Here is a 69668-nt window from a genome sequence, read left to right as displayed (position 1 = left end):
CAGGAACAAGCCTCAGAGTTTGTAAAACTATCCCCAGGCTGACTCTCCCATCCCCATGGAGCCTAGCCAGTAATACATCCACCCACCACTATTAGACCAACGTCATTCAGAGATCGTGAGCCCAGCCAAACATCTCATGAATATTAATTAGCCACGTCAGCCCCCGACCTGTGGGATGCGTAGAATCCTCCATTAGACTTTGCTCTGCGCTATGTGAATATTCACCACCCCCCCCCCCAAACTCCCAAACGTAATTCACATCTATTTATAGATTGCATTGAATTCTGTAACCCTATATACATGTATATATATTATATGAAGCGCGCTATGCGCAGAGGAATCCGATGATGCTGGTACGGCAGTGTCGCAGCAGAGAGGCTTATAAACGTCATCCCTATTGACTTAGTCTCCACGGGTCTATTTATAGAATGATGCCGGCCTATTTATTGCATAGTGTGCGCGGTAGTGGTTCACACCATTGGGGTTGCATTATAAGTGATGCTATATATTTTTGCTATACTACTTGAAGGCATGGTCCGGTCATACGCAGGTCAAATACGTAATACTAAATGACAGGTTACGTAAATATGTAGGCCACCAACAGATTGGCGTTGCGGACAATAGGCTGTCAGCTTAGATTTAAACCAACAAAAAACCTATTAAGTAAAAACATGGTAATGGCATGCGTTTATATCAGGGAAAACAAAATAAAAACAGGTCAACCTTTTTTTTAAAGTTGCAAATTGTCAAAACAACAACATGACATTCTAATAAAATAAGTTTTGATTTATATTACCAGCTTACATTTGGACGAAAGCTCACACAGGAAAGCTATACAGAATTTCTTTGCGACTTCATTTGTTTGTCTACATATAAATTTTTGAATCTTCAATTTTTACCCCAAAATGAGACTTTCGACAAAAGAGGCAAAACAAGGAAGCTAGTGGTAGCATAAACTAACTAATTACATCAAAAACTGCATTTATGAGCTTTTGCAGCAAAAAAACAACTACTTCATCAGATGCAAAGAAGACCTAGTAAGAGATGTAATCCCAAATTTAAAAACCCTGGAATTTGAAGAAAAAAAAGAAAGAGAATGGAGTGAAAACATTGCCTGCATATTTTGTTCTCTACGTAGATGTGGGGGGGGGGGTGGTTGTTGTGTTTTATCCAAGGAGGGAGGGAATTGTCTTAATTGTAATTTTATAGATCTCTCTCCTTGAGTTGAACAAAAAAAAAACATGAGTTTTTCATCTTCACTCTGCGTCTCTCATAAAGAAATACCTCCCCAAACTGAAACCAACATAATAGACACTAAGGACCAAACTAGTCCAGCAGTCTTGTGTTTTTAATTTAAACTGATAAATACAAATATCTTTTAATTCAATTCTATTGATTATTGAAGTATTATCCATAATAAAACAAAAATAAATCTTCTCTTACAGTGCATGTTCCCAAAACAGCTCAAATGTGAAATTGTGGAGAAAGTGTTCTTCTCATTTTGATTTCAGTCTTGCAACAAATTTTCTGGTCCAGTTAAGGTTTTGAGCTACAAACCCTGCGTATAGACCTTTGTCATGCTGCCTCCATCTTGGTCATGTTCCTCGTTTTGAATAACAATAATGCATGCTAACAATCACCTTACAATAAGGAACCAGACTATTTTGTTTCTTCCAGCCTCAGTTTGGTAACATTGATATCAATGAGAGAAATTCAAGATGGCTGCACCGTGATAAAGGTCTATTTCCCCCAGATTGGAGCATGGCATGTAAGAGAATTCATAGTGGACAATCTACAACCTCCTATGAAACTGACCTTCAAGCAGCTATTTTAAAAGACAAAAAGGAATATTAGATGAACAAAAGATGTGCATGCCGTTACTATGGACACCATTGTCAAGGTCTTGCTGAATAGAAGAAAGAAAAAAAATAACAGACAAAAAGCATGAGAAAGCACCTTCTCGGAATCATTACCTCGATTAATTGAGCTTATCTGTGTTTACATCGTCAAGGGAACACCTGTAAACAAACGAGGTGGATCTAGTTATAGCGTGCCGTGCAGGCATCCGTGTTGTTTACAATGGGTTACCAAGGTGATTGGTATAAACAAGTGAATGGTTCTTGGGAGCGAGACAAAAAGGGGGGGGGGGGGGGTGGAAACGCCAGCAGGGTCTCTGGGGGTATGCAGATACCTGGAAGGGAAGTTATTGTTTGGATGCGTTATTGTCTTCATTTAAACGTGAAATGATGATCTCTGTATCTGGACTTTTGGGGAAAAAATGAAAAATGACAACCTTCCGAGAGAACAATAATGAAAGAGTTACAAGTGCTGCAAATTAACTCATGGCTCTCTTTATTTCCTTTGATAAACTCCTCAATAAATAATGCATGAATGTTAGACCAGACCTGGATCGTTGTCTCTTCACATGCATTTCCAACCTCCCTCCCCTTAGGATAATTGCATGTTTTAACGATGGAATGAAATAAAAACTGTCAAAAATTTGAACAACCCTTTTTTTCGCTGATGTCATCCGAGCCTTGGCAATTAAAATTTGCCAAGATACTTTGATGATTTTATTTTACGCACTTCAGACTTGTTCCGCAAAATGCTTACACCCTTACCATCTTTATAATTTGACCCTTTGTCATGGTAATTTTTATAGTGTGCGTTGCAGTCGCAGAGGTGATATTACCCTAATTTGTTCAATTTGGTCTCCTTTTTTTATCAGTATATAGTGGGGTTGATTTACTGTTGATTGGCTTATTTTTTGTATTTTATTCTGTATAATATGAATATTTGTAATGCAATGTTTTACTAAATTTTTGCTACTTTTTTAACTGTTGTGTATTTTTAAAACCATATTGCTATTTTTGCTAATATTTTTATCCTGTATTTTAATGTTTTTCTTGGATGTACAACGCTTTGAAACAGTGTTAAAGCGCTTTATAAACGCATTTAAGTTAAGTTTATAACAAGAGGGCTTTTTAATAAAAATTATACATTTTTTCTTCTTCCAGGTCATCTGTTACTTTGCCAATTTATTTGAACAGCAACAATTATTGAAAAAGGTTTAAACTAAAAAGTATTTCAAATATATTGATCTGTTCCATTGTACTTAATATTTCTAGTCAAGTAAGATCTAGAACTTGTTTTTTAAATTTTTTATAATACTTTTTTTTATTATCTTTTTATTTAATTATACGCTTGAAATATACAAGAGTAAAAGGCAGTGGACACTATTGGTAATTACTCAAAATAATTATCGGCATAAAACCTCATTTGGTAACGAGTAATGGGGAGAGGTTGATAGTATAAAACATTGTGTGAAATGGCTCCCTCTGAAGTGACGTAGTTTTCGAGAAAGAAGTAATTTTCCACGAATTTGATTTCCAGACCTCAAGTTTAGAATTTGAGGTCTCGAAATCAAGCATCTGAAAGCACACAACTTTGTGTTTGATACAGGCATGAGAACGGGTGATGATAAAAAAACAGGGAAAAAATTCAGTTGATTGGAAATGACAATATTCCATCATTTTTGTGTGCGAAGCGCGCAGCGCGAGGTCCCTCACGGCCGGGGTCCAGGGCCCTGGGAGCTCTGGGTACTTTAGAAGCTCTGTGGTGGTCTCTGATGCATTTCTGACACCTATTTTTCCAGGTAGAAGTGAGCTACTTTTGTATGATTTTTCCTTCAATTCAAACAAATTTGGGTTGCCTGCGCTATTTTTACAATTCCGGAAAAAGAAAGGGAGAAAAAAAAAAAAATTGTAATAATATTTTTATTTTTTTGACGATCTTATCCCTTATTTCTGCCCTTGAAAATGCTTTTTTTCTCACCAACAACCATTGTTATAGGTTCTTGATTTGAAATTCGGTTGTGTAAAAGAAATTCTTTTGCAATTAAATGTTTGTGATTTTAACGATCCGTCGGCGACGCACATTTTAAAATATATATAGGCCAATATATTTGGCGAGAGCGATGTGTTTTTGAGAAAGAGGTTGTGATTCAGCATAGGGTATAACTGGAACGAGGTTGAGATTAGACCCCAACAAAGAAATAGAACCAATGAAGAAAGCACGTCGTCCGGACGTACAGTGTGTTCGCTGGTTCCCAATATATCTTTCGCTGGTTGTGAGGCAATAACAGGTACTAGTTTTCCATGGCCTGCCGGCGATCTCAGATTCGTGCCGCGCCGCTCATTGGTTCGTGTACAAACCTGCACGTACACAGTACACATGGTGCAAAACACGTGCATTGTTTTTTTCAGTAGACTTTCAAAAGTCTCCAAACGTGTTATCTTTGCTGCAGCAGCAAGCGCATTACACGCAAACGTTATTGAACCGTACCACTATAAACGAAGCAAGAAATGAGGCAAGTTCATACATCTGTCGCTGCTGTTGCATGCATGCGCGATGCCAGGAAGACCACTAGCCGTAAACTGGGCCAGCTGCTTGACGGCAATTTGTCGTTTAGGTGCCGTTTTTTCCATGAACGTCGTGTGGATCCGCGATAATAACAATTACAAAGGTAAACTTACATTGTCTGACTAGAGAAGAGGGATTAGCGAAATCCAAATGTGTACCCCCAAAAACCTACCCCCCCGAATTTTATAGCAAATTCACATCGAACTCGGAGACCACAATTTTGAAAGGAAAAAAAACGGAATTCCGGTTTAAACCGGAAGATTCTCATGCCTGTTGATAAGGGTGTTGTTTCTTTCATTATTATCTCGCAACTTTGATGACCAATTGAGCTCAAATTTTCACAGGTTAGTTATTTTATGCATATGTTGAGATACACCAAGTGAGAAGACTGGTCTTTGACAATCACCAATAGTGTCCACTGTCTTTAAAGATAAACAAAATATCAAACAAACCCTTTTTGCTTGTGACAGCTTTTTTGCAGAGCTGTAAACATTTGCATCCTTCATTCAGATAGTAGGGGAAAGGTTTCCACAGTAAGGAAGATTTTCAAATTAATTGTCCATCACAACATGGAAAGATCGGTTTATTTTCAAGGAATTTTCTGCAGAATCAGATGGAGTTGGCAGCTTTGCTTTTGATTGTCTTAGCCTGACAAATATACGGTCTTTTGATTTTCTGTTTTGAAAACACTTTTAATAATAAAAAACATTAAAACCATTCTTATATAGCCCATATCACTGTGAGGTCCCTATGCGCTATAAAAGGAAATCAACAATTATTGTACAAAGTAAACATATATGTTTTTAACCGGGTTTTGAATTGTCTTTTCAAGGGTTCTTAGTAGAAAATGATTGATTATATTCATTTGCCGGTACTATAATTTATGTAATGATTTGTATGTAATGTAATATATTTTTATCTTCTCCACTTTGTAAAGGTTCTGTTGAAATAAATAATGTTTATTCACATCTATTTATAAGCACATGTGAAAGCCATGAATATGTGTAGTCAATAGTACATAGCCTCTATTTAATTTGTTTTAAACAAAGCCACTCAATTTTTTATTACAAAGAGAGTCCTTCAGAAGTGCAAACCAATGGCAAGGCCTTGAGAACATCCTCCAACGTTCAGTCAGAAAGTGCTGATGGACAATAATCAACCAATGTTCACAGTCACGTTTCCACAATTACCAGCGTGGCAAGCCTTCCCATTCATGAAAAAAGGGGACATAAAAAAAATAAAAAATTGTATAATATGATGCGTGTCCTTGTCTGAAGGTAATGGTTGTATCAGTTTGGATGGAGGAAGCCTTGTAGTGAAGTGGTCTGTCCTGACTGGACTGGCTGGGTGCCCAAGGAGCCTGGAAAGACGATACCTGGAGATCTGGACACCTGGGGTTTTTCGTTTCCCTTTGGAGTTTTTCTTGTAATCATTTCCACGTCTTAATGTCCCTCAAAAACCTTGGGGTGTAGAGCTGGGAGGCTGGCAAAAACTTTCCATTAATTTATGTTTTGTAGGAAAATTCCATGGAAATATTTTTTCGTGAATTTTTGCTAAGTGTTCGAGTGAGGATTGTGAAAGCATAAAAACCAGGGCCCAATTTCATAGAGCTGCTAAGCACGAAAATTAGCTTAGCATAACAAACATGTGCTTACCAAAATCAGGTTACCAGCCAACTGCTAAGTGACATGTACAATTTGCGACTGGTATCCTGCTCATTTCTGCTCATTACGCAGACAATTCTTAGGCAATATTTTCTGCTAAAGTAGCTCTATGAAATTGGACCCCGAGAACAACCAAAAATGGAAATGTCTGCATTTTGCTAGCATAGTTAATATCTTTTGGCCTTTGCAGAAGTACATCTCAGTTCATTAAACTAAATTTCATTTCATTTATACTGGTTGTGAAGCCAAGAACTCTCATCAAAGCAATTTTAATCGCTGTATTAATCATTAACCAAATTGAGAGAAGACATGGAAGGGAACTGTATTTTTAGATGTGGGAGGAAAACCCACGCAGCCAGGTATACAGGCGTGGTATTTTGTCCATAGAAAAAACTGTTATAATATTTTATCAAGTACAAAGGCTGACCTACAGGGATGCGTAGTGTGGGCATAAATAGACATTTCAGGCTATTTAATCACAGTTTTCAGATTTCTCCAAGAGCAAACAAAATTGGAAATCAGACTTAAAGAGACGTTACAGAATTGGTAAGAAACAAAAATCGCGAAGATCACAGATTTACATGAAACTTACACGGTCTTATCATGATGATAGTTAAAAACATCCCTTGAAATATTTCTGTCATATTTGATGAGAAATAAACAATCTACCTTCGCGTTTGGAGTTTATCGCTCAGTGAGTGTTTTATGTATTTTATTTTGGCATCGATGCAATGCAAAATTTGTAATCGGTTTTTCACTATTCTCTCGTGACCAAGACGGCCGATCGATCTCAAACTTCTACATGTTTGTCAGTTTATGCATTATGGTGGATTACATAAAGTGCTTACACTGCCAGCAACTGTTTTGTTAGCAAAACCAATTCTGTAATGTTCCTTTAAGTAGGAAAAATATCATGCCTAGGTATTTTAGAGACTAAAAACCAATCGTAAGTGCCCCTGGTATGATTCCAATCTGGGGTTCACAAGGTGGAAGGTAAGACAAGAAACCACTACCCCAACTCAACCACAAATTGGGGACTTTCAGAACGCTTGGTGGCAGCAGACTTACCAGGTGAAATCCATTGTTCTCGGTAATGTGCGCGTGCTCAGAACTACGTAAACAATGGACATTTACCTGGTAAGTCTGCTGCCACCTAGCGTTCCAAAGTCTCCCATTGTGTGGGCTGAACACAAAAATAAAAATCACAGGCTTGGAATAACATGAAGGCAACTAATGCCCTCTGTTGCCCTGGTTCTGGCCCTGGTGCCCCCTTCAGACGTTTCCCCTAGACGTTAAGGTATTCCAATGAAGGTGCCCTTTTAAAAACGATGGCCTCGCCCTCTCAAAGACGAACATCCAGGCCTGCAATCACAACACAAAATGAAAATCACAGCATTTTGCTGGCAGACCTTTTCGTTAATATCTTCATTTAAAAAAAAGAAGTTGGAAACAAAATCCAGGGAACTTTTTGATTGTCAAAATGCACTAGAAAGATAAGAAGCAAAGGGTTGATTTATGTTCTCGATCAAATTATTAGTGATACTGATCTTAGATTGCTTAGTTTGCAGAAACTATTCAGAACAACAAAATTAGCTGACATTTTGACTGGTCACGTTCTTCCGTTGTGAGCCAAGCAAATTTGCAAGCTAAATTATGAAACTTTATTAGAAGTGGAGTCATAAACAGAACACCTTGCCAAGTAAATCTCAAGGTAAACTTCTCAACCCAACCTGGTTTAAAAAAGTACATTGTGTATGCCCTTAATACGCAGCTGGGTGCGATCCTTACATATATTGTTTTTGAAAATTTGATGCGTTCTTTTTGTGACTATTCCTGGAATAAAACAAGTTTTGGAAGGAGTCCTTGCTCTATGAATGAATAGGGTTATCATAATATATACCCCATGATTAAATGTCAGGGTTTGCCAAAAGGGTCTCCACAGGGTGTAGCAATGATGCCAATGTTGCATTGAAGCTAGAGTCATAAATTGATTTTTGTCAACATTATGCTGATTTTAAAGGCAAAACATAATCAAAAAAGATACAATAAAAGTTACAGAAAGTTTTTGCTGAACAGTGTCTAATTTGCTGAGAAAGTTTTTGCTGAACAGTGTCTAATCGCTGAGAAAGTTTTTGCTGAACAGTGTCTAATTGCTGAGAAAGTTTTTGCTGAACAGTGTCTAATCGCTGAGAAAATTTTTGCTGAACATTGTCTAATTGCTGAGAAAACAGCAGATACTGTACAGGTATTTTCACACGAACGTAAAATCCATCCACACTTAGCAAGGTACCAACTACATTTCTGGCTTCAGCATCCCCAAATGTGGCAAAATCAATTGCTCCGAGGTGAAACAATTTCAAACCATACTTCAAAGGGAACCCTTTTAAAGCCATTGGACCCTTCTGGTACAGAAACAAAAATAAAAGTTCACATATTTACAAATAACTTACAGGGTTTACAGAAGGTAGTGGTGAAAGACTTCTCTTGAAATATTAGTCCATGAAATGCTTTACTTTTTGAGAAAACAGTAAAACAATATAAATTCTCGATAGCGAGAATTACGGATTTATTTTAAACACATGTCATGACACGGCGAAACGTGCGGATACAATGATGGGTTTTCCCATTGTTTTCTCCCGACTCCGATGACCGATTGAGCCTAAATTTCCACAGGTTTGTTATTTTATACAGAAGTTGTGATACACGAAGTGTGGGCCTTGGAAAATACTGTTTACCGAAAGGGTCCAATGGCTTTAACAAATTAGTTTACTGCTGTGCTTCAAATTTTGTGATCATTAATTTTTGAGTACTTCAAGTTCTATACTTTGGATACGTTGACTACAGCAGACTAAGAGACAATAATAGGGGCGACGCCAGAGCCAAAACTGAAAACTTTGATCAAGTCCAATGTTTGACTATTGTGCCTGTGTACAGAGGTCTCTCAAAACAAAGTGTTTACAGCAACATTAAGTAAAGACTTCCCTTTCAAAATTACTCGAAAGTGGGACAAGTTAAATCTTTCCCGCCTTTGCTTTTGTACCACTCGCGACTTGCACAATGGACGATTAAACAAATAAAAGAAGACCATTCATTTAACAGATTACGGAATCCCTCCTGCAACTAAATAATCCACCACAAGCTAATTGGCATCTTAAGTGAGACAGGATTGTCTTAATCATAGCCCCAGTGCGGTGTAGACTGGCAAGAAAGTAGTGGCCAATGCCGACTAAGCACGCAATCTTGACCACGTTGTCCCCCGTGATTAGTAATATCCTTGCAAAAAAAAAATCAAAAATCAAAACAATAACACCCTGATCGTGACTAGACTATTCACCTCTCATCCACCCACTTCCCCCCTTTTGATTAGCAAAATATAGCAACAAGGCGACTATTTATAACTGCCTGCATTTCCTAGTGCTCACTTAACCATAAACCGCCGGCCAGGTCTAGACGCTGAAGTACTTGAGAGAAGGGGAACGTGACTGTCGCAATACCACACGGTCACTGGATGTCACCTGGAACCGATCAATTTACCTGCCCCCCCTCCCCCCCTCTCTAGTAGAGTGTGATCATGATGAGATCAGTTGGCCTTGGAGTGAAGCAGAAGCTATCAGGGAGGACAGGACACCCATGCCTGGCTGCTCTGAAGGTCCCTCAATCCTACCTAGAGCTGGCGATACGAGAAGAGAGGTCCCAGGGGAAAGAGTGGTAGTCATTTATCGTCAAGGCCCAATGGGTCACTTCATTACGCCCAAGGTCCATTGCATAGTTTTTTTTTATTGGAGGCTCAGACAAACTGATCGTGTCCGAATTGCCAATCTGACCTAGGTCACAAACAGCTTGATGGATGGATGCGTGTCCAAAGGACATCCTCATTATCACATTAAATTGAAACCCAATTGCACTTACAAAAAAACACAAAATCTGGGGCACAGGGTTTAAATTCAATTCAATTTAATTCAAAAAACTTTAATCATCTTTTGCAGGCAATTACAACAAAAGACCAGCTCCATATACAAATATTAAGAGAAATATTACAATATACAATAATTTAAAAATATACAGATAACTTGACAAAATTACAAAAAGATAACAAATGGTTGAAACCACAGCAATTGTTTTATACAAGTGAGTACATATTTATATAAAAAAAATAAAAAAAAAAACCCATTATAACTTGAACATACAATATAAAGAACCACAAAACAAATAGAACATAAACAGGTAAACAGTGGCGAACCAGATCTCCAAATAGTTGACATCCCACACACGAAAACAGTTGAAAACAAGCGCAAAATGTCAACCATTCAGAAGTCTGGTTGCCACAGGAACGAAACAGAGCTTCCTTCTATTTGTATTGCAAAGGGGAAGTCTAAAACGTTGTTAAAGCCACTGGACAAGTTAATTAGTTGTCAAAGACCAGTATTCTCACTTGGTGTTTCCCAACATGCATAAAATAACAAACCTGTGAAAATTTGTACTCAACTGGTCATTGAATTCGCAAGAGGATAAAGAAAGACAAGACACCCGTATTTTACAAATGTGTGTGCTCTCAGCTGAAGTCTTTTACTACTTTCTCAAAAACAACGTTACTTCAGAGGAGCCGTTTCTCACAATGTTTTATATTATCAACAGCTCTCCATTGATTGCCAAGTAAACATTTTATGCTGACAACAATTGTCAATTTGCTGGAAATTCAAAAACCGGGTGTCCAAATTTAAAACAGGGTGTTCAAAAGACACCAAGAAACCCTCAAAGATCTGGGGCAGCTTTTACTGTTTTCATCCTTGAAACAGTTTTTTTACCCCAAACCTGTGTGAAATAAGTTACTTTTTTGATGAGCATCAGGAGGCAAGACATATGCAGACAAACCATGGATATAGGAGATGGCTAAACTAAGCTGCATTAAAAATTTCTAAGCTATAATTGAATTTTTCTGAAATTTTGTTGACTCCTTCCAACCATACTCAAACACATCCAACTTGAATTAAAGCCCAGTCCAACTGCATAATGTACCCAATTGCATTCTACAGTGAAGACACATGAAAGGACTTAAACATCAAACAAACTAAATTGTGAATGACTACATTTACTTTACGCTGGTACTTGGGCAAAATCCACTTCTGGATGTAAAACTGAGGTGAAGACTAGGTGGGTGTTTTAGACTCAGCAGTTTTGAAGTATCTCAAGACAATTCCCACAGCTGATTGGCTGCTAAACACACTCGATCGCCCACAGGCCCAGGCTCTAATAGACATTGTTAAAAAACTAAAACCCAAAGATTACAAGGCAAATTTGTTTTGATATCCACCACTTTGTGTTCCCTGGCCCAATGACAAAGCATTTACTTGGCTTATTTGGCAAGTTACTCTGCTAAGCAACAATTCAAGGGGAACCGGTCAACGTTAGAACCGGTCAACGTTAGAACAGGTCAACATTAGCACCGGTCAACATTAGAACCGGTTAACGTTAGAACCGGTTCACGTTAGAACCGGTTCACGTTAGAACCGGTTCACGTTAGAACCGGTCATTAAGCATAGTTCACCTCATGATACTTTACTTGGTAACCAGTTTCTGCTGAGCAACTTTAGAGTACTTGTGAAATTTACAAAATGTGGGTTTTCAGTTTAAAAAGGGCTACACACCTATAAATCGGCACCCCTATGTTCCGACACCCCATGTATATTTTCCTAATCTTTACCCTAACCCCTACCCTAAAATGAATCTTTGTTTTTTCGGAATCCTTCGATTGTTTTAAAATCCTATACTATAAATATGAATATAATGAGTAGGGTAGATGGCCTTAGCTTTCGATCCAAACCGGACCTTCTTCGAAACAAGTACAAATAAATACATAGGCCTATCCATTTATAGAAAAAAAAGAGGGGAAAAAGATTAAGGGAAGGATCCAGAAAAAGTGGGGAAATTAGAGCCAATCAAAGTTTCTATTTTAAAAACAACATTATATGTTAATATTAACATGGAATCTATAGAATTTGTCCTTTCTCTATGATTAAACTAAGCTGAGAAAATTTCAAATCTCAGATTCAAATTTCAGGGGGATAAAAACTGATATTATTAGTTAACCACATAACTCTTAAGAAGCTTTATAAAATCAAAAGATACTTCTTCTACCAAATAAGTTTGTATTGCCATAAACTTTAAGAGTGATTATCCCAAAAAAACAAAGGCTACCTTCCCTTTATTCACAAGAAGGTTTTCCAAACTTAGGGTTGTCGGAACAAAGGGATGTTGGAATATAGAGCAGTCACCTTTTAAAGTACCTAAAAATAAGAAAAATCCCAGTCTCGGCAACTAGTGAATGTTGTTTGTGTGTTTTCAAGCCAGCCTAAATGACAATGACATGAATCAGCCAGTAACACGATTCGGGAAAAAACATATCCCACACACACTCAGCCTCACGCCCACAAAGTCTAACCTATCCATTCCACTCGTGTACAAGAAGAAAAACAAGGATATGAAACTTGAGAGATATGATAGGCCTACTCAGCAAAAAAAAACCCGACCGGATTAAAACTTCAGGGAAATTCCTCAGAAAGTCCAAGCCTGTGGTTCAGTTTTGGGTGTGGGTTGGGGGAGAGGAGGGTATGGTGAACCAAATTTACCACAGGATCAATATTTGTGACTTTTTGAGCAGAATTATTCTCAGAAATGGGACAAAAATGTATGTGTGAGGTGTAATTGATAATGGAAGTATGGGTATATGGGCGAGTACTGGAATTATAAAAATGTGTAAAATGTGTTTTCTTTGTTTCTAAATCAGTATAGATGAAGGATCAAACAAAAAATTGGGTGGAAGTTAAAGCTGTACTAAATCTTCCTAAAAAGGACAGTTATCAATTCAGGAGATCCACGACTCGTTCAAAATCCGAGTAAATTTTGAACCAGAATTTACCATAAAAATGCAAGTTTCACAGAAACCTCACATGAGGCAACTGCCCAATATGAGTCCATGCCCCTGTTCACTGAATCTTACACGAAGCAACTGCCAGGACCTTTCCTGGCCTTTGCTTCAAATACTGCAATAGCCTCCATGCCCTCGATCGTTGCCTTTGTGCCCCTCCAGATAAAACTTTTCAAATCTCAGAGGGGCAACAGATAAAAACTGTCTCCATGCCCAAAGACAACATTGCCTAGGTGACCCTCAAACTTCTTAACTTGGACTTCACACAAAGGAAAATTCCTTCCAAACACTCCCTGCTTTCATTAGTGTCCTTCGCAACGCTGTATAAAGACCCCAGGCCTAATAATACTTCACGGAGGCAACAAAGGCGATTGCCTCCATGCCCCCTGGTCATTTGCCTTTGTGCCCTTGAAACGCTCCAATAGAAATTTACAATTTATAATGCCTTGGTGCCCTTTCAAAAAATTAAGCACACAAGCCTGCCCCTCACATATATTGCCATCGTTGAAGGCGAACAATGGAAAGGTGCCACATAAATACGGATCAGCGAGGGCGCTGTTCAATATTGAAGCTTGTGACGTCACACCAACTCGTGTGTCCCTTGACCCTAAACCAAGGGTCCCCCTGTTTGCCCTACACACAACCACATCAGAAAGGCTTTCAGTTCGAAGAGACGCTCACATATTACAAATGACTCCGTTATGCGATTAATGGCACAGAACAAAACAAACAAGAATGACTCAACAGGATAGGCCAACAACAGGATGAATCAGAACGAACCAGCATGAACTGCTTACTTCACGATCATTTTAAAACCAGGAAATCTCTCTTCCACAGCTCTGTGTATTGTTCACCAACAACCACACGCCCCCCCCCCCCATTACACACAAGGATACTGCATTCATACAACTAATACCGAGAAGGAAGTGTGTACATCACAACTGATTCCAATCGCCTTTTTTTACAACAATAGTGTTTAATTTGTTTCTCCCAAAGTTCACAGCGCTGGGATTTCCCCCACACAGTCCAGCTAAATATAATCACTTCAGATATATGCTCTCATAATCAACTTCACATGTTTTGTTTTCAGTCAGTTCCTTGTGATATGTTTACATTCTGGTTTCACTTCAATAGGGATTTTTCCTTTCCTCTCACAATTTTCTGGACTGTTGTCAACTTTTAACCGCTTCTTTACAAGAAATTAGGGAAGACCTTCAGCTATTGCATTTTATAAGCTCACATCTTAAAGGCAAAGTTTAATGTTGGTCTTTGGAATTGTTTGAATCTTTTAATCCTATATAAGAGTAGATTGAATACAAAAACACTTTTCATTTAAAAAAAAAAAAGGGGGGTTGCGTTTCTGAGATATTTTTTCCAATATGAGTATGTACACAAAGGAAGAAAAATCCCAATCCGAGAAGGGTACTGCAGTAGCACTTCTCAGATTAAAATTTTGGGGTATAAAAACTTAAACCTTTTTTTGTTTTACTCCAAAGTGAAATGTTTCTAAAATTGTTTTATACTATCACTAGCTGCTGTAGGCTACTAACCAAAAGTTGTTTTTGCCATTAATTGTATGAGTGCTACTAAGTGCCGAATACACAAGTGTCACTGAAAGTCACTCAAAAAAAGTCACACGGTCCTAGGTCGGCAGAAACGGGAACTCTATACACAAACTCAAATTCATTGACGATGGTGTCTGTCTGGGTGTGTTTCGGAAACTCCCATTTTGAATTAGGACACACTACACAAACTTTTGCTCATGAATGAGCAATGTTTATACTCCAGTTCACAATTTAAAGCACTTTGAACAACCTTTTTTTCTAAATCATCAGGCCTCAAAATTACCCACAGCACCTACAGCAATTGCAATGGTGCCCTGTATCTTGTGCCGTGGTGCCCTGTGCTTTTGTTGTGGCGCCCTGTATTTTTTGCTTTTGCTGTGCCCTCTGTAAAGTTCCAATGAAAAGTTGGAGGGATATTGCTGTGGAAGTCTAAGGCCCGAGTCATGCATATGAAGCATTCGATTCAGTCCAGCGCAAAATTGTATACAAAATAATGTCAGACGAAATTGACTAAAAAAATTTTTTTACAAATTCACAAAAACCAACCAAAATAAGCAAACAAACACATTGTAATTGATCTTTGCCATTCTATAGAATGTTTGTTTCTATTTATTTGAACAGATTCCAGCAAATGAATTGTCTAAACAATTCTTATAAAAATGGCATATTTTCATGCCAGATAAGTTAAGATAAGTTCAAAGAAGTAAAAAAAAAGACATTAACATTGGGATTATTTTCAAAGTTTGTACTGATAACAGTTTTTTGTTTGCTGTACATATGTACACACCTTTGATAACAATTCTTGACCACTTGCATAAATCGCTATCGGGCTTTGTAAGGTTACAACACTTATAAAAACATGCTGGTTTGAGGTTGTTGTTTCCAAACTTCGGATAGAGTGGGAACTGTCCTTTAAATGAACAGTACACAGGCGTGCCTGTGGACTGCTTCACAGTTGAACTTTTGTTGGCCCTGTATAACAAAAGCAAAGCTCTTGAACTGTATAGTACTGGCCCGCCTAGTTCTCAGTATTTAAACACACCTTGCCAGTGCTTCTCTCATACCTGTGGTTTTATTTAGAAAGCTCCCATACCTAGTTATAAAAGGGCCCATTCAGTCAGCATTGTAGTCTGGAATTCACCAGTCTGGATGACAAAGCACAAAGACTGTGTGTGAGTTTGCTAGGAAAAAAAAAACCACCATGTACCTTGTCACACCTTGCTGGTTAAGTACACACAATTACTATTAGGAATGTCAATTGAACAGTTATAGTGAAATTATCGGCGCGAAAGCGTTTCCAATTCATTACCTTTCTTTCTTCGTGCCACAAAATTACTTCCAAGTCAAATAGTTTGATTTCACTTTAAAAAAATTCCAATCCACTGAAGAATTTCTAACACTATTATCAACAGAAATTTTTTCCTGATTTTTTTCTAGAAATGCTCTAAAGTTGATCAAATGTTAGTTTTTAGCAGTCATTTTCGGTTTTCCCGCTGGCAATGTTGTTTTTGTTTTTAACCCACTCTTGTCCTATTTGAAGTCCATTTTGTTTGTACTCCGATGAACTACAACAACAGAAAATATAGAGTGTTTTTGTCCTTTTTCCCCATGGTGACTGAAATTATACAGGGGTTACGCTGTCAAAAAGGGTGGGAGGGCACAATGAATGAACTTATTTTTGTACATTCGTACCAAACATGGGAAAAAAATGAGTCACAACTTAGGGAGTGGTAGTAAACATGAACAACTTCAACCCAGAGTGGTAGAATAAAGTGGTAGATAGAAAGAAAAAAATTAGGTTTTAAGTTTGATACCTTGGATAGTACAAGGTGAGGCCTCACACTCACCAGCCAACATCTGAAATCAGGGGGAAAAGGGGCAACAAAAGGTGAAAGGGATCGTCCAATGGAAAGGTCAAAGGCCGAGCTGGCAAGGTCCAAGGCTGAGCTACCCAGTACCTAGCCCCCCCCCCCTACTCCCCAGGATCCAGGATTTGGGCTCATTTAGACTTTCAGCAGGTGGTCATTCTCAGTGAAACAGCACCCTCATGATACAACGCCCTCTATTAAAAGTAAGCATCAAACTCATACATTTTGTTTTAGTGTGTAATTTATACCTTTCTCCCCTTCATAGAAATCGGGGACATCCTGGTTTTAAGTTTTTGGGGTCAATTTGAAAATCGAGGCAGTCACAGGGGAAAAAGGGACAATTGACGGGTATGCATGGATAACCAGTTTTTAGTGCATATATTTGTTAGATAGTTTATTTAAATGATGATAATCCCCTACCCTAATCCTCACCCCAACCTCTCCCATTTTCTAGGTTTCCTAACCTCCCAGCCTCCACTCTGAATGTACAACACTTCGGCCTGAGCCTAGATACAGTTTCAGGTTACAACTTTTCCAGTTCACTTTCCAACTCCTTTAAGACAACACCTTGAAACAATGTCATATGTGAAAACAAATAAACACGAGCACGCCCACGCACACAATACAAGTTGACCAACACACACACACACGCCCGCCCATATATCAGCCTCGAATAACAGATCAGCTGACTCCAAACAACAACAGGACAGACCTTCCTCTTCCATGGACATACTGAGTGGATTGTTCTGGTAGCGAGTAAACACACACACACACACCCGAGACTGGTACAAGCTGGCTTGCACTTCTGGTCACGCAACCTCTGCATGGGCAAACTTAGTGTTATAAAACCAATTGTTAAATTTATTATCTCGATGATAAGGAAACATGTGACTGGAGCTCAACGGGACAAGCTGTGACCATTATTCCCAGCAAATCCAGCAGCCAGTCTATGAATAGAATGGGACTTAGCTTGAATACTGCATGAGAGAGTAGAGTGGATAGCGGGCAGGTCACTGACCTCAGGGCTCCTCAAGAAGCTTCCAGCGACCTCAAGAATCTTCCAGTGACCTCCTGATTAATGAACTGGCACCCTTCAGCAGACAACCTTTGCTCAACTGTCTTTGCCATGCCCCGCTATGTGATGAAGGGGTCCCCCCTGCCCAAATGTCCCCACACACTTTTTCCTTGCTGGTAAGACACTGCTCCAGAGTTACAAAGGTCGAGGGTTCGAACCCACCCGAGTAATATGCCTGTATTTTTTATTCCCTGACAGAACTCAGGAAAGTACTGAGTATACAGTGCTAACACCAGAGGTGTAAGGGTAAAACCCAAATGTATTTATTCTTTATCCCGCATACAAACTTAACATCTATTAAACAATGTTTTCCTCTTAGTCTTTAAGAAGTTACCCTCCCCCTAAAATCCATGAATGAATTCCCAAGAAACTCCAACAACACCATGAAAACACAATAGGGGGGGGGGGGGGTGTAACACCATGCCGATGTCACATCCTCAAAAGGATCCAATGGCACAGAGCCCCAATACCAGACAGATATTACTTCACTAACTTCCCTGAAAAGTTTTTAGTCTGTTACCACTAAAGCAAACAATTTTTTGGGCCATTCACTGAAGTAATCAATTGTTGCAAATTTCACTTTTTTTAATAACTTTTACTTGTTTTTCAGTTTAGCTTCTTTCTGATTAACTTTCCCTCTATTTGTTGACTCAAATGTCCTTAATTCAGCCCTTGACGGCCAGTTGACACTTTTAATAAATAAAATGAGAACAAATCTCTCAAAATATCATTCTCCGTAGAGCGCTATACAAATGCTTTGTATTATTTATTATTATGCCGACGGGAAAAATTTGTCAACAATTGTGTTTTGTACAATATCAAGAAGAAGAGAAAACATGATCAAGAGGTGTTTTGGTACAAATTATCCTCATCGAAAAATACTCTTGACATTATCCGTATTTTACCTAAAGCTGTTTTTTTGTCTTGTTACAACAACAACAAAAACACCCTTCACTGAAAGGAACATATAACAAAAAAAGTAAAAGGAGAAATTAATACCTCGTCTTTTCTGGACAATAATTCCTTCATCTTTTGGTTATTGTCTCAAGGGGGCTAAAAAAAACACACAAATCTTTCCATTCCGCCTACTCATTAAATCATCCGCAGAAGAAGACCTGCCACGTATATGTAGATGATTTATTAGAATGAGATGCCACAATCAATGTTTATAAACACACCCACGTGTTCGCGCTGAACCCGTACGACTGAACGTAACCTTTTCCACGTAGACTTTACTCTTACGCTGATGACACCCGCAGCAATGTGTAGGCTGCACACGACCACGTCAATGAAAGAGCCACGACGTGTCAACAGAAAGAAAAAAAACCCAACCAACATCAAGTAGACTTGATCAGGTCCTTACAACACTACGGTTGTGAACTAGCCAGGCGTGATACTTCACGGAGACAATGAACGCGATTGCCTCTATGCCCCCGGTCATTGCCATGCCCTTGAATTGCTCCAGTAGAAATTAAAAATACCTCATGGGCTGCCCTTTAAAATAAACAAAGCCTACTACACTGTCTGGACACACAATGAAACTCATTTGAAGGCAGGTTAATAATAAACTTGACAATGAGTTGACTTGGGGAAGTCTAGCTTACCTTACTTGGATGGATTCTTTGGTTCTATGGAGTGCCATCTCCCTATGGGTGATAGATAAACCAGTCGCGTGACCCAAGAGAAACAGATCTCTGAGAAATAGAAATAGTAACAAAAAAGAAAAATCAAGCAACTTCGAGGAATAAAATATTCGCTGGAATTGATACTCAATATTTATATTCCACTGGGCGTATCGATTCTGATTAGTCGGATCTCATTGGGAATATAAAATAAATTGGAAAGGGAGAAACACTAAACGAATTTTAACGACAAAAACAGACCTGAACGGGACTATTTCCCGTCAAACGCTATACCATTACAGACCCTGCTGGATTGGCTGTTAAACAGAAATGAACAAATTCCTTTGAGGAGGATTTTGGGGGGAAAAGTGTTGTATCTGGGACAAATAAATAGTCAGTTAAAAATCTAGATATTCTGTGCCTTGGTGTTAGCCATCGAGGGGAGTCTAGATGTTTCTAAGGACACTCTTATTTAAATTTGAACATTAAAGGCACTGAACACTATTGGTAAATTACTAAACAATAATTGCTAGCATAAAAACTTACTTGATATCGAGCAGCAGAGGACTGCTGATAGTATAAAACATTGTAAGAATCGGCTCACGCCTGAAGCTTTTTTTCGTGCATTTAAAAGACACGCAGTTGTGCAACAAGGATATTTTGTCTTTCAATAATTTCTTGGAACTTTGATGACCGATAATTTAGGCCCAAATTTTCACAGATTTGTCACTTTGTGCGTACATGTATGTTGGGATACTCCGAGTGAGAAATCTAGTCTTGAACAATTACCAAAGGTGTCAAGTGCCTATAAAGTATATTACCACTATTTAAATCTTGTATACTGTTTTGATGAGTTAATCAATTCCTTAACACATTCATTTATTGCTTTGTGACAATGAAGAAAGAAAAAAAAGGACGCAGAGCGCTGTGTACAAACCAATACACTTTGTGGAATCGCTGAACTTATCAAATGATAGCAATAATAAAGACGTGTAATGCGCACCCTGCTGGGTGTTCAAAAAACAAACGAAACAAAACAAAAACAACTAAATTAGTCCTTGGAAAACCTTTGACATAAGATTTTGAGCGGAGATGTTAATTTTGCAGTACAAAGACAATAGATTCAAAGTAACTTTCTGCAGAGTCAGGGAGAGTTGGCAAGTCTGGGTATAGTTCACAATGTAAATTGATGTGTAAACAGTGAACGATGTTCCTTGACTAGCGGAGCAAAATGCCACCCAAAATGCTACAAAAAACAAAAAAATTTATGTCAAAATCAGTTGATGCTCAAAAATTATCATTTGCTACTTAAAGGCAGTGGACACTATTGGTAACTGTCAAAGACTAGCATGCACAGTTTGTGTATCTCAACAAATGCATAAAATAACAAACCTGTGAAAACTTGAGCTCAATCGGGCATCGAACTTGCAAGATAATAATGAAAAGAAAAAACACCCTTGTACAAGACGTTGTGTGCGTTTAGATGGTTGATTTTGAGACCTCAAGTTCTAAATCTGAGGTCTCAAAATCAAATTTGTGGAAAATTACTTCTTTCTCGAAAACTATGGCACTTCAGAGGGCGCCGTTTCTCACAATGTTTTATACTATTAACCTCTCACCATTATCTTCTTACCAATTAGTTTTAATTTTGAAATTATTTTGAGTAATTACCAATAGTGTCCACTGCCTTTAATATCAGCATTCAGTGTGCACAAAACATACACAGCGTAATTAAATAGCTATGCAAAATTGCTGGACAAAATGAAATCAACCCTAGAACAATATACTGAATGAAACTACATATAAATATCTTGTGTATAGACAAGCTTTTCTGTGTAAAGGTAGACTTCTTTCAAATTTCAAGAAAAACATCTTTTCAGTTTCATTTTCTGAAGGATTTGATATCAAACACTGGACCGAATGACTGAGCATGAAAGTGAAACTTCTCAGATCAAGTTCCAACAGCATACCATTCACGAACCAGCTATGGTTGGAATTCAGAGAAGAATATGTTCTGAACATAAAGGGCTTTCACCCAGCAGAACTGAACACAAATTAACGTAAACAATTCATATAGAATGCCAATTGTCATTTGTCATGATTCTTGTTCAACCATTTAAAGACAGTGGACGCTATTGGTAATTGTCAAAGACAAGTCTTCTCACTACATGTATATCAACACATGCATAAATTAACATACCTGTGAAAATGTGAGCTCAATTGCTCGTCGGAGTCGCGAGATAACTATGACAGAAAAGACACCCTGTCACACAAAGTTGTGTGCTTTTAGATGGTTGATTTCCAGATTTCAAATTCTAAACTTGAGGTCTCAAAATGCAAATTCGTGGAAAATAACTTCTTTCTCGAAAACTACGCAACTTCAGAGGGAGCCGTTTCTCACAATGTTTTATACTATCAACCTCTCCCCATTTCTCGTTACCAATTGAGGTTTTATGCTGATAAATATTTTGAGTAATTACCAATAGTGTTCACTGCCTTTAAGATGAGTTCCTACCTTGGAGATAGTAGTATGATGTGGAAAACAGTAGCCTCATAGGGGCTATTGAAAACAGCCGATGTTACAAACTTTCGATTTTCATTTCAAAATTGTTTTGACCAACCCACCCACCCCAAGTTTCGATGTTTAAATACTGAATGGCTTCATAATATAATCCATACACTGAAGAATAAAGTAATGCCTCAAATGAACCAGATACTTTAGATCAAAGGTCTCTGAGATCAGCCGTTTTCAATGGATTTTCTGGGCTTTATAGGCAAAGGACTTTGGTAGTATACAACATTAAAGAACAGCTCCTTCTGATGTAATGTTCTGCGGCTCGGCTTGCCACCCGATCAAAGTTATCTAATCACATCACTCCCATTCTCAAGCATCTACACTGGCTGCCTGTGAAGCAAAGACTCAAGTACAAGGTACTTTCCCATGGTTTTTAAAATCAGAATCAACCAGACACCAGTGTACTTGTCAGATCTGCTTGTGGAAAAGAGATCTTCCAGACCTGGCCTGTGTTCAGAAAGAGCCCAGCAGCTCCAGGAAACTAGAACTAGGAGGTCTTGGGGTGACAGGTCTTTCTATGCAGCAGCCCCACTTTTGTGGAATGCACTTCCCACATATAAATAATGTCAAATCTAGCAAAACTAAAGAATTGTTCCACGAGCATCTGAAAACATACCTCTTGAAGGAATCCAGCGATTAACTGTCATTTCCATACTTGTCATTATTTCGCTAATTACTGTTTCTAGTGGGGGGCTTTCCTTGTGCGCCTTGGGTGCCATTTTAGGCAGATATGTGCGCTTTATAAATCATTATAAATTATTATTATTATTATTATTACATTAACGTAGTTTTCAAGAAAGAAGTCATTTTCCACAAATTTGATTTTCAGACCTCAGAATTAGATATTGAGGTCCTGAAATGAGGTATCTTAAATAGCACACAACTTCGAGGGACAAGGGTGTTTGCTTTTTTTATTAAAATCTCACAACTTTGACGACCAATTGAGTTCAAATTTTCACAGGTTTGTCATGTTGTGCATTTGTTGAGATACATTAAGTGTGAAGACTAGTCTTTGACAATAACCAAAGTGCCCAGTGTCTTTAAAGCACTCATGCTACTCACAAGTAATGTCACTACACGTTTCACTTGTATAATGTCCCCATTATTACACCAACAGCAATTTGTTTTTCTTTTAAAATAAAAACAAAATAGTCTGGGAATTACCGAGAAATCAAGTTGAATAAAGGATGGGTTGTTTACGTCAACAACCAATTTGCCATCTGTTTACCTGCATACGCATTGCAAATGCCGTCAGTTGCAGAATTGAAATTCAATGACATTTGAAGGCTTTCTGAAGGTTTACATTTACTAAAAAAACCTGAGCCCTCAGGCAAAAAATACACACGAATTAAAACCAAAAACATGTTTTATTCATGTATTTTGGCTCCTTTCCCATAATTAGATATTGATTGGAATAGAAACGGTTAGATGTACTATTCACCGAACTGGAAATTAAAAAAAAAACATCTCTTGGAAAAATACGCAATGAAGGTTAACAAACCAGTGACAACCTGGCAGAGACTGGTACACAACTGGGAAACTCATTTAACATGAACTCCCTTATAAAAAAAAACCCACATATGCGAAAATGAAAATGAATACACAGAAATATAATAACACCTAATCGCCGGACGATTCTTGGAATAACAAGTTGATTTTAGATTGAGTGCTGTATATGGACACGTGAGTTGGTACATCACGCATTGGATTTATTGTCTACTTGGAATATTTGGAGCACTTTTAAGCCAGGTGTTTGATAGCGTGTATGTGCGTGTGCGTGGGGGGGGGGGGGGTAAATTGCTTCCCCAATTACTCAAAATAGACCCCTTGCGTTTGTTTACGTGTTTATTTGCCAAGTTCCCTTGATAGGAAGGTCATCTAAACGAACAAACAAACAAACAAATAAACAAACAAACAAATATACACAAGTAGGTTTTTTTCTTTGTTTTTACCTTCACCCACAGTTCCACTTTTGTTTTTTTTATCAATAAATGGCCTATGTTATGCTTAGTACTACCTTGTGAAACTACCGAATGGGTTCGAATCCCACTCAAATAAGAAAAGCCTGTGTATTTGTTTAAATCTTCACAGGACTACAAAAACAAATACACAGTGCTTCACACAAATCGGTGTAAGGGTAAAACCAAAGAATATTCTTTTATCTCTGTCGCAAATTCTTCATCTTTTAAAATACCGACCATGTGTTGTGTTTTTTTAAACCAAATAAATTCAACAAAAGGAGTCCACCATAAGGCAGAAATTTTTTTTTTTAAAAATCCACGGTCGCGTTTTTTTTTTTTCTTCTTTTTTTTTCAAAATGGTGTTTACATTTTTTTTTTAAATACAATTGGGGATAAGATCAACCTAAAATGTGTGGATTTTTTTTTTCTCCTCTGATCTGACGTAGGCCCTATTTTACCGACCGACCGACCCTCCCTGATTTTTTTAGCCTAAATATACATTCTTTTCTTTCATTTAAATTCTGGATTATTATTCAAAGTGGTTCTATTGTGGTTGAACCACGACCACACAACAGCGCATAGCCAGATAGGTATTTGAGGTTCATACAGATATTGGGCCGACACCAATTAGATGGATTTATGCAAATTTTATGCAATGAGGGGGCGGCAGATTCCCTGTGAGTGTAGAATCAATCAATATGGATTAACGTCTAAGTAGGGATTTGTATCCAGAAAGGACACCAGACAAGAATGCAACAACAACGTTGATATGTAATTTGTGAAAACAGATTGGCAACATTTTGTCAAATTGAGTGTGTTTCATGTAAACACCCTTAATTGTTTGACTTGAATCAGAGATTTTTTCTTTTCTTAAGAGGTCTTTAGCCAGGCTAAGTTGTGTTTTTGTGTTTGTTGAATAAATAAATGGTTTATTTAAAGGCAGTGGACACTAGCCCGCGCGCATACACACAACCCACGCGTAGCAGACTCTTGACAAAGTTTTTTTTTTTAATATTTCAAACCTCAAATTTTTAATTGTCAAACTGTCTGTAATTGTATTTTGTTGACGTTTTTTAACAAAAGGGCATTTATAAATGGGAATAAAAGAGTATTGACTCGTTCTTAAACGTCCGTTTAAAACCTTGCAGGGTTGTTGCCGTGCACAACGCACGGCAATTCGACCCTGCCGGCTTTACGGCCGTGTAAGAACTCGTCGCTACCCTTTTATTCCCTTATTAAGCACCACTGCAACTCTTTGTAATGTATAATCATTCTTGAAATGATTCCGTTCTAAGGAATGTTGCTTCAGAAAAAGGGACTAAAAAACGTTTCTGCATGAAATGTCTCTCAGATTGTGTACTACGGATTGTTCTTCCTCAGCATGGACATAACGACTACAGATTTTTAGTGAAAACTCAACAACGCTGCCGCCTTTTTAACTGAAGTTTTCACAGGTTAGTTTTAATGTATATCTACATTTGGTTTGGAATCAAATCAATAATCGAGCGGTATACGCTCGGTATACGCTGCCTAATTAGGCATTTCATTGTCAAAAGAAAACTATAAAACAGGCATCCCAAAAAATTTCATTGAAAAAAAAAACAAATGGCTTCAAAGAAAACAATTAAACAATTGAAGGTCATTATCACGTCTTAGGTGCCTCATTAATTTCTCGTGACGCACTTGATTTCTTATCTGACGAATCTTGACAGATAAAGTTGTTTCGAAACGAACAGTAGGCCTATACAAAATGTTTGCAAAATACAGGGAAAATGTTTTAAAAGCATGATATCTTTTTGCCAATGGATGGGATCCCAACAATAATTAATTTTAAGCTTGTTTTAAAGGCACCGGACACTATTGGTAATTACTCAAAATAATTGTTAGCATAAAAATTTACTTGGTAACAAGCAATGGGGAGCTGTAGATAGTATAAAACATTGTGAGAAACGGCTCCCTCTGAAGTAACGTAGTTTTCGAGAAAGGAGTAATTTTCCATTACAATATTTGAATTTGATTTCGAGACCTCAGAATTAAAATTGAAGGTCCAGAAATCAAGCATCTGAAAGCACACAACTTTGTGTGACAAGGTTGTTTTTTGTTTTTTCTTCCATTATTATCTTGCAACGTTGACGACCAATTGAGTTCAAATTTTCACAGGTTTGTAATTTTGTGCATATATGTTGAGATACACCAAGTGAGAAGACTGGTCTTTGACAATTACCAATAGTGCCCAGTGTCTTTAACTGTTTATCATTGGGGGATTTGTTTGTGAAAGCTTCTGAACTTTCTCAAATCTATTGAAGCTATTTAAACTTAAATTGAAATTTTCAGGTCAAAAAATCGGCCAAATATATTAGACCTATTGTGAACCTCTGGGTTTTTGGGACCAGCCAATTGTTTTAATTCTAAATGTAGATGTACACAATTAAATTAACATATGAACATTGTCTTTCAAAAGGTGGTCAGGTTTTTGAGATATCGCCCAAAATCCAGGGCGATTATGCCCACCCAGGATCAATTTTAGAAGTGTTACGCGGCAGCGCTTCTTGAATAAAAAATTTGGGACATAATCTTTTTTTATAAAAACCACATTACTTCGAAGTGAAATGTTTCACAAAATGCTTTATACTATCAAACGCTGCTGTAGGCTTGTTACTTAAGGTTTTTATCGCCATTCATTTTTAAGAGTGATTACCAAACGTACACCATCCAGTGTGAGCAGTTTACTATCAACAGCTCTCCATTCCTCGTTATCAAGTAAGTTGTTATGCTAAAAATTATTTTGAGTAATTACCAATAGTGTATAGTGCCTAAAATAGAACTACTGTTCAAACAACAGTGGCTGATATGATACCAAACAAGTCTGTCAGACTATAACAAGGACTGCAAAGATATACGAGGAGTGAATGCACTTATACTTGTCATAAAATATTAAATTACATATCGTCCAGACAGGATTACAAATTATTCCGCCAACTGAGACAGACTGCTGGAAGTACACAGCAGTAAGCGTAAATCAATTAGCAGACTAAACATGCAATATTCAATAAGCAAAAGCTCGTATACATGCGCAGCGTAGTGTTTTTGAGTGGTCGTGATGACAGGAAAATTTACACCAAGGCGTTAATATTCGTCTGAACATAACATTCAATTTGTGTAGTACCAACGTTATAACAGCTGGACAAAAGGTCATGCAAATGCAGGTCAAATGTTTGTCATACCAAAACTAACAACAACAACAACCCACAAAAAGCTGTGCACACATTTTGTACTGGCATTGGGAGAGAGCATCAAAACAAAGGGTACAAACAAAATGATAGTCTTTATCCCTGATGGAAGTTAAAGGCAGTGGACACTATTGGTAATTACTCAAAATAATTGTCAGCATAAAACCTCACTTGGTAATGAGTAATGGGGAGAGGTTGATAGTATAAAACATTGTGAGAAACAGCTCCCTCTGAAGTGACGTAGTTTTTGAGAAAGAAGTAATTTTCCATGAGTTTGATTGCGAGACCTCAAGTTTAGAATTTGAGGTCTCGAAATCAAGCATCTGAAAGTACACAACTTCTTGTGACAAGGGTGTTTTTTTTCTTTCAACAGAAAAACCCTACAACCCCCCCCCCCCCTCTCCGAGACTTATCATGATATCTATATCTCATAAAATGCCCGATTGTAAATGTATAATTAAACGCCCAACACAAATTTGACTCAACTGATATAACTGCTGAGTCAATAAAATCTAGTTCAATGCAGTAACCTTATTACATACTGACCCCTACTACTAAATAGTTAGGTAACAAAGTCAACCCCCCCCCCCCCCACCCCATTTGATACCAGATCTACCGCGATAAGACTTCCACCAGCTAATACCTATTACCGAAGCGCCATTGTTTCACAACCAGACTAATGAGGTGTTGTAATAGAACTAAACTGATTTTTGTGCTTGGTTTTTTTTCTTCGTTTTTTGTTTCCATGAAGAAAAGTTATATAGTTTTTTGCATAAAGGAAAATTATCTAGTAGTTTTGGAACTATGATCAGGGCTGAAGTTCATAAAGCTGCTTTAAAAGTGAGCAATTTATTAAGCATCAAAACAAAATTCTTATTGGAAAAGAGTAACCAGCTAAAATATCCTGTTTTGTGCACATTTTGTGACTTGATCCCTTCTTACTTTTGCTAAGAAATTTTTTTAAGCGAGTGGGATGCATTTCTACAAAGCAGCCAAACAGAAAGTGTTTAAAAACCACTCTGCTAAGGAACTAGGCACAGGAATCCTGGAATAAATTTTGTGTGAGTGACTTTTTTTTTTTTTTGGGGGGGGGGGGGGCAGTCAGAAACCATTTAACCTGCAAGCGTGGAGGTAGCTGCAAGTTTCTGCTGTATAGCCATGGATCACACCAAAGTTCCCTGATACAACCTGGATGCAGCAGCAGAGATATCACCTTCAGTGGATGTGTTTTTATTTCAAAAATCAAGTACAAATTAACCACAAGGGGAACTGACAGTCAAAAAGGTCTGCATATTTGGTACTTGGCTTCAGTTATCTGCTGACTGCATGAAAAGGACACACCCAAAGTGCCATTTCAAGGGTGTATACTGTGTACTGTGTACACACATAGTCTTTTTTCCTGGTTCTCTTTGAATTTCATTTCATTTTCATTTCATTTTATTTGCCAGCAAACATGAAAAAAACACAAACATGTATATAAAAATTGCACATCAAAGATTTACAAGAAAAAGCAATACAATGGTTATAGAAAGAGAACAGCTAAAAATATGCAAAAACACTAGCAAATTACTGAGAAACCTGGCCTGGCCGCGGGCAGATATAAGGATTGTGTAGGAAACACCTCCAGTGGGGGTGGAACACAAAACACTACAGACGAAACAAAAGACAAGAACCCTGGCAGGGAAAGCCAATAGCGACAAAAAGTCACTTTCAAAGCGGCTGACCTTTTGGTTCGGGACAATAACGAGAATTAACAAGACACACCCTCCACAGGAGGAATACGTATTACCCACCAGCCAAGCCAGGCAACTCATATATAAAAGACAAGCAAGAAAAAAACAAAAAGCATTTAAAAAATTTTTTTTTTAAATGTGGACCTGCCAGCTGATTTCTTTAAAATGCTTTTTGATTCCTCTAACAAAACCAGGAAGGCTAGTTAAAAGTTGATCCCTAACATGGGAGGGTAAACTGTCAAAGTAGACAGGAAATCTGTTAAAAACAGTACATTTAAAAGCATCAGTTCTAGCATAAGTATGATGAAATTTAAGAGTGTCAGAATGGCGAGCATTAATTGTAATAAAATTGAAAGGATCAACATCATACACCCTATATAGACACTTGGCAACATAGGCAATGGCAAAGTAATTATATCTATTCTCCAAAGAGGTAAGCCCAAGCCTTTGAAGGCGTTCATTGTAAGGCAACTCGCCTCTAGGTGCAGGCAGACAAGTACGCGGTAAGCGCTTTTGAATCTTTTCAAGATCTTTCAGATGACCAGACTGGTGTGGAATCCAAGCTGGAGCCCCGTACTCCAGAATGAATGATTATAGGTGGGTTCGATCACTTTGATGTGAGACTCTGTGTGTACATTAGTTCACCCTCTATACACACAAGGCAGTGCCAAATTTGAGGTCCCCAGCAAAAATTCCTCAAAGTTCCCATTCTTGGTATTGATGCCTCACTCATTTTTCGCTTAGCAGAGAAATTTGCTAAGCAGTAAATTCTGCCCAGGCCCTGCCCAATTAATAGAAAACCAAGACAAGGATAAAAACACAATTAGTATCAGTCCCTGAAACCATAAAGCAAGGATCAGACTTGAAGTCAACATCATTGCAAAGCTTCTTTACGCAAGTTTGTCGTGTAAGGCTTTTATGAGAAAGTTTAAAAGGGCACTTGTGAGGGCAGCTCAAGGGGTAATAGCTGAGTAGGTACCAGGGTAGTCATTAATCAAACACGCCATCATAATATTGAATTGGATAAGTTTTTTTTTTTTTTGTTTTTTTGGGGGGGGGGTTTCCCTTTATTGTTCCACTTGACTGCTAGTGCCTTTAAGACACTGGACACTATTGGTAATTGTCAAAGACCAGTCTTCTCGTTTGGTGTATCTCAACATATGCATAACATAACAAACCTGTGAAAATTTGAGCTCAATCGGTCGTCAAAGTTGCGAGATAATAATGAAAGAAAAAAAACATCCTTGTTACACAAAGTTGTGTGCTTTCAGATGCTTGATTTCAAGACCTCAAATTCTAAATTTGAGGTCTCAAAATCAAATTCGTGGAAAATTACTTCTTTCTCGAAAACTACGTCACTTCAGAGGGAGCCGTTTCACACAATGTTTTATACTATCAACCTCTCCCCATTACTCGGTACCAATTAAGGTTTTATGCTCATAATTATTTTGAGTAATTACCAATAGCGTCCACTGCCTTTAACACTGCAAATAATCACTGGAACTACCACTGGCAGAGTCAAGCACTTTTCGCACTTGGTCTAAAGCTTATTAAGATTTACTTTAAATGGAAAATTAAACGGCAAGAAACAGTTAACTAGTTTATTTCTAAAATAGTTTTTGATAGAGATATAACACATGTTAGGAATCATTTTACCTTAATGACACTGGTAATTGTCAAAGACCAGTCTTCTCACTTGGTGTGTCTCAACATATGCATAAAATAACAAACCTGTGAAAATTTTAGCTCAATCGGTCGTCGAAGTTGCGAGATATTAATGAAAAAAAAAACACCCTTGTCGCACCATGGTCACACAAAGTTTGGTGCTTTCAGATGCTTGATTTCGAGACCTAAAATTCTAAATCTGAGGTCTCAAAATCAAATTCGTGGAAAATCACTACGTCACTTCAGAGGGAGCTGTTTCTCACAATGTTTTACACTATCAACCTCTCCCCATTACTCCTAACCAAGAAAGGTTTTATGATAATAATTATTTTGAGTAACTACCAACAGTGTCCACTGCCTTTTAAGTAGTGTGATTTGGGAATGTACCAGAATTTCCCCCAAAAATTTGAATCGTAGAAACATTATTGTCAGACACGTTTTTCAGACTGTGTATTCCAATTAAAAGGATTATAATACAATACCACCTTTTGAAAAGACATTTTCAAAGTTTAGTCTCATTAATACATGTACATTCGTATAGGATTGAAATTGTTCTAAACCATAGGATGTTCCCTTTCAAATTCTGAAGCTGCGCATTGACAAACTTCCTACTCCTAAAAGTTCAGCAAATACAGGAAAGAGAGAAAACAGGTTTTGTAAAAATAAATTTCTGGCCAGCGACAGTTTCCAGGTTCCAAGACCTCTGGTACGGAGTTCTTGAAATTTGAACCCTCCTTTTTGAACTATCGGAAAGAGTCAGAATATTCTGTTTTATGGGTGATACTCAGCAGAATTTAAAGATATTTATAAGACTCAAACGCAACATCGTTTTTTCAAAAACAATTTTCAAGATATTATACTCAAGAAAAAAAACGGGGAAAAAACAGAATTGTCCTGCCTTGAGTTTACACTCAAATTACTCGCCTCAGCGGTCCAGTGTCAACTTGTAATAATAATAATAATAATGGCTTCTTATATCGCTCAGGTCCGTCACGCAGTGACACTCATGGCGCTCCAACATTATTAACCTGGCCACTGAGCCTTAATTCATTCCTTAAACCATCTCAGCTTCATGGGGAGTATACAGTCTAGTGCAACAAATGCACTACTCGGCTAAATCAATCACAAGAACCATCTCTGACCTCACAGGTACCCATTTACCCCTGGGTAACTTCTTGCCCTGCTAACATTCTACTTCCCAGGTCTCTTCTGAAGACCACATATTGAACCTTTTGCTTTTTTGTCTAGACTTCAACTTGACAGTGGTGGGCTTACTACAGCCTTGTGTGGGTAGAGACTAGACTTAGAAGCTGGTACCTTCATCTATTAAAATAGCGGGCGAACCGGACATCCGAAACATAGATCTACATTTCTGGTTCAGTGGCTATTGCGAAAAATAGAATCCCGTTATATTTTAGCGTTCGCAAGTAAAACATTTTGATCTTAAAGTTCTGTTTAAAAAACTAAGTGTTTCTATTAATAATGGTGTGTACTGGTTATCAATCAATCCTATTAATAGATCTCTAATTTTGATTCAGTGGACACTGCTAAAAATAAGACTCCCGTTAGGCCTATGTTTTAGCCTCAAACAGTTTTATTTTAAAGTTGGGTTAAAAAAAAACTTTGTTTAGGTTTGTCAATTGATAAGGGTGTGTATGAGTTATTAATAAATGCTATTTATGGATCAGCTTGTGGATTTAGTTTTTAAACAGAATCCTCTAATGCTCTTATGCTGCATTTTAGAGTGTTTAATGTATAGTATATAAATGTGTACTTTTTATGAGCTAGGTCTGTGCTCGTTTAATAGTTTTGCTTTTTTTTGTACCAAGAATTAAAATGAAAAATAAAAATAAATAAATCCTGAACCTGAACATCTAATCAAAGTTCTGTTTAAAAAAACAAAACAAAAAACATCTAACTTTCATTTGGTAAAACCAGCCTATTAGACTTTTTTTTAGGTATGGCATACGGAGGAGTGTTCTGTTTGGTTTGGTTGTATACAGACAAATTTACCCAAATCTTACAGTGTTGTAGTATTGTGTCCACCCTATCTCAAAATGGCCTATTGATTAGGGTGCTTTGGATATTAGAAATGTAAACATGCTAAAAAACTGATAACAAATAATCACACAGTTGGGAAATATATGTGGGTGGATAACTCTATGATAATCGGTATGCTGTGAGAGGGGATTCGCCCCGGCAGCTGTTAGTGATAGTAGACATGCTGACCTCTGTTTAACCGGGGCATACTGTGAAGAACATCGATCCGGTACATAAATACATGCATGAAAACTATAACATATGTTGTTATTTGTTTAATCCGTTTCCGTTTCCTGTCGCTTTGTGCGTATTTTAGTTGCACACAAGATAACAAATCTCACTTTAAGCTGTTTAATTTCTCCCGCTATTGTGTGGATTTATTCGGTCAAAAATATCCCAAATACCACAAAGGTGACTGTCGACTATAATACCATCACTAAGAAATGTAACCCCGCCCACACAAATAACACTTAGTTCACAAACTGAAGTGGCACATGTCTCTTGTTCACCAACAGAGGGAGCCCTACTCAAATTATGGGCCAAACATTGTCTATTTCAAGGTTCATCCTCATGGCTCTTTTTATACTGGTGTAAATAATAATTTGCTAGCAGTCAGTGCAAACCAAAAATGTAAGCTAGCAAAATCTCTTCAAAACACTACTTACCTTGCCAATATCAACTCCCTTCCATAACCCCCCCCCCCCCCCGGCAAAAAAAACCCCAACAAAAACATGCAAAAACTGAACAAATAAACGGCCCACACATAGCATCACTTTAGGGCAAACTACAAAACACACTGCACATAGTGTCAACAGAGGGCGGTATGACAGAAGCATGGTTCCAGCACAAACGCTCAACCACAGACATCTGGGCCAGTTGATCATGCTAATTAATATACTATGTTAGTAGCTTGATTCCAGGGCCTGTTTATTATGCTGGGTGGAACCAGTTCAAAAACAAAAATGTTCTCAAATGAACCCTTGGTTTTGACCATCAATGGTTCAAACATGCACATAATTACGAGACTTCTCAGCCAATGACTTTTTGAGCCCTTGGCATCATTTTTAAGGGCTCTCGTTTAGCCTTTTTGAGATTTTGTGGTTATGATGCTTGTTCTTAATTTTCTTCACTTCAAGTTTCTCTTAATTTTTCCAGCAAGATAAAATATATTGATCATAGATAGATTGCTCTTTACAAATGTTGAATTAGGTCAGGGGAATGACTCAATAATATGCCTTTAGCCCATCCCAGCAACTCTTGGATGAGGTTCTATTAGTAAATCAACCAAAGTTTGAGATATAATGGGAATTTTGTGAGTTTGAGTTTTTAGTCAAAAATATGAAAAATGTGCCAAGCCGGTGTCGCATGCAATTATGTCCTCTATGCAATATTATCCGGAGGACATTGTTGAATATGCAATAATGTCCGCCCGGACGCTGCTGCATAATGCAATTGTGTCCGCCCGGACACATTTGCATATGCAGTTGTGTCCGCCCCTTGCAAAACCGTCCATGCAGTATATTAAACGCCCTTGGTCTACGAAACACGTTCGCGATTATTTTACAAGCATAAGTGCATGTCATGAATGACATGGGAAATGTTCGGCTATTGGGTATTCGCTGCAAACATAAAATATAATATTCATGCTGCATGTATGTAGGCTTGCTTACGAGCGCACATACATGTACAGTCATGTGCATGTCCGCCGGACGTTTTTTGCATAGCCCCGGAGAGTTTGCATATGCAAAAGAGTCCGGAGCGCAAAGTTTTGCATGGCGGACACAATTGCATCTGCTACCGGCATGGGAATATTTTCAGATTTGAGATCAAACAATTTTCGGTGATTTTATGGTTTCAAATGATACAGAGTACACTACTGAAGACATTTCATCAGTGCGGACTTAGTAAATCAACCAGAGGTTGAGATATAATGAGAGTTTTGTAAAGTTGAGTTTTCATTCAAAAATCTGAAAAATGTGCCAAGCTGGTGTCGCATGCAATTATGTCCTCTATGCAATATTATCCGCCGGACGGTTTTGCATATGCAATCTTGTCCGCCCGCACGCTATTGCATAATGCAAATGTGTCCACGGGGACACATTTTCATATGCAGTTGTGTCCGCCCTGTGCAAAACCGTCCATGCAGTTATATTAAATGCCCTTGGTCGACGGAACGCGTTCGCCATTTTCGCCATGTAAAACTTGTGCATGTCATGAATGACATGGGAAATGTTCGGCTGTTGGGTATTCGCATAATGCATTCTTGTCCGCAATCTGCTGTGTGTACGCAAGACGCTTGACGCGCAAATCTTGTGTTGTGTTTGCGTGTTAATGCTGTGCAGTCAAGATACGGTGACCAAGAATTCATGTGCTTGCATCATGAGTCTTGTACGCGAATGTTCGCGTACTCTGGCAACAGACAACACTGTGAGAAAATTATCAAAACCGGAATTTGTTGACGTTGGGAGCTGCATTATTTCACGAAAAGGACGGATTTGTGAGGAATATATGAGGACCAAAACCCACCGCAGAAAAATGTATGCCGCCATGGAATGTGAACCTGTTGGAATTAGTGGCTTGTTGCAGGTAAGATTTGAGTTATAAAGCTTTGAAATTTTTTCGCCCTAGAACGGGCCTTAATAGATAGGACTCTGTATCTGTGTGCACAGAGGAAGAGTCCTAATAGGGCTAGGTAAGCCTAACATTTTGTGCTTTGAAAGCAGCTCAATGAAGTTCGGCCCCGGGTCCCTTTCACAAAGTTTGACCTAACTTAGGACTAGTCCTAGGAGATAAGACTAGGATCGAACTCAGCTAAGATTGATTCTAAGAACTAGTCTTAATTACATGTATGATATAAAGCGTAACGATCTCTTGAACGAGGCTCGATCTTCTCGCGTGAAGGCTGTTTTACATAGATAATGCTTGAAACGGTCGTCGGGAATTACACACTTACTGAAATTTCAAGATGGCTGGTGGCGAGTTGATGCCATACTTTTTTTTTGCTCGAGTTAAGACACAAGTCAAACAGTTATTACTTTGAACTTTAAAGGCCTATCCTCAAGATGATCAAGGAATATTTACCTGTGATGGAGGTTGTATCTGTTGACCAACCCTTTCTAACAGTTGGGTGATCGCAAGCTGCGTGAATCTTCTCCAGACTTCTTCATCAGTGCATGGTGGCTCTATGGTCAAGGAGTGTATCCAACAAGATTTGCCTGTCCCGAAACAGTCTTTCTCTTCTCAAAGCCAGTCTTGCTTCATAGTCCGCCATTAGCATGAGCGCCATAGTTAATCAAGAGCAGAAGACCTATGGAATAAATTCAAACTTTTTTTTAATTATAAATTCAATAGTTAAGATGACTCTTACACCAGGCCTAGTTGCTCATAAGTGACCTGCCGGACTGTGTTTCATCTGAAATTTGCCTTTTCGCAGATGATTGTCTTTTATACCGGCCCATCAGATACCAGTACGATGTCACTACTCTCCAGCAGGACCTCACCAACCTCCAAAAATGTCCTTCAACCCCAGCAAATGCTAGGTACTTCGCATCACCAACAAGAGAAAAAACATCATTAAAGCGTGATACATCATGCATGGGTCAACCCTCCGCCTAGTCGACGAAGCTAAGTGTCACAATCCAAAGTAAATTGAGCTGGAAGCCCCATTTTCAATAATATCACTAAAAGGGAAAACAGCACCCTTGGCTTTTCTTGAGGAACCACCAAGATCGCAGAGAGTACCAGTTTGTACACTCTTTGTGGTTCCAAGACGCGTGGATATGTTTTGTACACAAAGCACGGACCGTTACGTCGTGACCTCGCAAGGCGTCGGGGACAGCGGCATTTATAGTAGTGGTAAAACGGAATAGATGGGGACTGAATAAGGGTCTGAATTTTAAAATGTTAACAATTTTTGAGATTGCGGAGTGGACTTTCTGGACCAACTTCTAGGTCAATGAGAGTTCAAAGAACACATAGAGCCAAATTTTGGCTAGTTGCGATAATGTAACCCTCCTCCCGACAGCTGCAGGCCGGAGGGTTACGAGATTCTCTCGAGCGGCAAATGACACTCTGGTCCAACACGTATAATTTTGACAGGTAGTCACCAGATTTGCCACATTTTTACCACTTTCAAAAATCACAACTAAATTTTGGCTAGATTTCAATTAAAAAAGAAGAAGAGATTTGACCTCAAATCGAATTGCCAAAACCCCCAAAACCCTAACCGTTTGTTGTGTTGAGAGACATGTTGGTCTATATGAGGTTATTGGAGACAATGGCAGAACAAACCTCAGTCATAGCATAGTTCTAGGAGTAGGCAGGGGGGGGGGGGGCAATGAGATATGGCCGGGATTGTTACAGCACTAGCAGGAGTGGTAAACAGTAGTAGTTGTTTTGATAATGTTGTCTATATTTACAATGTTAAATTTTTAATATATTTATTTGTACAGTCACACCAATTTGGCCCTTGGCCTTGGGCCACGATTTGTGAGTTTGTAATAAAACAAAATAGTTAAAAAATAATAACATTAAACATAGAAATGTTGGGCGCGATCGGCCAATCTGCGCGATCGGTCGATCGCGCTGCGCTATTGAAAGATCTATTGGTCGCGCAGCAATCGGTCGATCGCGCAACAATTGGTCTATCACGCAACAATCGGTAAATAGCGCAATGAAAATCTTTGCGCACTTAATCGATCGCGCTACAAGTAATTTTTTTACGAGATCAGCCGATCAGCCGATGTGCAGGAAAGGCTTTGTGCGATCTACCGATTGTGCAGGAAAAGTTTTGCGCAATCTACGGATTGTGAAGGAATTGATTTTCGCGATCGACCGATCGTGCAGGAAAAGTTTTTCGCGATCGTGCGATCGTGCAGGAATGGTTTTTGCGAGTTCGACCGATCATGCAGGAATGCGCTATCGGCCATTGTACACGAATGGTTTTGCACAAATCGACCTGTCGTGCAGGTAAACCATTCCTAGGGCGATTTCTCAAAGCAATACAATTTATTGCAAGACAAATTTTCAGTATCACCATAGGGATAGTGATTTGTATTGTGACATCACACTTTACTTAGCAACTACGATTGATTTGCAGTTACGATCAATCTAAGATCTTTGTGAAATCGGCCCCTGCTTAATCGGTCGATCGCGCAAAACCATTCCTGCACAATCGGCCGATCGAGCAAAACCATTCCTGCACAATCGGTCGATCGCGCAACACCATTCCTGCACAATCAGCTGATCGCGCCGAGCCATTCCCGCACGATCGGTTGATCGTGCATGTTCATTGCCAAATGTTGTGCAATCGACTGATTGTTGGGCGATCGACCGATTGATGCGTGAGCGACCGATTGTTTCGTGATCGACCGATTGCTGCGCGACCAATACATCTTTCAATAGCGCAGCGCGATCGGTTGATAGCGCCCAACAGAAATAAATAAAAACAAAGTTATTTAAACAAATTTCTAAATCTAGGTAGGTACAGCCGAAATTTGTGACAATTTCCTTTCTCCTGGCCCCGGTCAAGAAGTAAATTACTCTGTGCCTGTGCATGTTGAGTACTAAGAATTGGGGGGGGGGGGAGGGGAGTGACTAAAAAAAGGTGTTATATACACGATTTTATCACAATAGACACAACAGTCATTCGATTTAGAGTTTTTTGGGGGGGACTACCGTCACCGATAAAAATAGAAGAAAAAAATTACAATACAACTTTCACAAGTTTTTGTAAACAATCCAACACACAATGCACTTAATAAAAACACCAAATACAAAAGTAAAAGTAACTTTCCTACCTTGAGACAATGTATGGCGTTAAAACGAGCAGCAAAATCACAAATTTCAATGAATTCCTCGCTCCTTCAGAATTCTACCTCCATGTTCAGATCGTCAAATACAAACGAGCTCCTCCGAAAAAAACACTGAAATTCCGCACGTGCACACTTTAACGACATCCAGACGTCATTCGATCATATTGTGTTGCGTTACACGGTGAATAAATCGTAAACAAAGCACCAGACTGATTCTTGTTTACAAATGTGTGTTTTGAGCGCTGGTGGCGCTATACGATGAATCATACTGGGGGGCGGGAGGGCCCGGGGAATACCGGTAACACTCTACCATTCAACCAACCTGTGAAACTTTCATCAATTTAAGTGAAATGAAAACGTTTACATGGATACAACTTTTGAAATGATTTTTGTTCCTATTTACGTCAGGCTTATTTTGATATCCTGTGGTTGAAAAATGCAAAAACCGATTTCCTTTGATTTTTGACAACAGTTATTTTAGAAAGATATGGTTCACATGAAGATTGGTACTCCATCAAATTTACCAACCCCTTGTTTTGAGCGTAAAACATGTGGATTTCTTTTTCAAAAGAGAACTCAATCAATACAAAATCTTATGAGGTTTAGGAATTTGAGGTCGGAATTTGATGTAACCAAGCTTTTCGGGGAAAGTGTGATGCGTCAACAGAATTCGGGTGCTTTTTCGAAATGTCCACATATTTTTCAGTAAACTTACAGGGTTTGAAGATAATGATAGTGGAAAGCTTCCCTTCAAATATTACTAACTGAGGTTTTGTAGTTTTTGAGAAATGAGTAAAACAAGTCACAAAATAGTTTTGGTCTCACGAGACCAAAATTATTTTAACGTGTAAAATCCCCTTAACCAGTTATGATATTATACCAAAACCATAGCATAACTGGTTAAAACGTTTTTACATGCTAAAACTGAGACAAAAATTATTACTTTTACTCATTTCTCAAAAACTGCAGCACTTCAATAAGTAAAATTTCAAGGGAAGCTTTCTACTATCATAATCTTCAAACTGTGTAAGTTTAATGTAAATCTGTGGACATTGCGTTTTTTGTTAGGAAAAAGTACATACACCCTTTAAAGGAGGGAATTCATAGATACATGAAACAGTTGAACTGAGACCACCTCATGTAAATTTCAATGGGGGCTACCGCAAACAAAAGAGTTACAAGTCACAATTATTTTGTTTTCATCATTTCTTCAAAAAAGAAAATGTACTTTATTTTATCAGTTTTAATGATATTTAAATAATGTTTAAAAAAAGAGTTTGCCCTTTTTTCTTTCCCTTATAGCTTAATATTCTAATGGATTTAAATGAAAATTGTATTTTTCTTTAACTGCTCTTTCAAAATATATGACACTCGGTAAACCCTTCAAAGCACAATTTGTATAAGACTTAAAGACACTGGACACTATTGGTAATTGTGTCAAAGACTTTCTTCACAGTTGGTGTATCTCAACATATGCACAAAATAACAAACCTGTGAAAATTTGAGCTCAATTGGTCTTCAAAGTTTTTCTAATGAAAGAAAAAACACCCTTGTCACACGAAGTTGTGTGCTTTCAGATACTTGATTTCATGACCTCAAATTCAAAATCTGAGGTGTCAAAATCAAATTCGTGGAAAATTACTTCTTTCTCGAAAACTACTCCACTTATTCTAAGCAAAAAACTAAGCAGGATACCAGTCGCAAATGATAATACATGTGACACAGTATTTTGGCAGGTAACCTAATTCTTGTGAGCATAATATTATTGTGTATAGATTCTTTTTGAAGTTCTTTGAAATTAGGCTTTAAAGCTTGACACTATGAACCTACAGAGGCCATTTCTTTGTGTATAATCAATCACCTTACACACAGACAATGATAATTTGGGTTTGTTTTTCGACACTTTGTCCAGTAATGATGTCTAAACAAATAGTATGGAACAGATTGGTTTTTTTTTCTGTTAATAAGTATAGTAGAAAGAATGTCACAATAGAGCCATTGGACAATGTCAAATTCTGTGTCGACACTATGAACTTTTTGCTACAAGCTCTAAAGGTTTAAGTTAGCTAATTATGCTATTTTGGCAAGTTTTTAACCGCCATGCTGGCGCCATCTTTGTTACGTCCCCAGTGTACAATAGATAAAATTAAAAGTAAATCTCATTGTACCAAATAGGGACCAGACTATTTTGACCATCCAACCTCCTCTTGGTTACAGGGTAAACGGGACACACAGAAACAAGATGGCCGATCTAAAAAAAAACAGTCTCTTATAGAAGAAAAGGAATTTATTCGGAAGGAGAAAAACTTTTTGGATTCTTGAGGTTCATCAGTTCTTGCCAGTGTCCTCTTTGAGTGCTACTGTCCTGTTGAACACGATCTGAAGAAAAGAAATTGTACAAAGTCAAAATTACTGAGTGTCAGGTTTATTCAGGATTCTCTTTGAAAAAATGTGATTTGTTAAAGGTCAAAGGCAAATAAATACAAAAATAGCTTCACAAACACCCCCTCCCCCCCAAAAAAACAACAACGACTATTTTCAGGAGAATACTCTTTCAAAAGTGTCAAGTCTTTAAAGTTAAGTCCAAGCTCCAAGTTTCACAATAATGGGACTCAGTCAAGTCCCAAGTCCTACAATATTGGGACTCAAGAGCAACTCCAGTCAAAGTGATAAACTTGAATCCCCAACTCTGTCAAACCTAACTTGATCATTATTTATTATAGTATTTCAAGTTCTTAAATATGCCATGAATTGTAATCACGAGTGAGCTGGACGAGAAACTGGATGGGTGCTACACAAAACTTATACAGAAATGCTTCAATGTAAACTGGAGTCAAAATGACAACTACTGAAACATATGTCAATGAACCAAAACTATCCGCTAAATACAACAGTATCGTCTGAGACTTGCAAGGCACTCAAACAGAAACATCAGAGAAACTGTCTATCACCAGGTCACCAAAACATGGAAGGAGAAATAGGGCAAGCCGAAGCTAAGCTATACAGATGTAGTTGCCAGGGATAAATGGGTGCTTCCAACTGATCTCCCCAACTTAATAACGGATAGACAAGAATGGGCAAATCTCAACATGATTCTGATCTCGGTAGACTAGAAAGAAAGAGAGGGAGATTTATAATTACATTGTTAGGCGTCGAGTCAGGATCCACAGAGAAGTAGCCATTCCTCTCAAACTGAAACTTATCGTAGACTTTTGCTCCTTTGACGGACTGATCCACCAGAGCTTTGGGTATCACCGTCAAGGAGTCCTGGGATTAGGCAAAAATGGATAATTGAATAATTAATTGATTGATTAATTGATTTCTTGTTTTATTCCAAAAGGAACATATCACCATTACCCCGGGAAGGATTACAACAATGTTTAAAGAAAAATAATAAAAAAAGTGTAAAAATGATATGTTCTGAAATAACAATATTAAAATTGAATGAACATACAGCCTCATTATTGTCAAGAGACTAAAAAGTTATAATAAGTAGAGGTAGTTAAAAAGTTTTGTGTGTGTCCAGAACCTTTATACTTGCTCACTTTCCCTTTTAAGCCTCGAGCAAAAGAGAGCACATTAATTCTCGATAAGTATTTCTCTCTATTTTTGTAGGGAACATGGCTCCAGCCATGCTCCAGATGCTATTTATTTTGGAGGGATAGTGAACATAACCTAGACAAGGCCAGGCTAGGCAAGAAGTAGAAGATGAATGGTGAATTTATATTGATTTTTACCTGAGCAAAATATGCAATGCAAATCAAGGATTACAATCGTGAAGATTTGTTTGACCCGGTTCATACTTCATGTGAATGCCAATGCGAAGCAAATTTTATTGGTACGCGCTCCTGTTCCAGTTGCACCGCAAGGAAATTCGTTTCGCACGCAGCATACCGATGAAGTATGAACCGGACTTTAGTCTTTGAGTTTGAGCTTTGTGCGAATCAGCATCTCTTACCTGATTACAATCCGTCAAGAAACCACCAGGGACCTCCGCTGGATCCTCCGGGTTTTTGTGCTTGAACCTGTGATTAAGGTCAAAGGCTAGGGTTGACTGTTTGTTTGAGGGGCAGGGGTGTTTGGAATAAACTGCCAATCTCCCAACCTATCAAACCTTTTAAAGGGACACGTAGCCTTGGATCGGTCGATTTGGTCCATGCAAAGCATTTGAAACAGTTTTGTTATTAAATCGATATGGTTAGAACAATGTGTCAAAAGTAGAATATAATGATCCACACATACATACATGTCTCGAAATTGCATGGTTTTCCTTTTACTTTGCGATCTAACACGATCTACTTCTACTTTTAAAAACATCTTTCTAACCGTATGCTTTTTATTACAAACGGTTTCTAATGCTTTGCATGGACCAACTTGCCAAGGCAACGTGTCCCTTTTAAAGACTGAGGGAAGGCCGAAAAGATTTTCCCAAAACTCATGACACTATTTTTTCCCCTTTTTTCTTTCTTATTGAAATAATTTATTTGTTTTATTTTATTTTATTTTATTTATTAATTTCTATAATTCTGTATATATTTTCCTCATTTCTTGCTTTTTTATAATTGTTTTACCGTTAATGTTCTGTCTTGTGCTCAGTTTGTAACTTGGTTTGTTTGTAGGTCGAATAAGGAATGATAATAATAATTCCTTGAGATTATGAAATGCTATTTATTGCTGCTGACAGATTGGAGGGTGGTATAACTTAAAGGGACTGTTTTGTCATGATCAAAGCAGGCCTGTGGCTGTACATGGAATTAGGGTATCAACTCACACAAGTGTGTAAACACCTGCAATCGTGGACCCTCCTTTGTTTAACTCTTTGTGATAGCAACCGTGGACCACAATGATTTCCTTTGTGATAGCAACCTACCCTACCTCACCTACTTACTGCGCATGCACTCTCCGTTGAGTTATACAGAAGGAAAGCGCACAATTGCATTCAGTATGTGAGAGTTTATAATTCAATGTTAAGCCACAGGCCTGCTTTAATCATGACGACATAGCCCCTTTAATCTGAAAAATACTTCACTACCATTAAGGAAAATACAAACTGCACAACATCAAGCTAATTTAAAACATTGCATCACAGAAGAAGAACCTGAACTTGATAAAACTCAAACTCAACTTACAATCGTCCGTATATCCTGACTTCAACTTCCATAGGCTCGGCTACCCAGTGAATAAACGCCTTCGGTTTGGATGCCGTGTCCACCGATTCTGCCGTTACCTTCAGCTCGGTCACTCGGCCCGACTCATCCTTGACGATCGACTTCAGCGTGAGGACTTGAGCTGCGTATTTCAGGCCGACTGACTGGGTTGGGGTGAGCCGCCGGTAGCCCTTCTCGGGATTCTGGGCAAAGAGGAATCAACGGTAAGGAGAAAAGACCATAAGTTTAGCATATAGACCCCATGCATAAGACATCACTAAATTACAGAGAGTAGATCTCAAGACGTTGTTTAAAAGGGTTATAGACTCAATATTGAAGCAGTCAGAACAAAACTTATAAGCTCCAAGCTTTTGACTCATTGTACACAGTCAACCTCAGCAATCTAAAGCTCTTTTCATACAACTCCATTCTCTGTAGTTCCCCCGAGGAATAAAGGTCGACCATTACACATTATGATCGCATTATAAAGCTTTTCACTCATTGTAAAACCTAATAGCAATCTAAAGCCCTTTTCACACAACTCCGTTCTCTGTATTTGCCCCGAGGAATAAAGGTCGACCGTTACACATTATGATCGCATTACCCCGGTCTGTCCAGGGGAATAGCCACCACATCTTCGGAGTAGCGGTAAGCGATAAAACCCTTGGGTATTCTTGAAACATGCAACCCTAAACCCCTGGAAAAGGTACAAAGTGTGAAAGTGCGCCGGGGTAAACGTGGGGTAAAAAAAGTCTGGGGCCTCCCCAGGGCTGTAATCCACTGGGATAAGAGATACCATGTGAAAAGGGCTTCACACAACAGATTAAACATCATCCCTAAAATACTGTTGCCATGTGGTCATGCATTACGTCATTTGAATCTTAATAACAATTACCTCACTGAAGTCACTCTGTTCGATGTAAATGGCGGATGTGAACGCCACCTGGCGTATCCCCTTACTGCTGTCGTGTGGTATGATAGGTATACTCAACATCTCTCTCTGTTTTGAATCATGAAAATACAGAGAGAAATATCAACTAATTAGTAACCGCAAATATAAAAGTTACACAAGTTTATTTTGTTCTACATGTCTGTTAAAGGGAAGGTACACGTTTGGTAATTGTCAAAGACCAGTCTTCTCACTTGGTGTATCCCAACATAAGCATAAAATAACAAACCTGTGAAAATAATGAGCTAAACTGGAAATCGAAGATGCGAGAAAATGATCAGACAAAAAACACCCTTGTTGGACGAATTTATGTGCTTTCAAATAGGAATAAAAGATTTCTAGCTAGAAGTCTTTTATTAGTTTAGTGAGAAATTACCTCTTTCTCGGATTTCCATGCTACATCAGAGGGAGCCGTTTCTCACAATGTTTTATAATATCAACAGCTCTCCAATGCTCGTTACCAAGTCAGTTTTAAAAATAATACTTGTTTTGAGTTATAACCAAATGTGTACCTTTCCTTTAAGGGGATTTTACATGCTAAAATCATTTTGGCCTCATGTTTTACTCATTTCTCAAAAACTACACAACCTTAGTTAGTAATATTTAGGGAAGCTTTCCACTATCATTATCTTCAAACCTTGTAAGTTTAATGTAAATCTGTGGACATTTTGAAAAGTACCCGAATCCTTTAAACCGTTTTTTTTTCTCCTGCTAAATATTTCCCTCTGAATGAAATCAAAATGTGGTACATGTTGCATTATTTTCTCCGGACTCCCACAAATAATTTCGCCCAAATTTTTACAATTTGTTATTTTATGCGTATGTTTGGACACACCAAGTGAGAAGACTGGTCTTTGACAATTACACTCAATCAAGGAATCTTCGATCAAGTTCCATGCTTCTCCTCCTTGAAACCCAAGTCTCGACACTTATGGGGTGACAGGTCTTTTTCTTCAGCCGCGCCACGCATCTGGAACTCTCTACCACTTAATCTTGGATCTTGTCTTTGTACAGCAAAATTCAAGTCTCTTCTCAAAACTTATCTTATGTCTCAGGTTTTCAATGACTAATTTCGTTATGTCTGTTTTTCTTTGTGTTGTGTTTTGTTTTTGGTTTTACTGCGCCTTGAACACCCAGCCGGGTGGAAATGTGCACATTACAAGTCTTATTATTATTATTATTATTATTATTATTAATTACTAAACATGTTCAGTAAAAAATAGATGTAAACCTGCTGTTGAAGTTTTCAAATGAAATATAATACAATACAATACAAAATAATTATTGATAACATTTTGTACTTGACCAGGGATCTGAATCTTACCTTTCGATCTGGAACTATCGTAACTTTGATTGGTTCCAACACAGCCATCACTCGGGGCGCTGTGTTGTTGAGGAAATCCCTGACGCATGAATCAAGAAACGATGGGTCAAAGGTCACCCGTGACATTGTAACACCAATCTATTTGTAGAAAGACAAGAATGTGATCAACCAAAAAATAGTTCCTGCTGTGGAAAATGACAGGGTACCTGTTTGGTCTGAGGTCAGCCGATTTTAAAGCATTTATGGTCCAATTTCGTGGCACTGCTTACTGCCGAGTTCTCCACTTGCAATCACCATTCTTCGCTTAAAGGCAGTGGACACTCTTGGTAATTACTCAAAATAACTATTATCATAAAACCTTTCTTGATTACGAGTAATAGGGAGAGGTTAATAGTATAAAATGTTGTGAGAAACAGCTCCCTCTGAAGTGACGTAGTTTTCGAGAACAAAGTAATTTTCCACGAATTTGATTTTGAGACCTCAAGTTCAGAATTTGAGGTCTCCAAATCAAGCATCTGAAAGCACACAACTTTGTGTGACCAGGGTGTTTTTTAATTGAGCTCAAATTTTCACAGGTTTGTTATATTATGCGTATGTTGAGATACACCTGGTCTTTGACAATTACCAATAGTGTCCACTGTCTTTAAAGGGCCCCAATTTCATACTGCTTAACAAACTTCTTTGCTTAGCAAAAAATGAGTGGGGCACCAGTTGAATGTAAACTTAATGTAGTTTTGGCTGGTTCACCATCTGAATGTCTTGCTTTCCTAATATTTTGTCCCCCTCCAAGCCAAAATCTGGTACTACCCGCAAAAACTGAAAACTGGGTTAACTTGGTCATAAAATATAATAGGACTAGTCCTAAGAGATTTAAAAAACGTACAGCTAGTCCTAAGTTAGGACTAGTTACACGTCCTAACTTGAGACTCTTTGTGAAATCCACCCCAGGTCATGTATCATTGCCCTCATACACAAATTAAAAACCCCAAAACTTGAAAAGTTGTTGTCATTAAACTGTTATGGTCTGGTACCTTGGCGCAAAAGTTATTGATAGCTTCAGGGGGGAACCCACGTCTTCTAAGAGCAGTCAGGGTGAACAACCTTGGGTCATCCCAGTTTCTGTTGGAAAAAGTGAATGTTATAAGCAATGTTTCAAGATGCTTTGAGCAAACTTTTGAGATTTACTATAACTACACAAAAATCACAACATTAATAAAAATCAGTTAGAAAGGATTTCACTTGCTGGTAGAACCAAGGTCAAGAACAATTCGTTACGGAGACCGTGCTTTCACCGAAGCTGCTCCTGCCCTATGGAGTAAGCTTCCTGTCTCACTTCGTAAAATAACATCACTCAACTACTTCAAGAGGGAACTAAAAACACACTTGTTCAGTTAGACTTTCATTGGGTTTTTATTTAAGTTCAATTATGTTTGTTCTTATTATTATTATAAGCTCATAAATACATAATAGCTTTATTATTATTATTATAAGCTCATAAATACATAATAGCTTGTACAATTTTTTTTGGTGTAGTCAGTGTTTTCATAACTGATGATACTCATTAATTTTCAAGTTTTAAACCACAAGGGAAACTGGCAGGATAATTATTTGGGGTTACACGATTTGGGGTTTAACAAATTAAAATTGACTTGAGTGAGATTTGAACCAAGGGTCTCCGGTTTAATGGGCCAACGCTCTACCAACTGAGCTATCTAGCCCTATGTTGGACGTATCCCTATTTTGTCAATATCTTTGTACGGGAATATCTTTGTTCAGAAGCCATAAAGCTAATAGCTGCCGGGAAGGGATCACACCAAAGTTTACAATACAACCTGGGAAGTAGCACCCAGGGTTTTGCTTCAAATATCAAGTTATTAACCACAAGGGAAACTGACTGGGTATATTTGAACTAATTTTGGATTGAACAAAGAAAGCTTTGATATGACCATTTAATCATGATAGTTTACCAATGAGAGAACAGTATGACCTTATGAATACGCATTTGCTTATGAATATGTAAGAATGGTAATCAATATTCATACTTGACAATAACATTCTCAATGAGTTTACAAATTTACCAGTTTGACACCACCATTGCTTAACAGTTTATCAACTTATGAATAAGTATTAGTTTATGAATATGTAAGAATGCTAATCAATATTCATACCTGACAATATCATTCTCTGTGAGTTTACAAATGTTCCTCTTTGACACCACCATTTATTGACAGTTTCATTATCAACTTAAGAATAAGTATTAGTTTATGAATATGTAAGAGTGCTAATCAATATTCATACCCAACAATATAATTTTCAACGGGTTTGCCAATTTTTCTCATTGACACAACCAGAGAGAACAGTTTCACCACATCAATTACCATTAGCTTATGAATATGCACGAGGGGCTAATCAATATTCATACCTGACAATGCCATGCTCTATGAGTTTGCCTATTTTCCTCTTGGAGACCACCGTGTAGTTCATGTTGAGCCTGCCGTACTCCCACTGTACTGGACAGTACTGGTCCAATGCATTACACAGCCAGTAGTACGACTGACGTCTACAATCAGACAAAAAAAAATTGACTTTTAACAAAACGTCTCATACAGAACAATGTCAAATTGACCATACAATAAAACAGGCCTTGAAATAACCCACAGCATTCACAGCAATTGCCGTGGTGCCCTGTGCTTTTGCTGAGGTGCCCTTTGCAAATTTAATTACTAAGCAAAAAAAAGAAAGTTTTTGTACCTACAGGCTTTATGAAATTGGGGCCTTGGGTCAATTTCACAAAGAACTTAAGACTAGTCCTAGGAGATATTAAAAACCAAAGGCTAGTCCCAAGTTAGGATGAGTAACTCGTGCTAACTCGAGATAAGACTTGTCTTAACTCTTTGTGACATCCAACCTTGGTCTTGCAAGAAGACGTTATATTTGTTTCCACCTTACCTAGATTGAAATTCCTTGGTGCATAGTGAGTGGGTTATGTGCTCCAATGAGTCACACAGACAATGAGTGTAGTCATAGGTCGGGTAGATGCACCTGCATCATACAATACAAAATTACAATTAAGATAAATATGTGGTGAATAAGAACACATCTTATATAGAAAGGTTTGCGGTAACACCATGTAATGACTATCTCTAATGAGTTGGGGTGGTTCTGAAAAGAACGGTTGGTTTCAACTCGACGTTTCGATCAGTATGCTCTGATCATCTTCTGTGGAGAATCTCCAGAAGACGATCAGAGCATACTGATCGAAACGTCGAGTTGAAACCAACGGTTCTGTTTAGAACCACCCCAACTCATTAGAGATAGTCATTACATCGTATTTCCACCATGCAAAGTTTCAAATCCTACTTTATCTTGATCATATTTCATTGAAGTGTTTATGGAGGAGTTTCATTCTTACAGCCCATAGAATCACATAAACAAGCATGATATTGGGTCCTTTGAAAAAAAGTAGGAATATTTGATTGAGTACAAGGACTGACCTAAACAAACACATGGTGTTGGATTTAAAGGCAGTGGACACTATTGGTAATTACTCAAAATAATTATTAGCATAGAACCTTACTTGGTAACAAGTAATGGGGAGAGGTTGATAGTTTAAAACATTGTGAGAAACGGCTCTCTCTGAAGTGACGTAGTTTTCGAGAAAGAAGTAATTTTCCATGAATTTGATTTTGAGACCTCAAGTTTAGAATTTGAGTCCCAAAACCAAGCATCTGAAAGCACACAACTTCTTGTGACGAGGGTGTTTTTTCTTTCATTATTATCTCGCAACTTCGATGACCAATTGAGCTCAAATTTTCACAGGTTTGTTATTTTATGCATATGTTGAGATACACCAAGAGAGAAGACTTGTCTTTGACAATTACCAATAGTGTCCACTGTCTTTAATAGACACTTTAGGCTATCAAGTAAAATTGTTCAGGGGTTTTTTTCCCCCAGGGCAAAACATAATATAAAAAAATGACTTAAGTGGGAAGAAAAAAATACGTGTATAAATGCAATGACCTCAAGTTTCAATCGAAGCAAAGTCCTTAAGCTTTGGAGAAAAATTCTGCAAGCGTTTAAACATAACGTCACATTAGGTCAAAATTATGAGATATCGCCCAACACACAAGGCCGAATGGCCACTTCAAGTTGAGAGCTACACTGATTAATTTGGGCTATCAACAACTTCCGCCAGGGACATGTGTCACCTTTTTCTAGGGCTTAAAACAGGGTTACCCCTTCACAGTCCGTAAGGATGTAGGCATTAGTACCATCCACTAGGAGCCTGGTTGGTAGAGCAGAATGCACTACCTTCGTATTCGAGCGACTTACCATTTATCCTTGGAGCGATGGTGAGGTGTAAACTTGATGCGGTATGCTACGGGGTCCTTCTTGCCCTCGGCCAGGGTGTGTTTCATACGAAGGACGGCTTCACCCTCGGCTATCTTACCTCGTCTCATGTCCTGTTATAAAAAAAAAAGAAATTGATTATATGTGAGGCCATTATGATTGGAAACCACTTTGATTGAACCAACGACCTCTGGTACGTTAATCTGGAGGTCTTTGGTTAAAGTCGGCTGCAGTCAACTTTTCTTTGCTCAAACACAAACTAAAAAAATTACATCTCCACACAGGTTTCTATGATACATTTGTCTGCTAGCGATGTTCGATATGAGAGGTTCATACACTACTCACTACTCACTATTGGCAGCATATTGCGCCACAGCACCTTGTAAACCATTAAATGGTGCTAAGGATTAGGTCTTATATCTCAAACTTCGTCCCACTCCTTGCAGTAATAATACCTGGCGCTTTGTATCCTTTGGGAAAAGGCGCGTTATTAATACGGTTATTATTTTTATTATTATTATTATTATTATTATTATTACTCACATCAAAGAGTTTGAGTGATTCCTCAATCGGTCGATCCCTCCACGGCGAGTCTGGATTGTTATAACCTTTAATCTCTTCAGGCTTCATGTGACAGATGTACGCAAGATCTCTGAAGAAAAAGAAACATTTTGCGAGCTATTAAGAGCGTCAAATTCAAGTTCTGGAGGTTAAGACATCGAAGTGTGGACAGGAATCCTGGTCATGGCACTTGTGTCCTTAAAAGAGTTGGGTACTTTTTGTAACACAAAACACACTGCCCACAGATTTACATTAAACTTACACCCTTTGAAGATAATGATAGTAGAAAGCGTATCTTAAAATATTAGATGCTGAGGTGCTGTAGTTTTGAGAAACAAGTAAAACAATATCATGAAAATACGTTTTCGCATGCTTAAATAGTTTTCGTCTCATGATCAGTGAGACGAACATTATTTTCATGACATTGTTTTACTCATTTCTCACAAACTACAGCACCTCAGCAACTAATATTTTAAGGTACGCTTTCTACTATCATTACCTTCAAAGGGTGTAAGTTTGGTGTAAATCTGTGGATATTGTGTTTTTTGTCCCGCAAAAAGTACATAGACCATTTAAAGCAAGATGCATTACTATAATTGCTTCTCTTCACCCAGGGATATAAATGGGCACCTGCGAGGGTAGAGGTTGATATTGTGTATGAAAAATCCATTGGAGCAGCCAGGGGCTGTATACTCCCCAGGGAGCTGAGAAAGATTAAAGGAATATTTTCAGCCCAATGTTAAGTGCATTGAGGCGGTTATTGTAAAATGCACTGTACAAGAACTATTAGTATTATAATAATTTATAATTATAAATACTACAACTATTATTATTATATTATTATTCTACCTTCGGATGAGGTCCACAGCTAGATCATACAGGTTCTGGAAGTAGTCCGATGCATGGGTGACCTTGTACGGTTCGTACCCGAGCCATCGCACCATATCTAAGATCGCTGTGAAGAATTTTTCTTCTTCCTTCTCTGGGTTGGTGTCATCGTAGCGTAGGAACGTTATACCTCCATGGGCCTGGATCAAAACAATTCCAATTTCATTAATTACGTCTGTATTTCCACCCTGGTCCATTTGGGAAGGTATAAAACTAATGGCAATAAAAACTATTGGCTAGAAGCCTACAGCAGCTTTTGAAAGTAAAACACATTTTGAGAAACATTTCACTTTGAAGTAATGTGGTTTATGTAAAAATATTTCAGTTCTTATCAATTTGAATCTGAGACAGTAACGCTTCTCAGATTGTGTGTTCCTATCACAAAAATTTTTTTCCTCCATGGCACATTCATTTTGGATTTTTGGCGATAACTCAAAAAGACCTTTTGGAATAATATTAAAAATAAAAATAACACCATAAAATGTTCAAAAGCCCATGTTAGTTTTATTGTACACATCTACATTTATACCAAAGGTATACTTTGCATTTAAGCCTCACCCCCTGGGGAGGGGGGAGGGGGAGGGGTCACCCACTTCTCAGCCCTCAATCATTGACAACAAGTCCACACAAAAAATCTTAATAATGAAAATTTGTCTTTACACTTTGAAATGGGATTTTAACATAACAATAATAATTTGGGAGGCTAATCATCGTATTTTTAGCATTTCTGCAGAGTACTATTAATTTAAATGGAAACAAATCCACATGGCTTGTACCAGCCTCGTAACCATGGGCAGCGCGCCGTATCGATACCTCTCGTCACTACTGAGAAACAATGCTGATTGGCTCAGATGTCAAGTGCGTGCGTGTGTAGTTTTAAAATATTTGCATATTGATCACGCCCGCGTTTTTCAACGGCACAAACACTTTAAATAAAATTAAAATAAAAGCATTCGTGCGTGCGTGCGTGCGCATGTAGAAAAGATTGAATATATATGCTCATTTACATGTGCTAGCATATAGCACAATTAAACTTGCCGATTGCAGGGGTTATGATTGAGCAAGGCATGCTGGGAAAAAATGGCACGGCGAGATCGATCACCCCTTGTACCCAAGGTTTTAGCCAGGAATTTGCTTAACAGGGTGTCAACATTTTCTGGAAATTTAAAAATGGGTGTCCAAATTCTTCATTTACAATACATTTACATGCAAAATGACAGATAAGACAGGATGTCCAAAAGACACCACACACCCATCTGGCTAACACTATGCTTGAACCCTCAATAGACCGTATTGAATATGACGTGACCGGGCTCAAATATCTGACCTACAAGATGGCGTCTGTGCGTGGCGTGCGTGTGTGCGTGCATGTGCCGTAGAAATCAAATCGGGAATGTTGCGTGCTGCGTACTATGATGATGTACGCATTTGGACACGCATACGGTTTGCCCTCCAAGATGGCGACTTTTCATAGCAAAAAAGGGGTTATTCAACACGGTCTATATTGAGCACAAGTACTGGTCTCTCTCAAAGTCATTGAAGTTATTCTGACAAGAGAGGCTGTTAAAGCTTGAATTTGAATTGTTTCAAAGGTTCTATATTTTTAAAATGTAGAAGTTGAGAAGAGGTGTTAACTTAGAAACCCTGAATAGTTTAAAGAAGTCTTACTCTTGCATAACCAAAGTTGAAGTTGATGGCCTTTGCGTGGCCGATGTGCAGAATACCATTCGGCTCAGGGGGAAACCGTGTACGCACCTGTACAAATGATAAAGATTAATAATAGCAAATATTATAAACCACAAAAGGAAACTGAGTGGATAAATTTTACATGATTTGGGGTTGAACATTTTTTTTACCAAAGCGGGCCTCTGGTCAATTTACAATCAGTGGTGTTTGCGGGGACAACATATATATGACTCTCTCTCTATCAGCTGCGGTGGTTCTGAGAATCAGATGTTTCTTTATGAACTTGGCATTTCATTGAAGAACTGATCAAAATGCCAAAATGTTAACCACCAGATCTTCTCAGAGCCACCACAGCTCATACAGAAAGTCAATAACATAGTGTCTCCGCAAAGTTCATTTGAATACATGAAACAAACACACATCTCAAAACATCTCAAACACTCATACAGACAGAGTTAAAAGTTTCAATTCTATTTTGCAATAATTCATAAATATTTCAAGCCAAGAGATGTTTATTTACCCCTCCACCGGTGAGCTCCAGATGCTCCTTGAGCAACTCCATGACCTTCGGAGTCACAATGTAACCATCAGTCTTGTAATTGTCACCTGCAGAAAAACAAACAAAACAATTAGGCAAAAAATATATATATTTTTCCGGTTACATTCATTTTGTTCAATTATAGTCAATAGGTGGCACGTTGTGGGGTTTTTTTTTGCCCTTTTTTCTTGATTCTGATATGTACGGCGAGTGAGTAAAAATACCTTACTTGCCAGATTCAATTCAACCAAAAACTAACGAGTGAACAAAAACTGCTCTGAAATAAATCAAAGACCTCTTCAGTATACAAACCAGACAAATTAAAGAGGACTAGGGGAGAAAATATTTTTGTTTTGTTGAAAATTAAAATTGTTAAAGGCAGTGGACACTATTGGTAAGTGTCAAAGACTAGCCTTCACAGTTGGTGTATCTCAACATATGCATAAAATAACAAACCTGTGAAAATTTAAGCTCAATCGGTCGTCGAAGTTGCGAGATATTAGTGAAAGAAAAAAACACCCTTGTCACACGAAGTTGTGTGCATGAACATGATTGATTTCGAGACCTCAAGTTCTAAATCTGAGGTCTCGAAATCAAATTCGTGGAAAATTACTTCTTTCTCAAAGACTATAGCACTTCAGAGGGAGCCGTTTCTCACAATGTTTTATACCATCAACCTCTCCCCATTACTCAAACCAAGAAAGGTTTTATGCTAATAATAATTTTGAGTAATAACCAATAGTGTCCACTGCCTTTAATGGCCTGACGTTTTGACCCTAACAGAGTCTTCCTCGGAGGCCTTGTCTTTCAGGCAACTAACTATGTTTGCAGCAGATAATTGTATTTTCTCAATATTTGTTGTCTTCTAACAAATCAGAGTAATGCTGACACTACACTGAAATCTCAGAGACTAGCATCTCAAACACTCTTTAGTCTCCTAATGATGACTAGAAAAGGCGGAGTCAAAATGTTGAGAATTCACTCCATGAGTGTAGTTAACTGTGAGAAGTCCCCTCATTCCACTAATAGCGAAATCCAGGCTACTAGGCATTCATAGCTTACACTGCTAGCTCAGAAATTTCGGCGCTTGCACAGTAAGCGGAGAATGGTGATTGTAAGTGCAGAATTCAGGTTTAAGCAGAGCCATGAAGTTGAGCCATGAAGTAGGTTATTTACCAGGTTTGTGGAACTTGACCGCTTCTCCCATGAGTTGATTGATGGTTTCTGCTCCACCTTCAGCCGGTGACGCTAGCTCTTTCTCGGGCTCGGATTTCCGCTGTTCTTCCTTTGTTTTGCTCTTCCCTTTCGGCTCCTGTTAAACCAATCAGATCAAAAGTATTATTCCAATCTTCTTTTTTCCTGAAAACTCATCTTACCGAGGAATGGTCTAAAAGTATGCCTGGTAAACAGATGTAATAATGGTGTATAGTTTCTTGACCTAGCTACTGCAATATGTGCACTATGCAAGCACCAAATATTGTTGTTATTATTATGGTTTGCTTATTAAAGACAGTGGACACTGTTGGTAATTGTCAAAGACCAGTCTTCTCACTTGGTGTATCTCAACATATGCATAAAATAACAAACCTGTGAAAGTTTGAGCTCAATTGGTTGTCGAAGTTGGGAGATATTTATATGAAATAAAAAAAACTCCCTCGTCACACGAAGTTGTGTGCTTTCAGATGCTTGATTTCGAGACCTCAAATTCTAAACTTGAGGTCTCGAAATCAAATTCGTGGAAAATTACTTCTTTCTCGAAAACTAAGTCACTTTAGAGGGAGCCGTTTCTCACAATGTTATACTATCAACCTCTCCCCATTACTCGTTACCAAGTGAGGTTTTATGCTGATAATTATTTTGAGTAATTACCAATAGTGTCCACTGCCTTTAATATGCTTATTTTGACTTAAAAAATCAACACCAGAGACAAAATATTTAAGGAAAGGTATATGTTTGGTAATCACTCTTAAAATTACTGGCAAGAAAAACTTTGTTAGTTAGAAGTAAAGCAGCTTTCAATATTAGGAATTTTTTTTCATTTCACTTTGAAGAAATGTGGTTATAGAAAATGATATCATTTTGTATCACCCACAATCTGAATCCGAGATACATTACTGTCAGAAATGTTTCTCAGATTGTATATTCCAATTACAGATTATTCTTCCTCTGCATGGAAAAAAAAACAGCTCTAGATTTTTTTAATTTCTCAAAAACGCTACCACCTTTTGAAATGCAATTTTCACAGGTTAGCTTTGAGCAAGTTCGATCAACGACCATAGTTAACCATAGTTTGACTAACTCTGATCGAACCCGCGTTAGTCAACGATAGTTGGACCAGTCTAGTCGACTATTCGCAACCATCCATTCGAGGCTGGTCGAGGTTGGTCGCATCGTTGGTTACCAATAGCAATTGTTCATGTCATAGTGCTGCAGGCAGAGAGGACCAATTATTATTTCACATTCGGTCACTAGACAACGATAGAGTCAATCGCACTTTCATTTCAGCGCGCACGCGCTTCGTACGTCAGGAACTCACCACTAGTCGACGATTGTAACCCGATCAAACTTCCTCTTTATTGTATATACCCACATTGTGTTGAACAATCAAACAGTTCCCAACCACAGAAGGGATAGGCTCCCTTTATGATCTTCTCGTACCTTTGTCTTGGCCGGCTTCTCTCTGTCTGCGTCCGTCTTAGGTCCAAGTAGATCCAACACCTGCATGTCTACCTCATTCTTGATTGCCTTCCCATCGGCCCACTTCAACAGCTGGCGTGCCTCCCCTGTTCATAAACAAAACCCAATCCACGCTGACAAACTAAGCACAACACTGCATAAAACTGATTTAATGTAAATTTCGACACAAATTCAATCCTCTGATTGTGATGTCTTTCTGCTCACTAGGCTTATCTCAACATATGCATAAAATAACAAACCTGTGAAAATTTGAGCTCAATCGGTCATCAAAGTTGCAAGATAATAATGTCACACAAAGTTGTGTGCGTCTAGATGGTTGATTTCGAGACCTCAAGTTCAAAATCTGAGGTCTCGAAATCAAATTCGTAGAAAATTACTTCTTTCTCGAAAACTATGGCACTTCACAGGGAGCCGTTTCTCACAATGTTTTATACTATCAACCTCTCCCCATTACTCGTCACCAAGTAAGGATTTATGCTAATAATTATTTTGAGTAATTACCAATAGTGTCCACTGCCTTTAACCAGCATGATTTGTTTGTGCTTAGCTCCTTTTTGTGCTTAAGAAGCTCTGTGAAATTTGGCCTTGCTATTACACAGCAAAGGTTGTGTGTTCAAATTCCATTTCCCACCCTTTTGATATCCAGTAATATTACATAGGGAGCATAGCAGTGTCGTTTATTAATTTTGGTTTTTATGTGTGTTAGCACTGTATACTCAGTTCTTTCCCCGAGTCCTGTGAAAAAAAATATCACAGGCATGTTACTCGGGTAGGATTCGAACCCAGGATCCTTGCAATTCTAGAGCAGTGTCTTACCAACTGGACTACCGAGGTTGCCCGATAGCTAGAGGCAGTTCGAATCCTATGTTTTGACAGCGGGTACCGCAACGATATAAGAGATGTTAAATTTGGTGTTGTTTATGTTCAGAGAGGGAAATTCTAGAAGCTACAGTACAGCAACCTCAATGTATTATTATGTAAGGTTAAGGGTCATAAGGTTAAGGGTTAGAGGTCAAATGCATCAGGTCATTCTTACCCATTAGGATTCCCATACTGTAGTGATATCTCTTCTCCATTAGTTCAGCAGTGTGCTTCTTGATCACTGACTCAACCTAAAAAAAATAGTAACGATCAATTAAAAATGGTCAATGGCCTGGGCCCAATTTCATAAAGCTGCTAAGCACAAAATTTTGCTCAGCATGACATTTCTTCCTTGATAAAAACATGATTATAACGTCCGTCGATGTCGGTTTTTTCCCATTATCGATATATTGAAAATTTAATATCGAGTATACTCGATATATCGAGTATTTCCCGCGCGCAAGATGGAAGCCTAAAAACAGCACTTGGTATACTCATGGAGGTAGAAATATTTATACCATAGACTGACAGTTTAATAGGGTTACATTTCAACTTGTTTTTGTCTGATCCCCCGAACTTGTTTGTAGTCCAAACAATTTCAGATTGCGTAGTCCCGCCCCGATTATTTCTGGTTTTACAACAAAGTATGATCGCCGCTACCGCTGGCTTGGCCAATTAGTGAACGCTCACCACAATTCTCGATTCGTGATTGGCCATGATTGGCCGTCTCAAAATGACACAGAGCCTTTGTGAGCTGCGTGACTCGCCGACATTAAGGTGTCAGTTGCCGATGCATTGACGTAGAAGTGTCAATCAAGTTGTCCGACGGGCGCGCGGACTACCTTTACGGTTGAAAATGGTTGAGATAATCATCAAAAAAAAATCACAAGAAAGTCCCGCAAAACACAGACCTACCACTCAGCGATCACAATATACAACGCACGCAGCATGCAGTCACATAGTCTCCAATAAAGGCTCGTAGTCTTTTTACTTTGCATTCTATAACCAAGGCAAGAAACATTGAATGCTAGAACGCCCTCTATTGTCGAAATAACGCAGTGCATCACGCGATACCGCCTTGACCAAAGACTGCATGTGTCTGCGCATGCTTGGGCAAACAGGTTTTCCCCCCGAATTGCAATAACCATACACGCTGGTGTGCACGCTTAAACCGTACAACAGCATAGTCTTCGCTGGTACGCACGCAATAGCCGCCGACAGCGTGGTCTGCGAAGCATATAGTTCCTCGGAAATGTTAGCTTGTTCACCGAAAACAACACAACGTGTAGGCTTTATTTGACCAAAATGACGCCATTACGATACCTTGGATTGATAGAAAGATTATTGTAAGATTGTTTTCTTCCTTGTTTTGTTTTGTCTTGTTGATTCGGGGAAGTTTTTGCGGGGTATTTTTGCAAAGTCAATAATGCTGTGATGAAGACGCATCGATTTTGATCACATGCACAATGGGAAGTTGCATCTTAAACAGCCGATAGGCTAGGGCAGCAGCGGCGGTTTCTTTTGAGGTTTTACAGTGCGCTCGCCGCGGGGTCGTGAACTTCTGCGGCGGGCCGGCGGCTGATGGCGAAAACACAAAGAACATGCAGACATACTTGCTTGTAAAACGTATGTTATTTAATAGGGCAACTCAAAATGATGAAACTACATAACGACGACGGCTTTTCTAATACTCAAACACAGATTTCTTTTAAATAATCGGACACTCTTTTGGTATTTTCGATATCATTTAGGAACATCGAAATTTTCAAAACATCGCAATTTTTTGATATATATCGAAAATCCGATATTACGATATGATTATAAAAGTGACATCGGCGATTTCGATGTCAAAAAAATATCGAGTTTTTGAGTATTTTCGATATATCGACGGACGTTACATGATTACCAACCAAATTTCCATTTGTTGCATAATGCTTGTTACTGGTATTCAGCTGTTGTTTAGCCTGCCGTCGGACAAAGACTTCAAAGCTGTCAATAAATACCTTGCCTATTAGAGCTTGCTAAGCATAGAACAAAAAATGCAATTTCACTGAAAAACAGGATAAGTTTTGGGTCTAACATTGGCTTAAATCTGCAAGACTTACTGCATCCTCAATCTGCTCTGGTGTGATGACCACCCCAATACCACACGCTAACTCAAAAGCTTTTGCATCGACCGGATCACTTGGATGCGACTTGAAAAAATCCAAGGCAGCTGAGAAGAAGAAAAAAATACATATAAAACTGACGTTAGCAATTTTGTTGTGCTTACACAGGGTAACAACCTGGGCCAATTTCATAGAGCTGCTTTAAAGCAGGAAATATTACTTAACAATTTTCTGCTCAGCAAAAAGAAGCAGGATACCAGGTATGAATTGCACATGTGAAATGGTATTTTCGCTGGTAACCTTATTCTAGTAAGCATAGTTGTTTTGTGTTTAGCTACTTTTTGTGCTAAGCAGCTCCATGAAATTGGGCCCTGTTAGTTGAGGCTCTGACTGAGCTGATTCCCTTGTGTTGGGCAGCAGTCCTAACCAATGAATTTAGGCTATTTGACTGTTTCTGCTTAGCAAGATTTGTCTGCGCATAGCAGGTTTTTGTGGTGATAATATACATACTAGTTGAGGCTCTGAGATGGAACCCTTCAGTGGCCCTCCAGTTGTAACAATGTCAACATTATGGAGTTGCTGGCTGGTTGCCTGTTGCTGCTGGGCAAGATTTGCTATGCTCAGCAATTTGTTTGCGTTTAGCAAGTTTTTGTGTGTGCTTACACACACGTGGTAACATACCCGTTAGTTGAGGCTCTGAGCTGATTCCCTTTGAGACGATGTAACCGAGAAGAAACCCCAGTCTTTTCTGATGGTTCAATCTTGTGGCTGTGTGGTACAGCAACGCTCCACACGCTTTGTCAATACTGCTCCCACCATTCTGTTTCTTAGCCTGCATTATCAATAATGGAATTTGTTTAAAAATAATAATTATAATAATAATAATTTAAACCAGTTTTTATATAGCAATTTTTCACGAATGAGGGCTTCTCAAAGCACTTCCAACATTATTACCCCTGGTCATTGGGCCTTAAATCATTCCTTAAACCATCTCAACTCCCTGGGGAGTATACAGCCTGTGCGACAAGTATATGGGCTACTCGGCTAAACCAAGAACCATCTCTGCCCTCACAAGTTCCCATTTACATCTGGGTGGAGAGAAGCAGTTATAGTTAAGTGTCTTGCTCAGGGACACTTGAAATGTCACGACCGGGATTCGGCCCCACACTCTGCCGAACAGAAGCATCAGAGCTTGAGTTCGGTGCTCTTATCCACTCGGCCACGACACCCCATATATTTGTTAAGGTCATGCAGGGCTTGAATTTTACACTAAGCCCGAGGCTAGTTAATTTAATGTCGGGCCAGTAAACTCAAGACAGAGTCCAGTGGTCTTGTTGTATTTGTTAATTCAACAACTTTGTCAAAACAAAAAAATGATGTTCAAATGTTGAGTTGGAGTCTCAGAAATATCTTTCAGTACGCAGATTATCAACCATTAAACAGTTCTAAGATCTTCTCTTAGTGTTTTGTTCAAATTAAACACTTAAGATGATAAAACCGTGTTCTCGTTTTGATTTTATAGTCATTTTGATTCTGGTCTATTGTCATTTTGATTCTGGTCTATAGTCATTTTTATTCTGGTCTATTGTCATTTTGATCCTGGTCGATTGTCATTTTGATTCTGGTCTATTGTCATTTTGATTCTGGTCTACAGTCATTTTGATTCTGGTTTTGTAAATAAAACGCAGGTCCAGTAAAGATTCTGAGCTACAAGTCCTGTGGTCTTGTGGATTTTCCATCAAAATTTAGCCCTGGTTTGGTGCTTTTTATGATAGTTTTTTAGCCATATTTATATTGTTCTCTATAATTATAAATTGCACTTTTGCCATGTGACCCCAGACCAGAGCCACAAAGGAGGAACAGTTTCTTTACTTTCTTTTCAAATTGAAGCAGGGATGACATGTCATTTGGCCCTTGAAAACATGTAGGAACAACAACACTGAGTATATAGATGTAAAAGGGCTGACCTACAATGGTACATGCTTTAATAGCCGAATTTGTTGATTTTGCCTGAGGCCATACGCCCCCCCCCCCTCCCCTAAAAGAAAAACCAAAAAGCAAAACAGGCAGAACACACAACCCCAACCAAACAAAACCTTACAACTTATGAAATTATGGCAATTCAGGCTTCACGCATAATATTATAGTCTCAGCTGACCTTGATTAAAAAAACAACAACATTTAAATCATTTTCATAATCATATTCATAAATCATATCAATGTCTTGAATTTGAAAGACGAGGTTGTCACCATGCGACGACAGCATGCATCAGATTCAGAAGACAACTTTATTGACCAGCCAGGCAGCAGCGGTCGAACTTGTCTACACTTACCTCATTAATAACTTCTTTCAAGCTGTTTGCTAAGGCTTGATTTTTGATAGTTTCTTTTGCTTTCTGCTCACTCAACCCAATACTCGTAAATAAGTTGACTAAATCAGCAGAAGACGACATTTTTCCGCACCAACCCGGTACTGAGGTCTACACTTCCGAATTTCACAGACAGCAACACATTGCTGATGAAATGTGGTTTCGCCTGGTGCAATATCTGAACTTGATGTCCTATTTAAAAGTATAGTGACGGGGAAGAAACGCGACCAAAGTTGTTTTAGTTTTAACTATAGAGGGCGCTATCCCTCTGAAAGCGTGGCACACTTTCCGCCGCTCTCCACACACTCTGCTGCATGCCATGCATTCTACAGCTTAGTCTTTTTTCGAGAACTGCCGGAAAAGAGGGCAATTCTCGAAAAAATGGGCTAGGGTTAGGGTTAGGGTTGCATTGTTTTGTTACATTTTTAAGTTTACAAACAAGTTCAGAGAGACAATTACCACTTTGAAATTTTTTTGTTAAAATAACATGCTTGAATAGATCTGTGTTGGAGAACTACACAACTACATCATGAGGTTGTTTTCCCCTACCTACAGATCCATGCAAAACGCAAAAGTTTGCGCCCTCATCCTACAGTAGACGTAGCCAGTTGAACTTGACCCGCCATAGGTCATGCTCAACGGGACTCGGAATCGGGTCAATTCTGACCCGTTTTTTAGTACATCATAAATCAGAACAATAAAATACTGAAGTGACCGAGCGGAAAACTGCAAAAAGAAAATAACATTTCGATAATCTTGTATTATTGTCTGTATCCGTGACAAGATGGTGTATTTTTAAATGTCACACGCAACTTATGTGAAAAAAGGGCTGAAGAAAAGAAAATAAGACAACGACAGATGTGTTAGTTTTGTCGAACTAAAAAAAAAAAATACTTAGCGTGCGTGCTGGCCATAGAGCTATATATATAGCTCTGTGGTGCTGGCACATTTACACAACCAATACGATATGAACAATGATTGAAGAATAATAACAACGATGCCAAAATAATGCATCTGTATTATAGTCTCACTTTCCGGTCTGACACAACAATGTGGCGTTTTAAAAGTTCCGCGAAAGAGGTCACAACGAAGATTTTATATATTTTTTTATTATACATTTTGTAGATTATATTATCAGAATTGAAAGTGATGGTAATTGTCAAAGACCAGTGTTCTCACTTGGTGTATCTCAACATATGCATAAAATAACAAACTTGTGAAAATTTTAGCTCAATTGGTCAACAGAATTGGGAGACAATTAAGAAAGGAAAACCCTTGTTGGATGAATCTGTGTGTTTTCAGAATAAAATACTTCTACCTATAGAAGTCTTTTATTATTTTTGTGAGAAATTATCTCTATTTAAAAATCTATGCTACTTCAGAGGGAGCCGTTTCTTACAATGTTGTTGTATACTATCAACAGCTCTCCAATGCATGCTCCCTTTTGGGAACTATACCAAAAGTTCAAACTAGCTTTATAAATTAAGATTTTAGACAGTCGCAAGGTACGACATGACATCCAAGTGCCTTAAACAAATATATTAATAAATAATTTTACTCTGCCTTATTCACCAATTCACTACCTTCTTATACTTTTGATCTTGTCCGCCGTGGTATGGCCCTTTCCACCCCCCCCCCCCATCTGTATCCTTATTCAGTGTTTACACCTAGTTTTTTCTGTGTGCAGTGCTGTCTGCCTGAAATATAATAGGGTAGTCACTCTGATTTGTTGATCATCTCAATACGAGCTGTAAACAAAATCTGCTAAGCAAAAAAATAGCAGTGAATTAACCAGTCACAGATTGCAAATAATAATATGATGAATTCCGCCACAGTTTGTTGTGTAGCTCAGTGGCCTGGCGGTGCTTGCTTTGGTGCTGGTGAAGCATCTTGCAATTTTGATGCACAGAATTTATTTGGGTATTATAATCTATAATTATTTTGTTAGGCACATACAAACATAATATTAGGCATTATGACAAAGAAAAGGGTGGAATAATTAGAATTTGTATTGAAATTATATTTTCTGCATTTTTCCTATGTCATTTTGTCCAACTGTGTAAACGAAACTGAAAGATCAGGACCGCGGAAATAACTTTTTTTTCTAGCCCCGGGAAATCGAAAATAATTGTTGAAGAAAGCAAAATCTTGAAAAAGACTGCATGATAAGAAACTATAGTAATGACAGAGCCCCCCCCCCCCCACCCCCACCCCGAAATTATGCCAGGCGATTGAGGTCCTTTGAGTTGGTCTTAACCCAAAGGACCTATAAATAGGCCCCAGATATGTTCTCAAAAATCTAAATGTGGGCCCTACCTGAACCTGTTCAATTTTTTATAATAATGAAATGATTCTGCTTAGAAGTGTCAGCCATAACACCAATAATCGAACACTCTCATAAAAATGTCATGACTAGTCACTCAAAGACCTAACGATTTTTTTTAGCAGGGTGGGTTTACTTTTATAAGCAAAGTATCAAACACATTAATACTGAATCATACAGTTTTATACGGTGACTCGAACATTCATCACCCATCATTCTCGAATAAGACCAACTGCACTAATTTACATATGAATACCTCTTTTGTTAATTGGTCTATTGTGATCACGTGATATCTGTTGGGTGGCGACGTCAGGTTGAATGACGTTGTAAACAAGAGAACAGGCTGCGTGTATCCATAGAAACACCAGGCAAATTCCTTAGTGCAAGTGTACAGAGCGCCGCTTGTGTTGCATTTACCAAAGCATTACATTAACGTACGGTCTTCCATTTTGGATTTATGATAAGATTTTACGTGCGAGACTCGGAAAAGGTCCTACGAAAAACATGCTAGTACGTGCTGAATCACGAAAGATCGGAGCAGGAGAGTGGTGATTCCTTTGGACTGTGAGTGATACTAGAATATGGTAGATGCAACAATGGTGGATACTTACTCAATTTCGCGAAAGCCCAACGTGAACTTGCAGGGTGCTTCGCGGACGCGTTCACTGACGACCGGAGAGCCGCTGTCGTACCCGGCACATATCACGGACAGTACGGGGCGGACGGTAGGAAACCACGCTCAACATGTTGAATTACCGCCGATTAAAAGTCACACTATTGGGGGAACGAAGGTGCAGAAAACCAGTGAGAATATTCCGAATGGTATCCAGGTCCAGCAGTTATTCGAACCGGACGATAATCATAACTATAAACGGCAAGTTCAGCCGCCGGGGAAAGTCTCAAACGGCATGGTAACGAATCACGCCCGCCGCCCGTCCAGTGACAACAGCACGGACTCGAAATCCAACTCGGCTAAGCAACGTTCACTACCCATGACACCAGAAGAGGCTATGAAAATGTACATGCACAAACTCACATCCTATGAGCACCATGAGATCTTCAACACACAGCAGATATATTTTGTTGGACCGAACGCCAAGAAAAGACAGGGCGTCATTGGAGGGGCAAATAACTGTGGATACGACGACGACCAAGGATCATACATTCATGTTCAGCATGATCACGTCGCATATCGATATGAAGTCTTGAAGATCCTCGGAAAAGGAAGCTTCGGTCAGGTAGTGAAAGTGTACGACCATAAGACAAACCAGCACATAGCCATTAAGATGGTGCGCAACGAGAAACGATTTCATCGACAGGCGCAGGAAGAGATCCGGATCTTAGAACACCTCAAGAAGCAGGACAAGGATAACAATATGAACATAATTCATGTCATCGACAGTTTCAACTTCCGCAACCATATATGCATCACCTTTGAGTTGCTAAGTATGAACTTGTACGAACTCATCAAGAAGAATAAATTTCAGGGATTCAGTCTGCAGCTGGTTCGGAAGTTTGCCCACTCATTGTTGCAGTGTCTAGATGCGCTACATCGGAATCGTATCATTCACTGCGACATGAAACCAGAGAACATTCTCCTGAAGCAGCAGGGACGCAGCGGCATCAAAGTGATCGACTTTGGATCCAGCTGTTACGAGCATCAGCGTATCTACACCTACATCCAGAGTCGCTTCTACCGAGCACCAGAAGTCATACTCGGAGCCCGATACGGAATGCCCATCGACATGTGGAGCCTCGGCTGCATCTTGGCGGAGCTTCTCACAGGATACCCTCTCCTCCCCGGTGAAGACGAAGGAGACCAACTAGCTACCATGATTGAACTCTTGGGGATGCCCCCGACAAGACTAATCGAGCAGTCCAAGAGAGCTAAGAATTTCATCAACTCCAAGGGTCATCCACGCTACTGTACAGTCACCACCCTGCCAGATGGAACCACCGTACTGAACGGTGGGCGCTCCAGACGAGGGAAAGTACGCGGTCCACCAGGGAGTAAGGATCTTGTGAAGGCGCTGAAGGGTTGCGACGACCCACTGTTCATAGATTTCCTGAAGCGATGCATGGATTGGGATCCCCAGAGCAGGATGACCCCAAGTCAGGCGCTGCGTCACGCTTGGTTACGGAGGAGGTTACCCAAACCACCTGTTGTAGATGCATCGGCTTCTGCTAAGCACAAGAGGCACGGGTCATCAGCTGTTTCAAAGCTGCCTCCAACGGGCCAGAATGCAAGTGCCAAGACACGTCAGGCTGGCGATCCGACAGCAAGGACTGTACTACCAAAGATTGTCACATAAAATAAAAGACAGTAAAAACCAATTGTTTGGACACAAATTGATGGAAAACCAAAGTGTGGTCTTTCATGGCAGATATTGAAAATGATGAAAACTTCACATGAAAATCTTTTATTGTTTTAACCGTTTTTATTTCTTGAGTACCGCGACCAGTTTTAAAAGTTAAATCAAATTCTCTCTTTCCAACTGCCAGTACTTGCTCTTTCTTCTTAAAAATTAATACTGATCATGAATTTTTACCATCTTTTATGCAAAGATATTGATAATTACCTTTTAAACCCATGTGATTGTTTATCTAAATTTTCAAATGTGTTTTAAAAAAAAGCAATGCCAGAAAGATCACACAACTTGAGTTTTTGACCACGTTGTCATTCAAACGGGGAATGCCAGACAGTTGTAATTCTATCAAGCTAAACACTGTGTACAAAATGTATAAAATTTGTAAATATGACTATATTTTTATGTGCACTTTTTACCTGATTCCATGTTTTTAATTTGTAACAAACATTGTTTGGCATTCTTTGTTTGTAGTAATGAAGTAATGGCAGTTCATTCCTAACGTGACAGATAAAATGGTGCCGTGATTTAAACCCACACTGAAGAGGCAAGATTTTTAGTGTATAAATTCTGTGAGATTTAAGTGTAAATTCCAAATATCAAAAGTTGGAGAAAAGGTCAAAATGAATGTGGAGACATATTTTTAAAAATAATTGAGTTTCCCTTCATCTCTGCCGAGTTTTGAAATTGTGAGTGAAATGAATTTCTATGAAATTTTGTTTTCAAATGGCAACAGTTTTAAAACGTTCCACTATGGGAACGGAAGTAAGGTTTACAATTGAAATTGCAAAATTGTGCCATTCAAAACTTTCGATCACAAATTACTCACCAAAAAAAATGAATTTTGTTTGTGAAATTACACTATAATTTCACCAGTTTTCCTGTTTGGCAAAATGTTCCACATAACGGAAGCAAGAAAAAAATACTGCAAAATGTTTGTCATTCAAAATTTTAGGTCACAAATTAAACTATTCATTTTTGTCTTGAAATGATACTGTGATGGCACCAGTAGTAAACAGTTTCTATGTTATCATTATAAAAAAGGGAAGTGGTCCACATAGGGGAAGTTGAATATGAATTTGCACGATTGTTGCCATTCAAAAAATTTGGTCACAATGGAATACAAAAAAAGTTCTGAATTAAAATGAAATCTATTTACAAAATTTTAAATAAATAATTTGCCTAGTTGGCACATGGAAAGTATGCCTTTTTACTGGGATTTGTGTGTGATGTATAGATTTTGTCATCAAAAAAGCCTGCATAAGAACACAAATTTCTTCTTTCAGAAATGTTTTCTATTAACACACATGTATCATCAGGGACAAATAAAAGAGTCTTTTTTGTGGGTACGAATTTATTAGTCATCATATTCTACTGTACAGAATTTGTATTGTCACAAAGCACTGTAAATGCACAAACAGTCCTTTGTTGTTTCTCTATTAGAATTGGTCATTGTTAAAATTGTGTTGTACACAATACACATACTACACAGCCTATTCGGAAAACCCCCATTCATGAACCCATGTGGTGTGAACATTGTTCATGGTGGCTGGAAAATCCCGTTTTTTGTTTGTTTAAACCTTTGGGACTTGATACTTGGGAAAGATTTACCGAAGCCATGTGTGAATGAAGGTTCTTAGGTGTAAGCCATTGTCATGGGTGTTGGAATTGGGCGAGGGTCAACAACATGTTTCGTTAGTTCTAAGGGTCAAGGCCTTGTAGGATCTGTTTGGCTGGTAGGGGTTTTAAAGACAATTACAAATTCAAACACAAACCTGGAACCTATAATGCCTTTGGTAAACAAGTATTCAATGTTGGCCTTACTTATAATGTCTGGGTCATATGAACAGTCAAGGTTGTTTGTATTGTGAACCCTATTTCCATAACTGAGTCAACACTTTCTTAATTCCACAAAGGGCGAGATGTGAAGTAACCTTTAAATTTCCTAAATTTACACAATTATGCCAGTATGATTTCAGGTTTGCCCTCCACTGATATGATATGATGGTGATAAGTATTGTGTGTTTTTCACGTTCTGTAAGGCAAATTTACTTATCATATAAAATCTGTGTTTGGCAAAACTGAACATTATTTTGTGTCTTTACCCTTTCCCTGCAATAAAATGGCATCAGACTCACTTGTTAAGTCAGTATTTTGTTTCGTATGCAATTTGGAATGATTGTATAGTTTCTCAAACCAAGAAATAAACAGTGTATGAGTAGGGTGGAAGTACATGAATAATTTTTGGAAATCCATGTGAATATTTTTTTTTGTAGTGTTGGTTCTCAACCACAACTTTTTAGAACCAACACTTCTCAAAAGATATTCACGTGGTGTTATCGCAAACCTCTCTTAGTTATTATACACGGATTAACGGTTTAAGAAATTACACACAGTCCTTCATAGTATTATGTTGTTTATCAAAATAGGCTATGCAATTTCACAAAACTCAACTACTGAAGAAAAACCCCAGTGGGACGGATCCAAACTACATTGGGCAGCATGTAAGGGCCTTGATATTGATTTTGTTTAAGATGTTAGTGTCTATTCGACATGTGCATGCTGTTTCTTTCATGGCAGCTGTAAAAATAAATATCCACTCTATATGCAAATCAATTGTCATGCAAAGAAATAGTACTGTTCTGTGCTATTTATTTAGGACACAAAGATTTTGTTTTCTTTCAAGTAGGTCCAACACAAATGGCGGTAATTTATACAGATTAGTTGATCACAATGGTTGGAACGAAACATGATTGTCAAAAATTAGAAGAAAAAAAAGTAAAAAAATTTTTTTTCAAAAGGTGTATTTTAGGGTTTCATGAGTACATCTGGCAGTGACAAAATACATGACCATTAAAAGCTGTTGTTCAGTCATTTAATTAAACAGACTTAAAATTTACATGGCAAAATAATTTGGGGTGCGGTGCGATGGCAACGAACAAACATTAAAATCCGTTGGACATATTGAAAATTCCATTTCAGTTAATTGGAAATGCGGTATGAATTTTGCATTGTCATAAATTCTCCTTTAATTTGATGAAATGCTCTTAGTTTTTTTTTGCTTGGTTCACCAATGAAAAGAAAAAGTGAATAACACATTATTTTCTATGCGGCTCGACCTAATGCATCCCTGTACCATTAGATGAGCCCTTCATAACCATAGCAACGCTTTCCCACTGACTCAAAGAAAATTGTTCACGGTGAAGATGACAAAAGAAGAAAAATATTTGTATGTGGTGGGGATAATGACAGTTTTAGGAGCAACCTTTAAGAGATGAATATGAAAAGAAAATGCACAGTGAAGGTTAGGTGCATTTGCTTATTGTAAAGGAGGGTGTTCTCA

At 38.3% G+C, this 69668-nt stretch overlaps 2 protein-coding genes and 1 long non-coding RNA gene across 3 annotated transcripts; 1 reads left to right on the top strand and 2 right to left on the bottom strand.

Annotated features, from left to right (window-relative positions):
- Positions 1-19093: 19093 nt before the first annotated feature.
- Positions 19094-38246, bottom strand: LOC117307308. The gene is made up of 3 exons (XR_004521069.1): positions 38144-38246; positions 35427-35652; positions 19094-19213 (listed from the first exon to the last, which is right to left on the bottom strand). It is a non-coding gene; the product is annotated as an uncharacterized LOC117307308 (long non-coding RNA).
- A 1539-nt stretch (positions 38247-39785) lies between these two features.
- On the bottom strand, positions 39786-61790 carry LOC117303557 (glutamine--tRNA ligase-like). Its single transcript, XM_033787778.1, has 20 exons — positions 61601-61790; positions 59949-60099; positions 59265-59374; positions 57335-57410; positions 56260-56384; positions 54778-54913; positions 53584-53669; positions 53046-53132; positions 51339-51517; positions 50472-50580; positions 49911-50041; positions 48528-48620; positions 48001-48138; positions 46610-46697; positions 45579-45716; positions 44201-44305; positions 43288-43508; positions 42117-42183; positions 41300-41425; positions 39786-40537 (listed from the first exon to the last, which is right to left on the bottom strand). Exons 1-20 carry the CDS (start codon positions 61718-61720, stop codon positions 40487-40489), a joined length of 2337 nt encoding a protein of 778 aa, XP_033643669.1. The 5' UTR covers positions 61721-61790; the 3' UTR covers positions 39786-40486.
- Positions 61791-64341: 2551 nt separating this feature from the next.
- Positions 64342-69101, top strand: LOC117303573 (dual specificity tyrosine-phosphorylation-regulated kinase 2-like). Its single transcript, XM_033787779.1, has one exon. The coding sequence runs from the start codon at positions 64541-64543 to the stop codon at positions 66269-66271; it is 1731 nt and encodes a 576-aa protein (XP_033643670.1). The 5' UTR covers positions 64342-64540; the 3' UTR covers positions 66272-69101.
- The last annotated feature ends 567 nt before the right edge of the window (positions 69102-69668 follow it).

The sequence above is a fragment of the Asterias rubens genome, chromosome 2 (assembly GCF_902459465.1).
Source record: "Asterias rubens chromosome 2, eAstRub1.3, whole genome shotgun sequence".
Taxonomy (NCBI): domain Eukaryota; kingdom Metazoa; phylum Echinodermata; class Asteroidea; order Forcipulatida; family Asteriidae; genus Asterias; species Asterias rubens.
This window is presented reverse-complemented; position numbering and strand designations above follow the sequence as displayed.

Bases quoted from the DNA above. Each gene is read 5' to 3' on its own strand.
- LOC117303573 (XM_033787779.1), top strand. From the start codon at position 64,541: ATGGTAGATGCAACAATGGTGGATACTTACTCAATTTCGCGAAAGCCC.
- LOC117303557 (XM_033787778.1), bottom strand. From the start codon at position 61,720: ATGTCGTCTTCTGCTGATTTAGTCAACTTATTTACGAGTATTGGGTTG. The intron at 60,100-61,600 runs GTAAGTGTAGAC...TTGATAATGCAG, and splicing joins TGAAAGAAGTTATTAATGAG to GCTAAGAAACAGAATGGTGG. The intron at 44,306-45,578 runs GTAAGATTCAGA...GATTCAAAACAG, and splicing joins CGATAGTTCCAGATCGAAAG to AGAGAGATGTTGAGTATACC.